At 42.4% G+C, this 54769-nt stretch overlaps 3 protein-coding genes across 4 annotated transcripts in view; 2 read left to right on the top strand and 1 right to left on the bottom strand.

The window, feature by feature from the left end:
• Nucleotides 1–17706: 17706 nt before the first annotated feature.
• On the top strand, nucleotides 17707–26497 carry LOC306733479 (equilibrative nucleoside transporter 2-like; the record flags this gene model as incomplete). Its single annotated transcript, XM_079214726.1, has 12 exons — nucleotides 17707–17738; nucleotides 18629–18710; nucleotides 19270–19424; nucleotides 19665–19804; nucleotides 20621–20755; nucleotides 20968–21065; nucleotides 21474–21543; nucleotides 21858–22051; nucleotides 22831–22933; nucleotides 23740–23825; nucleotides 23955–24154; nucleotides 24528–26497. The coding sequence occupies 12 exons, from the start codon at nucleotides 17707–17709 to the stop codon at nucleotides 24637–24639; spliced, it is 1407 nt and encodes a 468-aa protein (XP_079070852.1). The 3' UTR covers nucleotides 24640–26497.
• A 559-nt stretch (nucleotides 26498–27056) lies between these two features.
• Nucleotides 27057–43469, bottom strand: LOC306734671 (serine/threonine-protein phosphatase PP1-beta catalytic subunit). The gene is made up of 8 exons (XM_079216043.1): nucleotides 43349–43469; nucleotides 30781–30912; nucleotides 30470–30700; nucleotides 29777–29881; nucleotides 29451–29522; nucleotides 28217–28368; nucleotides 27979–28113; nucleotides 27057–27634 (listed from the first exon to the last, which is right to left on the bottom strand). The coding sequence occupies exons 1-8, from the start codon at nucleotides 43398–43400 to the stop codon at nucleotides 27530–27532; spliced, it is 984 nt and encodes a 327-aa protein (XP_079072169.1). The 5' UTR covers nucleotides 43401–43469; the 3' UTR covers nucleotides 27057–27529.
• A 2837-nt stretch (nucleotides 43470–46306) lies between these two features.
• rela (v-rel avian reticuloendotheliosis viral oncogene homolog A) overlaps nucleotides 46307–54769 on the top strand; it is a 10473-nt gene continuing 2010 nt past the window's right edge. For both annotated transcript variants that reach the window (XM_079215169.1, XM_079215168.1), the window contains exons 1-9: nucleotides 46307–46433; nucleotides 48299–48325; nucleotides 48565–48710; nucleotides 49727–49872; nucleotides 50909–51000; nucleotides 51732–51866; nucleotides 52821–52925; nucleotides 54219–54434; nucleotides 54598–54678. In XM_079215169.1, coding sequence (XP_079071295.1) covers nucleotides 46427–46433; nucleotides 48299–48325; nucleotides 48565–48710; nucleotides 49727–49872; nucleotides 50909–51000; nucleotides 51732–51866; nucleotides 52821–52925; nucleotides 54219–54434; nucleotides 54598–54678 — 955 coding nt within the window. In that variant the 5' untranslated portion in view covers nucleotides 46307–46426. The remainder of the gene's footprint in view (nucleotides 46434–48298; nucleotides 48326–48564; nucleotides 48711–49726; nucleotides 49873–50908; nucleotides 51001–51731; nucleotides 51867–52820; nucleotides 52926–54218; nucleotides 54435–54597; nucleotides 54679–54769) is intronic.

Genomic DNA, 54769 nt, shown 5'->3' with positions numbered 1-54769 from the left:
CAGATGCGCGGAAATATGCGAAAATGTGCCCAAATGCAAATTTTGGAAACGTCGCCTGAATTCTCTCTGTACTTTACCTCTCTGACTTTGTTCTGCTTCACTTTTTCAAGTGAAAGCATTGCAGAGAGACTGTTCACATATTGTGCTATGATTTGGGAGAGATTCAGGGCTTAGTGAAGCATCATTTCAAAGAGATAATCATCCTAAAAGTGCTTTTATTTATAGGCGGACCTGAAACTTCTATTTTTTCTGTGTTTCAATCTTTATTTACTCTTAGCCAGTAACATATATACTAATATTTACAAATCTGACCAAAAGCTCACATGGGTTGCCTTTATTATAACACCAAAAATATTCAAATAGCTCTTGTGGTTACAGAGATACACCCTTTTTAGTTTGGGTATGTTATTTCGAGCAGAATCCTACAAAATGCCATGGACCTTAAAAGGTTAAAACAACAGTTCTCTCTGCATATTTCTATTTTCAATTGATCAGCTGGCTGCAAGAAATTCTGAGCCCCATAAAGGTTGGGAACCGCACACATTATGGAGGGACGACCATTAGGAGCCCGAGAATTGTTTGATCTTTTGATGCGATGGTCATTCCACGCATACAGTTACAACTTCATCAATGTCCTCCTATATATGGACAAAAAGAATGAAAAAGGTTTTTAGAAAAAAAAAGGTGTTTTATGCCCTTATCTTTCATAGTTAGGGGAGACCAGGGATGGTTGCATCAAAGGAATGGTTTCAACAACACCACTTTCACCAAGAAGGGATGACCTAAGAGTCATGTGACAAACAAGGGAATTTTGTGTACAAATTTGAGAGCTCTAATAGAAGAATTCGGTGAGTTATAGATCTTGGACAAAAAGTGTTACAATCGTCCTTGTCTCTGTGTTAAATCAATAGGATTTAATACTGTACCTGTATGGTATTTTGGAAGCAAAACTGGATCAGTGATTTGTCAATGAATTTCGTACCCATTTATATGCCATACATAGTTTGGTCCACGGCTGACATACATACACCGTCTCAAACGATTGCGGGCATGCATATCTATCCCATCCAACATTTCTGGTGCATCCAGCTGTAGCCCTGCTGTTTGCCAGACGTTTGTAGCGGTTGGTTAATGAAGGATGCTACCTCAGCTTCGTCTGTCTTATTTCGTCTCCACCAAAGCTGGTTCTTTTGTAGCTTTCTTTCGAGGGTCCGGAGGCTTATTTTGATATCATGTGATTCCTCCAAAACGACTAAAATTTCACGATTTGTGACTCCACGTCTAAAGTAGTCTTCAATGATGGTATCCATTTGGTTCTGGTAAGCTTGGTCTCATCCACTTGCTTCTGTTGCTTTGGCGCATATGAAGAAACAACACACAGGCCCATGAAACGTTTCTCAATATTATGAGATTTGATTTGCTGCTGGCTTAACCAGCGATATGGTTAAGTAAAACTTACCGAGACACTGCGGTCAAAATAACGAAAAATAACACGGCTGTTAGCTCCCTCCTCTCATTGACTTTTACCTGCAAAGGTTGTATTGCAGGTACAGTGACAAGCGTAGTTGCTGTTTACTCAAACCGTATCTTTACTCCACCTGGTTCACTGTTTCTGCACCATAGCTTCCCTGCTCTGCTTTGTTACGCCCCACCCTCAATCAGTATCTAAATCGAAATTATGAGATAGTATCTCATAGACTTTATTATCTCATAATTATGACTTTGTATCATAATTTTATTTTTGTCAGAAACGGGCCTCCATAATTTCTCCAAAACTCCCAAAAGGTAAGAATAAGATAATACTTAATTTGTGTTTTAGACATAGATTTAATTTCAGAAAATCTGTAATATAAAAATGTATTTTCTTAATGTAAAGTAACCAACTGGGGAAGTTTTATGGTGATTTCCATTCGCTAAAAATGTTCATCCGTAGTGTCTCCCACAAATATGCGACAGGAACATAATAACAGGGTTACCCATAATAGCTTTCCCAACATGGTTAAAAAATATAGTACGTAGCACTAAGTTGTGCCACATTCAGCAGTCATGTCTTTTTTCTGTTTTTTTAAGATCAGATTTATGTGCATGATTTAAGCAGTGCAAAGTATTACTGTATCTCATAGATGCGAGGAATTGTGTATGTGTGCAAGCGAATAAAAGTGTGAAAGCGTGCGAAGGGTACGCTCATGTTATGTGGTGGTTAACACCTTTTTGTAAGCTACATGAGGGGGTACACAGCTTGTATGCAGGTAAAAGGTAAGTTTGTTCCCAGGAGTGAAGGAGCGTCTTTCTGCAGCCTTCAGCACTCTTTTCAGTCTGAAACTGGCTGACTCATTGGGTTCATTGTCTCTGTATTGGCATACTTCTTGCTATCGTTATGCACCTGCCGGGGTACTATTTAACTTATTAGTCATTCCTTTCACAGCACAATTGTGTTGACCTAAATGTGACACAGGAATCACCTGTGTCCCGTGGGTTATACTATACTATACTATCCAGTGTAGCCTCCATGCAAACAGCGCTCTGTAGTGTAGGCTACTCTGTGACTTGTTCCTCGTTCCTGGTCTCAGTTAGGAAACCTTATCCAGGAATTATCCAGTAGCAGAATATTTGTGAAAGTTTATATGTTTTGTGATATGCCTGATACCTAGCCCCAAACACAAATTATTTGTATTGGCCAAAGCTAAAATTGAATTCTCATATTTCCTAGCCTAGCACACTAGCTTGCGCAGAGGAGACAGTATTGACAGTAAGTCAGCTACTTAGTAGTTAACATTTTAGCAGCTCTGTATCAAGTGTCGAGGCCAGGGAGAAACGACCACATATGAACTGTTTCCACTTCCTGTCATTGACCTTTTATGTGCCCAACTCGTAGCACCACAGTTTCCACTTAGCGTCCTCCGTGTGATTTGAAGTCATTGTGAAACCTGCAACTTTGCTCCAGAATCAATACACTTCCTATTGCAGACCACCGTCTATAGCTTATAGTTTCATCAAGCAAACCTGTCTACACATGCACACAGCATGTCATTATTAAAACAAACTTAGACAACAAAGATGGACAGGAATGAGTTTATAGAAAAAAATATTTACATTCATCTAAAATCATAATATACACAAGTGCATAATGCAGGTAGGGGTTAGTATGCGAATGTACATTATATACATGCTGAAAAGTCGAAAAAATACTGAAAGATGAGGAAATGTCCCCGATCAGCACATCCTCATTCACCTTCTTTGGTCTCCACACGTTCAAAGTAATCGCAGGATTCATACACTGGTACCTGACACTGAAAGAGACAAAGAGATAAAAACAATCATTGCATGTTTACACTATACCATATCAGTGGAATAAAGCAGTATGTCAACATGTGTCAAAGGCTGGCGTGTGTCTACAATATAATACTGAGTAGGTGTGATTGGTAGACACGATTACTCAGAAAAAGGAAGTGAGTTATATTTCATAATAGTGTCTCAACACTGGAAGTTTCTGCTTAAGCTGTAGATTAAACAAAATTAGCTTTCAAACCGAGAGACCAGAAACTTATTGAAGCTAAAATGTGATCCATAACAACAGTTGTATATTAAATCCCGATATTGGCCCGATATTTATTGACCGGATATATACATGTATTTGGTGGGGAAACCTAGCGTGTCACAAGATGCTTTTAACTACATAATCTGTGGTCATGTGCGGTATTTAAAATAGCATGATTTTAAAAGTGGCGCCATATAAACCAGCTTTTGCTCGTAGTGACAGAACATGCGGACGCATATTATTGATGACCTCGACTGTAAAAGTATATATATATACAACTAAAGTAGTAGCCTCCACAGAATATCTGATGTATTGCACGGCTGTTTTATTGTATAATACGGCTGTATTACACACCGCCAGTACAGATTAAGAGAGCATATGGATTTATAGGGATAATATGATGTGCAGCTGCGAACTATAGCATGTACCTAATCAATGCAATCAAACCTGTCAGTGTAGGATGCTGTACATCATAGAACATCACATGGCTAACCACCAGTAGATTTGCAATTTGATGCAGCTCTCTTTGTCCACATAAAATGTAGGGGAAATATGCACATTTCACACCATTCACCATGTCACCTCAAACTTCAGCTCACACACTTTATAGAGAGCAAATGCTAAGCAACTCTGGAAAGAGGTTGGAAACTTTTAGTAGGTCGATAGAAAAATAATAAAAGGTAGAGGCCAACTGACAATAAGGCTAAATTTGATTTGATAAGACATTTGGACAAACTAAAACAAAGATCACAAGAATAGGTTGTGAAGAAGAGTGCTGTATTTGTGTGTATTCTCTCCACTAAAGCCTACAAAGTAGACCTACATGACAGGATCACATCAGAAGGTTGTTTCCCTTTTGTCAAACCATCAGTCACCACACTACCTCCAAAATGGTTGTTTGGCACCAGCATTAGTTTTTTCAGGTTGTTATTGTTACAACATTTGTCTCTGTATAGCCTCGAGGCCGTTACACTCACCCACTGGGAAGAACCCCTGGAAGAGCTGGTGCTGTGTTTGTCCATTTCGACCTCCTCCGAGTCAATGTGGGGAACCTCGTAGATCACCCTGGCTGCTTGTGCTGAACCCGTGGGACACACACACACACACACACACACACACACACACACACACACACACACACACACACACACAAATGATTCAACGGTTAGTAGCACAAAATGAAGCCTATGCAGCGAAAAAAATACATGGAAGTGCTATTTTATTATATTTATTTATTGCAGTTGCTACTGTCTTCACTGTTCACATCTGCTACAACTTGCTATAGTACTGCCCCAAGAAGGTCACTGGTCCATTACTCTGCAGAGACTGAAAGTGGCACCGTCGGGTCTCCTGAAACACTTTTCCCACCCTCAGCCGCACTAAATATGCTCAGCTCATACATCCCTAGGAGCTAACGATTGCAACAAGCAATTCTTCATCATTCTCAAGAAACAATGTGTCCTTGGTGTCCCACGGGGTTCGATTTTTGGTCCCTTACATTTTTCACTGAAATGACACTGTGACATTTTGTGGTAAACTGTGTAAAGGCACCTCTAGAATCTCGTTTACGGACACAGAGTGTTTTAACATGCATGCCAGAATCCCATGTCGATGTTACTGAAGGTGATGTGTGTAAACATCAAACTTGAATATTAATGTGTTCAATTCATATTTTATAAGTCATTTTAAAAAAAAAATAATTCAAATCTAGAAATGGTTATTGTTGGACGCCCATTGGTCTTCTACGGGGTCAAATTATTCTCTCTGTTTTTTCTCTGAGTTCAGCTGCGTGATTTTAACCAGCTCTGTTGGTTTCTCACCAAGTTTGAAGTTGTACTCGTCAGTATTTGTACGTTAAACATTGAGCCAATGAAGAAAGTCATCACTCCAAAATTCCCGTCTTCAACTCATTGTTTTTCTTTACAACCTGCAACTTAAACTTTTGACTTTAGCTTTTTTATTCCAGGTAATAGGCAACTGTACATTAGGTGGTCAGTCAATAGTCGTTATGTGTTGTGTTTCCAGCTTTTATAGAATAATTTATTTTAAAATCCTATTAGTCTTTATCTTAAAAGCACCTATTGGCAAAAAACGCTTATTTGATTTAATCTTCAGGTCAAATTGTTAACTTCTTTCTAACAATAGGTTTGCTATACTGACCATTATTTAAAATGTCTTCAAACATGCTGATTTCATATTGTGTTGTCTGAAACAATACATCACATTATTTACATTTCAGTACAGTGCCGTTGATTTATTTAAATGTTGTTTTTCAACCATGAAAACAAAATTAGATTCACCTGCATCTTATTAAGAAGGAGGCAAAGGAAACCTATTTGCATAATAATATTTTAAAATATTTTTTCCTTGTACCTTGTCTCCGTCGCAGAGAGCAGAAACACACGAGAGCGATGAGGAGCAATGGGGCCACCACAGCCAGGGAAATGATCGCGGGAGTCTGTCGAAGATTGCTGTTAACTGATGTCCACGTTGTGAGAAAATAAAGAAGCACAAATATTACCATACGAATCACAGAATTGAAGTAAAAAAAGTTACAAAATTTAAGGAATTTTGATTTGTGTATGTGTGATTAAAAAACAACCTTGTATTAGAAGTTTAAATATAAAACAAGCAAGCATGTGACTGATCTACAATTGTTAGCCCCAGCCAGATATTAGTCAAACCCTTTATCCAACACTGTAGTGCTACTGGGGTTGTGTCACCGTACCTGATGTGTTGTCCTCGGTGTTGTCTCTGGCCGTAACGGTGATGACAGTACCATTTCCTACACTCAAAGCTAAAACTGGTATATCCACTGTCACCTTGCAGATGTATCTCTCTGAATCCGCTCTTGTGACATTCGTAAAGGCCAAGTGTGAGCAGCAAGACGTCTCCTTCAGCAGAGATCCATGAGAGCAATTATTCAAGTAGACAATCTCATTCTTAATATCTATTTGATTCTTCAGCCAACAAACTCTCATTCTTCTAAACTCCGCTGTCCAGCAGCAGCTGATGTCTACTGTCCCCCCCTCCTGCACAGAGACATCAGGGGACTGGGTAACAGCAGGTGAGCCTGGAGATGAAACACCTGCCAGGAGACAACAAGTTAATGCATCATTTGGTTTGTCATCACAAGACCAAACACATGGCATTTTTTCAGAAGCCAAACCAAAAGGTAAATTTAGCGAGTCGTGAGTTTTTGGCATCAAAATCTAGAGAGGCACTAAATCAGATCACAACCAAGTAAAGGAATAATTTCCCAACGACCATAAATAAATAGTGGTCACTTTTATCTGCTTTTATTGTTGCCAAAAATATATATATTTTTTAAACTGTTTAAAAAGTTGAGATTTAACATCTACCGTTAGCATAAAATGCGTTCATTGATGAGATTGTTGACAAGATCAAACAATACAGTGATCAGAGAAAGGCTGCCATAGTTTAAATATTTTGAGCTTATATCTCTATGAAACATGTCCCATTAAAGGTTCAGCTGTTTTTGTACTCACTCCAAGAAGAGAGGGCACAGAGTGAGGCGAGTAGCAGACCGCTGAGTAGAAGCTTCATCTTTACACTCCGATTCACCGCTGACAACTGACACTTATCTCCTCACAGCAGCTCTGAGTTGTCAGATAGACACAGATAGACACACAGATAGACACACACACACACACACACACACACACACACACACACACACACACACACACACACACACACACTGAGCGTCATCATTTTTTCTACTGCCGCCCTCTGTATTTTCTGCAGAGACGTGTGAAAAACCACAACTTTTGTTCCTTCCTCCTTCAGATAGAAGGCAGCAATTGGTTCTGCAAAAGATAATCATCTCTGTTCTCACAATGCAGTTCGGAGAGAAAAGTCCATTTGGCTCTAACAACAGAAATACTGAAAGGGACCGCCAACAAAATAGATGTTCAGTAGTGAAGCATGCAGTGGAATATCAGCATTTAAGGTTCTCAATCCGGAATTTAAAGCGTATGTATTGCCTCCACGCGGCTCTAAACATGGCGGCGGCTGAGCCAAGCAGCAGTTAGAACCTAACAGTGTTAGCCGTCCTAACAGCGCAAACAATAGCAACAGTGCTGACAAAGCTAACGGAGGGGGGACTGGATGCCCTTGGTTAGGACAGCGTCATCGCCGTTAACTCCTCTATTTCTTCTCAGAGCAAATAGTTGTTTGCTGCAGTGTTAACGTTCTAATTTCTATATGTAGAACCGTTAAGGGATTTCAAAGAAATCTGAATGATGGCAAGGTTATCTTCTCGCAGGCCGGCATTCCAGCCACCAGCTGACAGGTTTGGCCTGACTCCATTTCTAACCTTGAACTTAGTCCCTAGTTCACCTGAAGTATTTTAGTTTCTGTAAAGAGTTAAATACCAGCATTGGAGCATTCAAAAAGTGCAAAGGACTGTATTTTGTAATTTTACTTGGGTTAAAACGTCTGTGTTTACAGTTTTTACTCACTATATGCTATCTTTCACATCCCTCTGATGTTGTGGGTTCTTCTTTGCACAACACTGAGACCAATCTGGTGGGTACTGGTGCTGTTTCTACTGATATGGGTTGTACCATTCACCTGTGTTCAGGGGTCACATCCATGTACAGGTAGAGGGAGTTTATGAGTAGCATGAATTGTTGTGCGTTATAGTGTATTATTTAGTGCTGCCACTACGGGTCCTCAAATTGTGAGAAGACCCCTCACAACTTAACTCAATGGGTCCACCTTCAGACCAAATCATAATTTGTCCCTTCACCTGAGCGGATGAAAAATGATACGTGTCCCGTAAAATGTTTGGCATTGTTTTTAATGGCATGCATTCTAGAACACAGCTGAAGTCAAAGGAAACGCCGAGATCAAGATTTATTTTACACTATCTTAAAATCATCAGCAACTCATTAAAGGTGACATGTGTTGATTTTGTGTGTGTCCTAATTGAGACAAAGTGATCGCCCTTTCTTGTTTTCACTCCGATTCTATCTCTCATCTTTTTCCTTTTCTTCTCGGTTTTCTTCCCTTCTTTGGGCTGAAGTGCGTTGGATTCCAGGAGCAGCTGAAATACGAATGCACTGATCGATTAGTCATCATGCACTGGAGCATGTATGTTGCTGAATGTGCCGCATGATCGAGACACCGTTTCATCGCAAGGGAGCGGAAGTTGTGTTGTACCTGGTGTGTGCTGCTGAGCTTTGGTCGCGAAACTGTTGATGCAGAAGAAGGTGATGAAGAGGGCGAGGACGAGCATGAACTTCAGGACAAAGATAAGCACTTCCTTCCGATGAGCACCTGAAATTCACCCAAAGAGGCAACAAGTTGAGACGTCGTATACGACAGGGTGTCCAAACCCTGGGGGGTGTGACCTACCTCTGACCTCAACCGCTGTGTTGTCCTTGGTGTTGTCTCTGGCCATAACGGTGATGACAGTACCATTTCCTACACCCAAAGCTAAAACTGGTATATCCACTGTCACCATGCAGATGTATCTCTCTGAATCCGCTCTCGTGACATTCGTAAAGGCCAAGTGTGAGCAGCAAGACGTCTCCTTCAGCAGAGATCCATGAGAGCAATTATTCAAGTAGACAATCTCATTCTTAATATCTGTTTGATTCTTCAGCCAACAAACTCTCATTCTTCTAAACTCCGGTGTCCAGCAGCAGCTGATGTCTACTGTCCCCCCCTGCTGCACAGAGACATCAGGGGACTGGGTAACAGCAGGTGAGCCTGGAGATGAAACACCTGCCAGGAGACAACAAGGTAATGCATCATTTGGTTTGTCATCATCCCCCAAAAGCTACACTACAACGGGAAACCACACACCACTGCCGAAGTAATTATCAGCAAATGTAATCATATTCATTTATAAACGTGCACAGCAGACTGTGTCGGACAGGAAGTTTTCTTTCTTGAAATATTACGACTTTATTCTAATTATCTTATGTCTTGTATCTTATGTAATTAAATTACAACATGGAATATGTGGGATATGTTTTGAAAGTGCACAAAGTTTTGAGAACGAGCAGACATCTTGAATGAGCTATGAAAGTCCATGGATTTATACATGAATTCAAAATGTATATCATGGAATGACTGAGAGCCTTATGCATTATATTTTGACATTTTGAATCGTCACCCGACGCCTGAATTTGCCTTTTCCGTCGCAGTAATTTATTTCCACCATAAATTGATGCAGAGAAACACTTCCTGCTTCATGTGGCCACACTAATGTTTAAAAGAAGCCCACGCGTTTGGTTCACTGTTTAATTGTTGATTTTGTTCATTTGTTTCATAGCGTCCTACAAAAACAACATTTAAAATCATTCCTCTGGGATTTCCACAATATAACTCCACATATGGAAATAAGTATTTGCTTCAACAAGCTGAGCAACGTTTTTAAATTACATTTTCTTCAATAATAGTTATCACACATTATATATATGTTGTATTTATTTGAATAATCTAAATCTCAGTTGTATTGCGTTTGACATGAATAATCCATTGGTACGTTCACGCTGGTGTTTATACTTCTTGTATACTCCTCCACAGTCACCTCACAACCAGCCGCCTCTTTTGCTCAAATCTAATGATTAACTGTCACATAATAATAATAATAATAATAATAATAATAATAATAATAATAATAATAATGAAACAATGAATATGGAGATCATCGAAGACCAGTTGTGTTTTTTGTACTCCATGATGAGCTGGCACAGAACGAGACGAGCAGCAGGCTGCGGAGTAGAAGCTTCATCCTTTCAAGCCTGATTCACCGCTGAATACTGATCTCTGTTCCTCACACCTTACACACACACACACACACACACACACACACACACACACACACACACACACACACACACACACACACACACACACACACACACACACACACACACACATTCTCACACTTTTGTGTCACCAGTGGTTTGCAGCTTGTTGTAAACCCTCTCAGACTCATGAAGGCTTCTCTTGATTGTAGACTTTGACAAAGACACAATCACGAAAATCACGATACACTTTTCTAAACATTTGTTTAAAGTTGCTTAAAGCAGCAGATATTCACACAAATTCAACTGTGCTAGAAACTAGCTGATCTTATGACAACCATTTGGTCTTTTAAGTGCCTTCAGTCACTTCTACAACAGCCACACACTCATTGTGTTAAATAGTTTTGGGTAAATGTCCCATCTGTTGTTTGGAAGTCAAATATATAAAAAAAGACATGCCTAAATTTTCACACTTTTTAATTAATGGCATTTTAAAACAGCGATAGTTTGGTAAAAAAAAAAGAGAGAAGAAAAATATTTGTATCTACAGACGTCTTGGTCCTAAACAAACACACATTTCTGTGTAAAAACACACTTTTATCATGTTACTGTTATTTATTTAATATGTTTATTAGTTAGAACAGTGTTGTAACAAGAAAGTGCATTTCATGAACGTACAGAATTTGTTGTAACGTGAGAAAGTTAAAAGCAAATGAATCAGAATATAAACTATTATTATCATTAGTAGTATTATTATTGGACTATTTTACAGCACTCTTCAGTTCTGACCATTTAAAAAAATTGTCAAATCATCAGGTTTTTATTTATTAGTATTGTCTAGTTGTTCCTACAGTGTCAAATATCACCTCTGAAAATCTAGTTATTAGTTAGTTATACACCCTGGTGCATGTATTGTTCTTTTTTGTTCTTCACACAAATAATTGTAAATGTATGATTTAACAACTCTCCTGCCACTGTACAAGTGTTTAACTAAATAATTAAGCTAAAATCAGTAATAACACAAATTAGTCTTTCTTAACTTTCTGAGCTATTTAATCAAATTCAAAAGGACCATAACTATTTTTTTTCTCCACATTTCTGACAATTGTATAGCTCTATAGCAGCGGTCCACAGCCTTTTTTCTTCTCTCTCCTCATTGGGACGTTTCTCATTTCTAAAAAAGCTCTCCAAAGACGTCTGGTTTTTTTTAACCATTTTTTCTAGCTTGTGGGCTTCATTTTAGGGTTAACGCATCACGTGACCGAGACAAGCGTCTTGACATGTGCTAAGAGGTACATACGGATGTATCTGGTCATTTTTCAAAATCAAACATTTCAGACCATTATATTCAATTGTTTATTCATTATTTCTGGGCGGATAGTTACCAAGGCACCCACGGACTGGTACCGGTCCGGTGGTTGGGGACCGCTGCTCTAGAGAAGACTTCACATCACTGATGATCATTTTCTGAAGCACACAGTCAGTTTTTATATATTTTTCTGTCTTTCAAGCACCAAATTCCAAGGTAGAGGAGGCAGAGACGGGGAAGGCCAAAAGGTCAGGCAAATATTTGGACTCACAAGTCAGCATAGAGAATCAGTACAGCCCCGTCACCACTGCAGGGGAAAAGCATGTTACTGCACCTGCACGGCTGTCTGAAGTATAGCCATCTGTCCACCCCGTGGTGCTGTCGTCAGCTTCATCAGCTCATCCACAGCGAGACACAAAGCAAACTGTAGAGTGAGAGTTGAGGCCTTTTGTTTTTTAAACAAGCCCTTATTCTGAGAGATTCCTGTTAAGATACAGTTACTCTCTGGGGCTTTTATTTTGAAGGGGAGGACAACAGACTGTATGATGTCCATAAGGAAGTTATCCAATAAGAAGCTGCTGTAAAAACGGCATATATATGCTCACATAGAGTATTTGTGGTATTAATTTCTCATTATTTTAATGAAACTAACTCGTAATTTTTTTGATAATGTCTCATTTTCGTGATTTTTTGTTGCGGAAATTGTCTTCCATCCGTCTCTGTCTGTGTCCAGGTTATCCTCCTGCCAGCATCCTAGCTGTCATCAGTGTGACGGCAGTAACAAGCCGAGTATGAAGAGCACTGAGTTTTCATTTTTTTATTTTTCTGCCAGATCAACTTGTATGCCGCTCTAAGAAAAGCACACAGCAAAAATCTTTAGTTATTCAACCTTTATTCAACCAGTGAAAAGCAATTAAGAAAACATCTATTTTACGTTGGTGACCTGACCAATAGCATACAATAGTACAAACTTAAGTCTTAAGAATTATACATATAGATACAACTTGTGTGATTAAGTATTTTGTTTAAAAGAGTCTAGATTGAGTCTAGCCTGCAGATTATTCCAAGACAAACTCCTGAAACTCTGAATGTATGAATTATCTTATCAAGAATGAATGAATGAATTCTCTAAGAAGGCTAAAGCAGTTCAGTAGCATGTGTGTATACGTGTATATATATATATATATATATATATATATATATATATATATATATATATATATATATTTATGTATATATACATATATATATATGTATATATATACACATATATATACTGTATATGTAAGACTTATCAAGACCTTCAGGTGGGGCGTGTGCATTCTAGCAGATTATATCTGCCATAGTTGCAGTGGTGGAAGAAGTACTCAGAACGTTTACTTAGACTCTGCTATGTGTACAATGAATACTTTCAAAGTTTTCTCAAGTAAATGTACATAGCACAGTATTAGTATCAAAACATATACACATTTGTAATGTTGCAGTTGGTAAAGAGATCAATAAAGTATATTGGTATCGTATCTTAAGCTTGATACATTCATGATAATAACACATAAAGAGTGGAAAGAAAAAATAATGGCGATTAAAAAATAAATAAATAACAGTGGTGATGGAAAAGTAAAGAAAATAATAATAATGATGCAAATAATTTTAATGACAACAGTAGCAAAAAAAATAAACAACAAACACAACAAGAAACAAACAAACAGAGCACAATAAAAAAGGAAAGAAAAAGGAGTAATATTCGGAAAATATAATAAATAACAGCAACATGAAGCAACTTAAAAAACAAACAAACACAGAACATAAAAAGTTTAAATGACCCTAATAAACTATAGCATAAACAAATAATTGCCAATTTGTTTTACTATATCCATGTAACTAGTCAAAGATGGGTACATGTGCAACATAGTTATAACATCATAATAATAACTTTATTTATATAGCACCTTTAAAAACAAAGTTTAGAAAGTGCTCTACAGAGAAGCAAAGCATAGACATAACTTAAATATTGGTAAACAAAAAGGACCATACCATAAAGGCAATGAATACAACACAATCAAACAAATAACCAAAAAGAGCAAATGGAGTAGAAAACAAACAAACAAATAAATCAAATATACAAGAAAAACAGGGGAACAAAATAACTACATAATAGATCATAAAAGGACATAAAAGGACGACATCACTTAAAAGCAATTCTATAATGATTGGTTTTAAGACGTTATTGATTCTGCACGCCTTATCTCCCCCGGTATTATTCATTAAAGGTAATACATAAATAAATACTATACATAAACAGGTAACGGGCTATCACTGCAGGCCAATAACGAATACAGATGGCATTCAGTGTACGGCCGTTAAATGCCCGCGAAGAGAAGCATAAACAGGCGGGGACACAAAACACGGCATGGCCCCGGAAGCACTCCGTCGCGGGGAGCGTGCTGCAGACTGCTGAGCTGCTCGGCTTTGAACGAAGCGATGACTACAGACAGGCGCTACGTCGGAAGCCCGAGCTCGTTTCTATGTATTAGTACCGTGGCCATTGATACGTTCCCGCCACGTGTATGTGCAACGAATACACATTGCGTCAGATAATAATTTGTACCCCCATTGAATCTTTTTTTTGGAGGAATATTTGGATACGACACGCGCTTGAATTTACCCGTGGGGAAGCATTATGAAAACACTGTGACTAGCAGTGACATTTTTACAAGGTGGGTCTCTCCGTCACGTTAGCCAGCGCTCATGTTGTGGAAACTGCTGGCTGGGCTTTGTGTGTATATTTATTATAATTGTATCATTTACTGTTTCATAATGCAATGTTTTCCCCGTCCTCTTCTGAGAGAGAGCTGGTTACTTCATGGTCGACTGGGAGAAGAGACGACTACGGGGCTGTGTTTCTTCACGTGTGCATGTTTAGAGTGTACTACACTTAGTTACACTACAGTACATTTAGTACTGGTATGAATATTCTACTACTGGCGTCTATTTAGGATACTGGGAGTACTCTGTGTACAGTGCACAGTGCAGTATTGTTTCCTCTTCGCAGAGCGGAACAGGTGTCGGCTGTCACGGTGGTTCATCAGACATGCTAATTTAAGGAATTTACTTCTTCTTTTTAAATTTATGATTTGGCCATTCATGTTCAGTCATGGTGTCATCCTGTGCTGCTCATTAAGTTACCAGTTCCCGCGTGGGCTGGTACTGGAAGACACCGTTGAATAACTTTATTGAACACTACTGTACATGTTCATGTCCACCAGATGAACACATGGTCGGTGTGACTCAGTCCGGTGTATTGTTTGTGAGGGCCAGTATAATCTCCTGTGACTCAGTAGTGAAGCGGAAACCGGTTTGACCGAGCCCCTTATTTCATTTAAGGGTCATTAGGTCACGTGAGAAACTGAGCAGATAACCAAAAACAACAACAAAAAACATCTGAAGTCCGGGGATTTGGGAAATTGGTTTTAAGGTACACGTCCACTTCCTGTTTAATCGTACTCGATCACGCCTACTGAATGAAACAAAAGCAAATTTTTCCACTACATTTCCCTTAATATCTATCACAGCTCCCACACTCTGAACATGTTACTTTGACCAGCTCTGATTCTCAAACAATACCAGTTTGCTGAGACCAATTAGATCTCACCTGTCAGCCATAAATCAGAATCAGTGTGTGGGTGGGAGTGTGTGTGTGTGGGGGAGTGTAATATAATTTAGTGTATTTAAAAGGGACCAGATAAAGAAAAACAGGCCTTCTAGACACTGATTGATTTCTGCTGCTGAAAAGAAATCCCTGCGTGTGTGTGTTTTTGTGTTCCTCAATTACTATAAGTGAGTCCTTTATTGGAGAGTACAAATTAGAGTGGCCTGAGCAAGACTGCACTTCTAGTGAGCTGTCAGGGGATGAATGTGGTGTTGGCGTTGTTGGGACCAGAGCAGATCGTCCTCCACACTTTCTCATCTCTGGCCTCAGTGCCTTCTCAGGAACCCTCGAGCTACAAAAAAAGCTCCTGAACATGCTGACGAAACGCCCACGATTTTTGTTTTGTACGCCAAAGTAGTGTGTCTTAATCCATGGGACAGTGAGACTACTGCCCGCCCTGTATACATTGGTGCTGAAAGAGTGGGGGGACTAGAATGTTCAAGGCCTTCTCTGCCGTTTTCTGCTTGTTTCAGCTCCACTGTGCACATTCATCCGTTGTAGGGGGAGTTGTTGTTTACCCACGGCTGTGATTTTGGGATCTGTACACTGCTGATACTTGCATCCAAAAGACAAGATTCATTAGCGTTGTGCGAATCGATTACTACTACTACTTCCACTACTGCGTTCTTTCTTTTTTTTTAATATAACTTTTTTTTGTCCCTGTGCTGCTACAAAAAGCCAAGTTCTTCTCTGGCAATCAATTAAGCCTTATCGTATCTTATGTCACGTAAGCCTGGGTTATATTACTCGGCTACAACTGTTGGAAGAGCGACTGAAACGTTTCAAGAGAACTCCCTATGTTCATGCACATGTTTTTCAGTCGCTTATATCGGGCTCCTGGGGAGATTCTACCAGCTGACATTCCTGTTGACACAGCGAACCCGTGAGGAACCTTTGTGACTCTGTTCCGACTATTTTGATCCCCAACCTTAAACGACCCCCTCGGGCGTGTCCAGGGTTTGCTTCAGCCTCGCCCGTGTTACCGACACACAGTTTGACTGACAGTACTGTTAGGAAGGATGCACAGTGTGTCCACAAACACACTGACATTTTGATCAGAGGAGCTAAGCTGTTTGAAGCAGCGGTCGGTTATAATTGAAGTGTAGCCAAGACTCAAATCCTGTCCATTTCTTCATGTTGCGTTTGAAGAAAATAAAAAAAGAAGCAAAAACAGTTTTTATGGTCTGCATTTCCACAACACTTTGTTCATGATTTGCTAGCTGGCTCTAATTAGTTCTGCTCAGCTGCCCAACACGCTGTCGCCTTCTAAGTTAGACTGTAATGACTTTCGACCGAGCCGACTAACCGGCTTTGGTAGCCGTGCCCCGGCTCGCTGGGCCGCAGACGGAGCTGTGCAACCAACCATCTCACAGGGGGGAGAAAACGGCTGTTGTTTGAACTTGCCTATTGAAGGCGGTGATATTGTGCACAGGGCTTGGAGGCTGTGCGAAGGATGTGGACTAGTCTGAATCATTGTGTGGCGTTGGGGCGGTCCTCGTGAGAATGACACAGCTGTTTCTGGGTCCCGTCACCAACGTCTGAAGTGACGAATGTGGAGTCGGTGGAAAAACAAGTTGGACTTCCTCCTCCACAGCTGGGGAAAAAACAAAGTTTCATTTTGTTGTATGATGTTCCACTGAAGTTGGGCAACTTTAGTTGCATGTTTATTAGCATTTTTTTAGGAACTGGTGCATACTGCTAACATAATAGCTCTATTGTGTGTCTCGCCTCTCAACAAGTCACAACAAGCGAAGCAGTCACACCGTATGCTGCCAGTGGCAGTACTGTGAGGGGGGAAATGGCTCTGCTGGTGAGCGGGCCAGTACCTTTTCAGTCCTGTGGTGTGTACATAGGGAGTGGACTCTCAGAGCCCGGACTCTATACACATCAAAGAGGGACATGATTAGTTGCCAGCCCTCAGGGTGCTGGTTCCAGTGCCAAAGCTTCCATGGAAAGTCTTTGAAACTGCACTTAGTCAGGTCATCTGATTGGGTCTACACATTATCTGCTGTTCCCAGTGGCTCACATTACTCGCATTACTCACATGCTACATGGTCTTATAATTGGAGCTTTGTCTAGTACTTAGGTGTTCATGCAACATACCTCCATAATACCCAGACACATATCCAACCTCTGTAGCACTTCTTTGGTCACAGTTTTTTTTCTTATTATTTTTACTGCCGTTTGCCAGCATCTCACAGCCTCTTGCGAGAATGTAAATGGATTCCTGCATCTCCAAGCAGTGAAACCTTGGCAGTGGGGCGTCTGGGAAAACAAACCACTTGCTCTGTTGTCTCTGAAGATGCCGCTGATTTTTGTTCTGTCCTGTTGCCCTTGCAGTTTCACCAGACATTCCTACGTCAGGATGAATGGGCGGACAGATGCTCCTCAGGACCGGTGAGTTGGAATTGGGTAGAAATGAGAAACTCTCACTTCCCTCTGTTTGCCTGCGACCACGGCTTCTGTTGTCTCAGTTTCTTCAGGCGATGATGTAGCACTTTAAATACGTTCATGTATCTGCTGAGTATTTAAGTCCACCAGTTAAATGCTTTCGATGGGAAGCAGCAGCCTTAGGACAATCGGAGTAACTTACATGTACAGGCCTGCTACCAAGACTGGGAGGGTTATTTTCAAATATGTTCCAATTATTAATAATCTGTTGAACTGGTTATGAAACAGTGTCAATCTTTGTGGCTCACATAAACAAATGCAGCCATCAGCGAGAATATTGGCTTTTTCTATGAAGTTCTTCTTACTACCACTTTTGTTCACAGGGACTGCTCCAAACAACACCAAATGAAAGTTCCTCCTAGGAGTGGCTTTAAAGTAACGTAACTTGGTTACTTTTTGTTACTTTAATAATAACCAAATATGCAAATAAAGACAAGAGAGGAAAAAAAGTAAAGCAGAAAAGGGAGAATACAGTTGCAGTACAGTGCGAGTTATTACTTCCAGCTCTGAAGATGCTGTCATCCTGCAAGGACGCATCATTTGGCACATTAGTGTTCCTGAATTTGATTTTGGAGCAGCATCAACAGTGACTATATACATTAAATGAAATATCTCAGTCCGGTATTATGCTTGCTGGACCAGAAATCTGAAGCCGTTTGCTTAGCAAAAAGAAAAATCGGCAGTTTAGATTTAGATGTATGTATATATATATATATATATATATATATATATATATATATATAATGTATGTATATGTGATTACAGAAGGTAAATACATTAACGGGCCTGCAGCATCCTTGCTGTACATTGTAACACCCTTTACTTCCCATCTACAGGGGCTGGCTAGTGGGGATCTGTTTCTTCATTCTGGGCCTGGGAACATTGCTGCCATGGAACTTCTTCATGACTGCCTCATTGGTAAAAACATGGCAATTACTTAATCCTGTCAAAGACACATTATGTATGCCTTGTGCTTCGATATTTTATTACATAAAAGCCAGGAGACTCAGTCAATAAGTTGGTGGTATCTCATCGTTTTTTTCCCGGTTAGATCTGCGTAAAAGCCTTTCTCTGAAGTGACGGTGAGGAAATTGTTGGTCCAGTGATTCACCACTTAAACCTCTTAAAGAATCGGATGCTGGATGGATGCCGATGGTCTTATGGACAATAAGCTGTTTATACAATTCAAGAAAATGTCTGGAAAACTATAGTATCTACCACAATGGATTTGTAAAACTGGTATTTTGTAGTGATTATTGGTTTCAGGGATTTTCTGGTGTTGTACTGGGTGTAATGTGCTAAAATGTAAGGATCCATAGGGATCCATAAGTCCACACAGTCCATCTTGTGACTCGAGGCAACCACGCGTATCACCGCGCGAGAACATGTGAGCCACATGGTTGTGTTTCCACCAACAACCCCTGTTTCCCATGTGAAGATAAATCCTACACCCGTCCTGTTTCCTCTGGGTTTGCAGTATTTCCAAGGTCGCCTCAACGGAACAGACGCAACAGAATGGAGCAACAGCACCGAGGGGGTCCGCAAGGAGTACTACTTCAACAACTGGATGACCCTCCTATCCCAGCTGCCCCTGCTGGTGTTCACCCTGCTCAACTCCTTCCTCTATCAGAGGTCAGTGACGGGGTTGGACAATTAGTCGGCGTCAGATAATGTTTTTCCAGACACAGAAGGATGTCAAATTTCCTCAAAAGCAATTCATCTGATTAGCGTTGCGCATGTGCAACATTACAAAGTTGTGTGTTTGACCTGGTCTGGTGCCAAAAAGTAATCATCCGTGGTTTATATCTAATCCAGTTTGGTGTGTAGTGCGTTCTTGGTTAAATGATGTGATGAGGGTGTTTCCTGTTGCAGGATATCGGAGGCAATACGCATCGCCGGTAGCCTGGTTTTTATCCTGCTGTTCTTCATCCTCACAGCAGTGCTAGTCAAAGTGCCCATGGAGGAGGACCGCTTCTTCTCTGTCACCATGGCAACTATCTGGTTCATCAACTGTAAGTGTGTGTGTGTGTGCGTGTGCGTGTGTGTGTGCACGCACGCATGTGAGTAAAATCCTGAGAAAGTGAAGCTCATAGTAGTGTACATTTTAGTTCAAGTGATAGTTTGCGGTGGTGTTGTATGAGGTACTTCTCCACGGTGGGTGTATGATGGACAGGAGTACGAGCAACGGGAGCAACGCAATGTACTGCTGTGGACGGAGGCAGCAACAACACATATTACAGTCACCACAGAAAAAATCTGTCCAGGGTTCATACGGCCATGGAAAACCTGGAAAAGTCATGGAATTTTAAAATGATTATTTCCAGGCCTGGAAAAGTCCTTAAAATAAGAAATAAAAAGTTTTGGAAAAGTCATGGAAATGTTTTACATTCATATGTTCAATTACGCTGAGTTTGAAATAATTAATATGCTTTTAAAAGAAAGACGCTCAAAATATAAGCAGGCATACATACAGGCATCTATATAAATGTTTATTCTTTTAATCAAACTATTGTCTCATTCATTTGTGTCATTTAAGGTATTCTGTATGCTTTGGAATTCTCATTCTTAGTTTGTTAATTGTTAACATTTTCAATTCAAATTCACAAAGTCTCATGGAAATCCATTGGTCAAAATGTGAAAAATATGAACCCTTTCTGTCAGTTCAAGTGTACATTATATTGAGAATATTTTCAGCGCCATACCTTGCTCTCAGACATTCCTTCCAAACTCCCTCTCCTGTCGGTAACGCACTTATTATGGATACCACTTCAGAAAAATCCAAACTGACCCTCAATGGTGTTGACTTAACCGACGCTTCCTCTCCCCAGCGTTCGGCGCCGTGCTGCAGGGCAGCCTGTTCGGTCTGGTGGGTCTTCTCCCTCAGAAGTTCAGCGCCATCTTCATGAGCGGCCAGGGCCTCGCCGGGACCTTTGCTGCCATCGCCATGCTGCTAGCCATAGCCAGTGAGTCACTCGCACACACGCAAAACGCCGGCGGGTGCCTGATTTCCCCCCTCCTAGTAACGGAGGGCGTTCAAAGTGAATGTCGAGCATGTCAAATCAGCACGACGCTACGCGACACACGCCGTTCCACTTCAAAGACACGGCTCATGTTCTGGATAGTGTTTTCCTTCGTCTCTCCTGGAATCGGCTAACTTGTGTGTTTGTCTCCTCAGGCGACGCAGACTCTGAGACGGCAGCGCTGGGTTACTTCATCACGCCATGTGTGGGGACGCTGGTCACTCTCTTCAGCTACCTGCTGCTGCCCCGCCTGGTCAGTCGGCTCCCAGCTCTGCATGACTGACTACATTACCCATAATTTGTTCAACTTTAGGACCATTAGCTTATTATCTAACACAAAATCTGTCTTTTTAAGGTGGGGTTTGCTTTATTTGGATAGTGGAAAACACGGTCAGCACACACAGTCCAATTTAAATGAAAGCTTGTCATAGATTTTGCAATGATGAAATCCCCAAAGGGGAAACGGAAGCCTCTTGGTGGCATTTGGGGCTGCCGAAGTCAAACTTGCTCTCGCTTCATGCAAATTTGCTTTTCTAGAATCTCACTCGACTCCATCTCAATTTGAGTATTAGCCCAACTGCATGAATCCTGTTTTTATTTGTTCACTTATTTGTATTTCAGCAGCAAGGCCTAATTTGTGTTGTCTGGTGTTTCCACACAGGAGTTTGCACAATATTATCTGAACAAAAGCAACAAGTATGAGGCAACCACCACTGACGAGCTGTCGAAAGGTGAGATTTTCACGCCCTCTGAATTATTGTCATTCGCCCGTCCCCATGTTTATCATTCGTGGAATTGAGAAAAATGGGTGTTTGGTAGTGAGAGGACATCTGTTTGCTTTGCCACAGAGTTCTCAATTCTGTGCTTCACTGTCTGCTTGAATCAAATCAATTCAGTGGAACATTATCTTGTTAAGGGAGTTGACCGGCTATTTATCCAATTAGAGTCCAGGCAGTGGCCAGACAAAGACGGAGCCTGTTGGACTCAAAGAGGACCACACAGACTCAAACTCTTTTTGGAATAATCTGTATATATTCAATTGCAGAGAGCAGCATAATGGAGAACGGCAAGCCGACCGGCCATGCTAACGGCACAGTGACCAGCAGCACAGCCAAGGGTGGCAGTGCAGCCGATGCTGAGGTGGACCCCGGTTCAGAGGGGCCAAAGGGCGCCTTCCTGTCACTGGAGCAGGTCGAGAAGGGACAAGCCAAGGCCTCGGTCATAGAGGTCTTCAAAAAGGTGCAATAGTTGTGGTTTTGGTGATCAATTTACTGGAAGAGATAGTCTAGTTTTTTGAAGTGGGGTTGTATGAGTTTCTTCTCCATAGTCGGTGTATTTCTACAGTCGATGGAGTCTGGAGAAACAGACAGGAGTACCAGCATGGAGGGCAGAGCAAGGTACTGCTGTGCCCCGGAGGAGCAGCAAAACACATTATAGACACCTGAAAACGGGGAACTGAAGCCGTCACTTCAAAGCCACAAGAGTTCTTTGACAAAAACTGTCATTTTACCTAGCGGAACACAGGAGATGCTTGTGTACCGCTGCCTCGATGTTAAGTGGGTTTATGTCATTGTGTGACTTTGGAGAATCCAAACTAACCCTTGAGCACACCAAAGTCACACAATGGGACAAACTAACTGACCAGTCAAAGCAGCAGTTGACCAGCAACTCCTGTATTCTGCACAAATTAATGCTCTTTTTCAATGGAGTCTTGTGGCTTTGAAGAGCGCATGGATGGATATAACGGCTTCAGTTCCCCACCGGAAAGAGCTGTCTGACGACAAGGTAAAGCGGTGCAAGTATTGTCAATATAGCTTCCACTTTTTAGGTGTCCATAAACAGTTTTGCTGCTGCCTCTGTCCACTGCAGTACATTACTTTGCTACTGTAGTAAACACTGACTATGGATGAATACCTCATACAACACCACTTAAAAACATCCAAACTGCCGCTTTTTAAAATAGTTCCCAGTAAAAGTAAAACAATATTTACAGGTTTTCTCTTTTCTGTCCTTTTTAGATCTGGGTGATGGCGTTCTGTGTGACGTTTGTGTTCACAGTCACTCTGTCCGTCTTCCCTGCTGTCACTGCCGATGTCGAGACCTCATTCAAAGGAAAATGGGGTATGACCTCGACTCCAGTTCCAGTTCATGTTTAGATCACTGCCGCATTCCACACACAGTATACTTCCAGTATATCTCTCTTGGGCAGTGGCCTTCTCTGCTGGCCTAAACAGAATCACAAAGTTATAGCTATTTTATAATTTTAATTATTTTTAATTTACATTTTTTAATAATTAAAAGTTATAGCTATTTTGGGTTATTCCCACTGAATCTAAATGTAAGCTTTCTTTACTTTTTAATTTATGAGTTCACACAAACACTCTCCATCCATCTGATCCTGGCCCGGCCCGTCTGTCAAATTTTAAAACTCATCGTGGCCCCTGAGCCAAAAGGTTTGCCCACCCCTGGTCTACAGGCATGTGGTGGTTTGAGGGTTCAACCCCTTCGGCTACATCCACACTACTACGATTCCACTTTGAAACTTTTTCCAAGTTTACGCCTCGCATCCACACCACTACGACATTTTAGAGCTCCTAAAAGCATAACCTTTTATTATTCAAGAGTACCATTATACTCATACTTGTAACTAAGCAACTGATCTACTTCCTGTTTACTGCATGCAATTTTCAGGGGTGTTATTATGGACGGAAATCATTTCTAAAACGATGCCTTGTGGACGTGGGTCCTCTTTTTTTTTTTCAAAACAAACGTATTGGTGTGGATGTAGCCTTGTGACCTAGGGGTCGTTGAAGAAGTCTCTGGGAGAGGTTTATTAGTTCAGATTTCGTCATCCTTGTCCTCAGACTTCAGGTTTTATCATCGTCCCATCGACGTTGGCTACTTCTGTCCTTTCTTTGTTTGTGCAGAGCGCTTCTTCATCTCAGTGTGCTGTTTCTTGGTTTTCAACCTCAACGACTGGTTCGGTCGGACCGTCACCACCTTGATCCAATGGGTGAGTATCTGATGACATAATTTCTACATGTATTCTTTGTATATCTTTATTTATTATGACTTGACCTTTTTCTACCTACTGTCATTGTCCTTTTGTCACTCCCTTCATTGTCTCCCGTCTCTTCTGCAGCCTCGCAAAGAGTCTCGCCTGTTCCCGTTGCTGGTGGTCTCCAGGGTGGTGTTCGTCCCGCTGCTGATGCTCTGCAACGTCCAGAAGCGGTCCTTCCTGCCCGTCATCTTCAGCCACGATGCTGCGTTCGCCGTCATCATGACTCTCTTCTCTCTGTCCAGCGGCTACTTTGTGTGTCTTTCCATGTCCTACGCACCACAGTGAGTCCACAGTTCATCACTGCTGCTGAATAGTAGCACTCCTTAAAGACGGCTGCATCTCATTGTCGGAGAATCAATAACCAAAACTCTTAATGAAGAAGAAATATATCTGTTATGTACATAAGGAGTGCTATCGAACAGGCTATCAAAGAGGCAGTCAACATTCTGCATCCAAACCACAAGATGGTCATAAAAAGGAGATCTATCTCATGTACAAGTTAAAGATGGATCTGAGCTGCAGTGTTATTCCTCTATAGCCTGGCCCAGATTCCAAATACACATGAACTCATTGTAAGTCGCGTTAGATAAAAGTGTCAGCTAAATGTAATGTACTACATGTCTGACCTCCTGTTCCCACCTGCTCTCTCCTCAGGTTGGTGGAGCAGAAGGACGCAGAGACAGCAGGGGCCCTGATGACGTTCTTCTTAGCCCTGGGTCTGTCCTTAGGAGCTGGCCTGTCCTTCCCTTTGCGGGCGCTGGTTTAGTGTGTGTGTGTGTGTGTGTGTGTGTGTGTGTGTGTGTGTGTGTGTGTGTGTGTGTGTTTTTTGGGGGCGGGTCTCGAGGAACCTGCGACCAGCTGTAAAAGTGTGTGTGTGTGTGTGCGCGCGCGCGCTGTAAACGGCTCATGAAGTGGTGTTTACTGACGAGGTTCCCTTTGATAATAGGAATAAGGGAAATACTGGTTACTGTTCTTTTATTTTATTTTTACATTGGCTGTTACGTTTCTTCATTTTTAGATGTATTTATGTTTAATTTAGGATTGTTGTAGGTAGTTTTCGTGCATTATCATGTAGTTTTTAAAATCTGATTGATGGCTTGAATTAATATCTTTGTAAGATTAATTAAATTGGTTATTTCAAGGTATTTTCTTCCTATGTTTATTTTGTATATTCTAATGAAATATATCTGTGTCACAGATGTAGAACAAAAGAAAAAAGTCTAAGCCCTGCCTCGTGGGTTACTGAAGGGACCCCAGACAAACAAGTTTGTGTCTCTTTCATACTTGGGTTCCTTGTTTGTTTTTTTATTTGCTACTTGAGACATTCTGCCGGTCCCCTGACCTCCTGGCCTCCTGGCCTCCTCTCCTGCAGCGCGGCTCTAGACTGCCATCTACTGGCCAAAAGACGGGAGCCCTTCAGAGCTTCAGTTCATCTCATTTCCTGTTTTATTTGGTACAAAAACATTCACACTGCAAGACAATTATCCAATGCAGCGTATCGTAGCATTTTTAGCTCCAGCTAATTTCCAATGCTCATCCCTGGACAGCCCTTTTTTAAATATCCTCATTTCCTTTGCTGAACAACTGTCATCACAGAAGGCCGTTGTGAGGTCATACGATACTACCGGCACTGGCTGATGGGAAATGGAGCCACCGTGTGATACTTTGACAGAGTTCAGGTTGCGTGAGCATGACCACATTCTTCTGTTGACATGAAGCTATCATGCAAGCTTCATTTAACCCTTTAAACGTCTCCTGCTGTTTGGTCACTAAATGTACAAATGTAGCGATGTTGCTGTAAGCCATGTAATCAAGAGTATTATATTGGCCATTTAACTTTGTTAAAGTATTTAAATTTAGTTTTTGTCTAACAATGTGCCATGCTCCATTCAAGTAAATCATGTTTTGTTGGGCTTGTTTTTTTTTTATTCCAGATTGATTTGTGACTTTTCTTTTGCTTAAGTGCTCAATGTGATTTATTTCTATGCTTATTATAGGAAGTGTTTATTTAATCGACTGAATATGTAAATGAAGGGTTTACTGAACAAGGTGTCATGTACATGTTACAGCTGCTGCTTCAAACACACCAAGGGCTGAGTCCTAATGAAGGGAGCGATATTTACAGGACTCATTTTTTCTTTAATGACCATAACTTGCTTTTTGTGCTGCGTTCACATGTTTGAGGGAGTTTTCAATCATAACAACATGCATTTATATTTGACTTAGTGGTTGACATCAAAACTCTGCTGCCGTGTGTTTCACGATCCCGTTCTACTTGTGACCTTGTCGTGTGAAGCACGTGGGTTTGGGTCGCTCTGAGCAGTAGAACGGTCGTATGAGGCCGGTTTCAAGGGTTCGTGGTGCGTTTACGTCCTACTGGACTGACGGTAAATGCAGACGTCTGCCTTACCTCGTGGTCATTGCAACAGCAGGGAGTCCCGGGTCGCTGTGGCCGAAGCTCCAACGTGTCATACTGTCGTGTGTGCTCTGATGTGCTGTAAATACTTGATGTACTGGGATCCACTCTGGACCAGCAGACCACGGTTAGAACAAAGGGAACTGGTGCCTGTGCTTGTACACAATGCTTCTCCATGAACTCAGCTGTCAATAAATGGATGGTTTTAACTCCCCGTGCTTGTTGGAAATGGTCATCTGTGAAAGCATCAACTGGGTCGTCCTGATTATTGTTCACATCAATAGAATTACAGATAGCTGGCCCTTTAAGTCAGACCAGCTCAAATGAAGTCTGCTAGTTTTCATACAAATAAAAGGTATTTAAGAGATATAGAAGAATTTGTCTTCAGGCATAAATTATTTTATTCATCACAACTTTCTGGCAAACTCCGTTGAGGGTTAAGGGAGTCTCCAAATTTGGCTTGGATTAGATTTGAAGTAAAATGGTCAAGGCCATTTTGACCTCACGTCTGTCCCGTTCAGGTGAACCCAGGCGGCAACCTCTGAAACTGATGGCAAGAATAGAGAAGTGTGGTCGTATAGAAAATTACTCTACTTCCCTTGATAACCTCTGTAAACATGAGTTTATGGTCAATCTCCAGTTTCAAGTCTTCAATACAGCATGACGTTCATTTAGTAAATTGTGTGCAACTATATTAATGCTTTGAATTTAGACTTTAGGACTTCCGTAGATTTAACTTGAAGGACCACACGGAGCATTCACATTAATTTCCTGTATTATTTATTGAAAACCCAGCAGTCATTATTAATACCTGTTGTGTCTGTACAGGCGGGGCGAGTAAGGAGATGTGGTAAACTAAACTAGTTGTCATTCTGTTGTCAAGAAAATAAAAGGCAAAGGACAAAAAGACAAAAGAAATACACTCCGATATGCTACAGAATGACAGCCTTGTTTAGTGTTTTCTTTTAACACTTGTTTTTAAAAATGTTACACGAACGCAGAGGAAAAAAACAAGTCGTTGAGGAAGAAAAAGAGGAGAGGGACAGCAGTTCAGAGGGAGATGAGAAAGGAAATGAAAGGCCGGGTTGAGTGCATCTTTTCATGTTTCTTTTCATGTTTTCCCTCTGCCGTGTGTTGCTTTTAATTATTTTGTGTGTCATGAAAAGCCCACAGGAGACAATCTTTGAAAACCATCTCTCTTTCGATCTCGTTCTCTGTCTCCTCTTCACTTCGTCTGTCTTCATCGTTTCTTTGGAGGTTGGGCTGTGCGGGGGGGAGTGATGGGCCGACCCGAGTTCATCCCTCCATACTGGTACTTGGCTTTCTTCTCAGATGGCTTCAGGATCTAGGAGCAGACAGGGACAACAGGATGTTTCAATTATATATATATAGTTTGTGTAATAAAAGGAGCCGGGTTTTCGAGCGGCTCAGAAGAGAAAATCACTCCCAATTGGACACAACTCTCACTGATAGAACGCAAGTCGTACACTAACTCATTACTGGAACAAAGTCCTGTGTCTGTGTACTTGTACTTTTAAAATACTTTAGAAAACTGGAGGCTAAGTTGAGTGATTATACTGGGACAGAGAGGCCAGGTGGACTGGTTATTTGATGCTTTGAGTCGGTCATTTTGATTAAATTGTATATCTATCTATATATATATATATATCTATCTATATAGCTTCCCACCTGGAAGGAGCACATCAGGGTTTCATCCACACTCATCATGCCGCCGGCGTTGTCGAACTCCCCGCAGTAGTTGGGAGCTGAGAACAGAGTCACCAGCTGCCGCTTGGCAAAGAACTCGTAGCCGTCTTCCACCACCTGGGGGCGTCAGACACACAGAGGACCGGCAGTCAGGGAAGAAGTGCATTCACATAATATGGACTTCTCTCTTTAGACAGGAAGCCGGTACGCGGGCGAGTACCTGGTGGGCTCTGCAGATTAGGTCCAGGTCGTGGCGGTTGAGGAACTTGCTGACCACATCGGCGCCAAAGGTGAAGGAGACGCCGCGGTCGTTTTCTCCCCAGCCCTGCACGTCTTTGTCGGGGTCTGACCACAGCAGATCACACAGGAGGCCTGGAGGGAAGAAAAAAGCAACAACAACACATTATCAACGCCAACTTATTGGTGGTCTTCATCTCCGTGTGTGACCCTCAACTCACAGCATCACACAATGTGCTGTGAGTCAAACCCGTATGAGTTGTATCACCTGTATGTCACATTTACAGTCATGCCAGGTATTAAGACGCCGAGGCTGCGTATAAATATATATATATATTTATACAGACCCGTTCTCCTCTGGACACCCAGAGTCTCCCTGAAAGACCATAAGAGGACCTGAGAGACGGCGTGTGCTGGGGTCTGAACACTGGTTGCCTTATAAGGGCATGAACAACCAGGTTGAGGCTTCCACTGGATCACCAGGACTCAGGAGAGCGCACGGAATCCTGGTATCTTTTAATATCCTCATTGTCATAAATAATCAACCTTGTGAACATCAATATCTTCAGCAGACATGGGAGCCCTTTCCCAAGTTAAAGGAGCTGAATAGCTTTCCTCCTCTTGATGAATATGGGCTCAGACTGGTTTGGACCATAAACTGTCAAAAGTTGACGAGGAAAAGGAAGTATTTGTCAGTTGGCGTATCCGGAGCATACTTCAGGATCATAAGTGGATGGGGAGTTTTCTGCATTTGCTCATATTTTGTTGACAAAATGACGAAACGAGAAGAAAATGGCCAGATTTAAATCGGAACAATAATAACCGTTAGTCAAATATAAAAAAAAAATAAACAAAAAACTATAAATACAACAGAGACGTCTTAAAGTTACCGTTATCTTTTACATCCACGTCCGTCCAAAATGTCATCGATTTTTCTTTAACCTTTTGGATATTTGTGAAGTCTTCATTGTTAGCACATGTGACCTTTATGTTGTGATACACAACATTTACGTCCTCTTAATTGATAATGACTCAAAATCTTAAGTATTTAATGACCCAAGAGTCTTTAAAACCTTGTGGTTATTAATCCTAGTGCTCTCAATATTCACAACCTTATTGATAGCTCACTTTGGTAACCTGTGTGTGTGTGTGTGTGTGTGTGTGTGTGTGTGTGTGTGTGTGTGTGTGTGTGTGTGTGTGTGTGTGTGTTGACCTACCTGTGTCAGGCACGTCTGTTGGTCTCATGATGCGTCTGATCTGCTCCATAGACTGCAGGTCCGGAGAGAGGCCTGTGGGCGACACCCCCCTGCTGTTAATCCCTTTATAGACCTCCGCATCAGTAAAGACATCAACTCACTTTGACTCATATGTACTTCACGTCACACGAGTCAACCTATAATACTAAAAGCTGACAAAGACTCCCGACCTTTATCCGATATGCTGCAGATCACATACAACTATGACGGCTCGAAAGCGACCAACACAAACTGGATCGAGGGGGCGAGGCCTCCCAGGACAAGGTGGCGATCAGCGTTACGAATACCTCCGTGGCAGCAGAAGATCTTCTCGTCCACGATGGCGGCGATGGGCAGGCAGTTGAAGCAGTCGGTGAACGTCTTCCACAGCTTGATGTTGAACCTGCGTTTACCTGCAAGGTGAGCGAGAGACGGAGAGTCAGCGGGATGAGAAGTGTGCCGCTTCATTGGGTTATACTCTGATAATGTGCCTCATTTCATGGTTTTACTCTCCATTATTTGCTCTCTTTTTTTCCATGTTTGCGTCCTTCTTTACCAAATATTAAGCTAGAAAAGTGACTATTTTATACTATAGGGTGCAGCTGCAACTTCAATTTTAATCACTTAAAATATATATTTCAATATCATTTAAAAATCACAGTCGATAAAAGTGATAATCTATTTTAAAAAGGAATACAAAGTATCATTTATTTCCTCTATTTGTTTATTCTTTTTTGACTAGATCACATCAGTATTCGGATATTCATTTTCCCTCAGGATTACAAACATGCATAAAACACACCTTTTGGAAATTGCTACTTATTCTTATTATACAAATAAAAACAACAATACTGTAGAATAACAGAAAGTTTGTGTGTCGTCCATCTCAAAACCTCACACTGGACTTTGAGGTACCACCCTAACCCGAACTCGCGTCTAGTCATACATGACAGAAGTACATCTCCCACGGTGGAAGAGAAGAGGAAACGGACTCCACTCACACTCGTCGTAGAAGCCGTAGATGCGGTTAATGGAGGCACACTCGTGGTTGCCCCTGAGCAGGAAGAAGTTCTCGGGGTATTTGATCTTGTAGGCCAGCAGCAGGCAGATGGTCTCCAGGGACTGCTTGCCCCTGTCCACGTAGTCGCCCAGGAACAGGTAGTTGGCCTCCGGGGGGAAGCCGCCGTACTCAAAGAGCCTCAGCAGGTCTGTGTACTGCCCGTGGATGTCACCTGAGGGAGGAAGCGGAGGCAGTGAGCTGGGAGCAGCCCGACAGTGTGGAAGAGCGGGTTTTAAACGGGGGATTACGGACCACAGATTTTGAGCGGGGCCTCCAGCTCCAGGAGGATGGGCTGACTGAGGAAGATCTCCCGGGACTTGATGCAGAGGCCGCGCACCTCCGCCTCGGTCATCTGGACGATCTTCCCTGGACGACATCCTCGCACTGGTGGGGGAGCGGAAGAGAGTTAACGGAGCAGCACGAGCAGCGGCAACATGAAGCCACAAAGGACGAGCCGGCACCGGCGGGTTGATTCCCCGATCACCTCGTACGTGCACACATTAACTAAATATGGGAGGCAGGGTTCAGTCAACAGGCGGAGGACAAAAATAGCTGCTGTGGGTATTGTTGATGTTGTCGGGAGTCGTTTCTGAGACGACTTCCTGTTGGGTAACTGAGACAAGGGGAAGGGAAAGTCACTGTGGCCCTGTGACACGGGGCATGTACATCTCTGTTAGTTAATCCTTCTGGTAAACGCACATGAGACCGGCCATGAAGTTGGATGTTTAATAATGATGTTGTTCAGCATGATCTTTAATACCAGTCCATCAAAAATAAAAGCCTCACAACTCTTCCCTTTAGGCTACATAAAGTGTACGGGCGTACCTATATACAATACCCACAAGATAGCAAATATTACATTTACAGTACAGCGCAGTTGGACAAATTTAATTTGACCAAATTTCCCCTTGGGGATTAATAAAGTATATATTCATTCATTCATTCACAAGAAAAAATAAACTCCAGTCGAAAATTTGCTAAAATACATTAAAAAAAATATGAGTTGGCCACCATTTTGACTGAAATTCTGATTCAAGCAACAAAAGAAAACTACATATCACAGGATTCATCAGAGGATTTGCTGCTTTGACTTGCTGCTTGGCCAAAGAGCCTTTAAGATGTCCCCTCGGGGCTTGCTTAATTAAAAGATAACAGCATTTCCCCGATTTTCTGACATTTAATAGAATAAAAAAAATTGGGATTAATCCAGAAAATGATACAATCACAAAACCAATCATTAGTTGCAGCCCTGAATTGAATAGAAAGACAACTTTGCAGTATTTAATAATCCTGCTGGCTACAGTAGCTACTGTCCTTAAACTGACACATGCAAACCACCGACGACAAGCTGCCTCTCAGCTCCCCGCTGCATGGCCATGTTCTGACCCGGAGGCTTCGGTGAACAGCAGGTCAGAGCTGTCAGAAGACACCACGGCAACAAGATGGAAGTACCACCTTGTAGGTCAATCAAATAGACGGGGGGAGGAGCTGCAGCTCCTGGAGGAGTTGCGTTTAGAACAGAGAAGTGACGCGAGAGAGAGAGAGAGTGAAAGGTGGTGTTTGATTCCTGCAGGTGACTCCTCTCTGCACCTGGCAGCTCTGATGGTGTTTTACCTCCAGTTGGAAAAGACAACGGTGTGTATGTGTCTGTACATGTGCAACATGACCCTGCTATATCTGCCTGGAGATCTGAGGCGTCTGTCTGTCTGTCTGTCTGCTCCTCCTCAGCCAAACACACCCTGCCATCACACACCTGAGGGGTGAGCCAGGAAGCCCGATCAGTGGGTCGCCACGGTAACTTATGCCACACACACACACACACACACACACACACACACACACACACACACACTAACACACGTTAGAATGACCTCAAACCACACCATGAAGTTACCATTCAGAGTTATGTCTTTACACTGTTGGTATCAAATAGGAACTCTATTGGTATTTATCAAAGAGAATATTTCATTAATAAAATTAACTTAAATGAGTAAAACATTTAAGTCTGTTGCATCAAGTGTAAAGTCTAAGAGCGGTCAACATGGAAAGTGCATGAAGTGGTAAAAGACAAAATATATATATATATTTAGACAATTAGTCATGTTCTGCCGTCATATTTTGCCTCATTTGCAGCAACATCGTTTCTTTTTGCTAAAATAATTCTACACCTCCTTGTATGGGAGCCGTTTAATAAACACCTTCATGGAACCCGTCCTCTCGGACGCTGAGAGAGACGGCCTCGTGGTGCAGCCCTCTGAGCGACAGGACTCCGCAGGTTAACGATCCCAACATCATGTTGAAATAGAAAAGCACAGTGAGAGCACAACACACGCGTGTCCACTGAAACGTGGGCTGTCGAGAGGTTGATTTCACACAGCTCCCTCTCAGCGATGACGCGTTTGCAGGTCTGAGACACACACACACACACACACAGACACACAGACACACAGACACACACACACACACACACACACACACACACACACACACACACACACACACACACACACACACAGTGACCTTGTCGTGTCACTACGGGACTGTGGGGAAGCATCCCAGCATCCTTTACTCCACCACCACTGCACTGCAGCTTCTCCAGTGAGGAGAGAGGGGAAAAAGAGGTAGCACATGCGATCACCATGGCAACCTAGCAAGACCAATTTCTAGCCTGAAAGGTGTCGATGAGCGGCGGCTGCTGGGGGCGGGGGGGATTTGCAGATAAAGTGGCATCTCAACCAACCCACGCCTTGCATACTAACACAAAGGAGAGCATCTGACAGGAGTAAGAGGGGGTGAGGGGGGAGGGGGGCTATAAGAGCCACAAGCGCAGGAAACACTAGAGGCCTCAAATATGGTCCAGTTTGGTGCACAAGCTGTGACAAGAATCCATCAACACCTGGCACCAGTCCAGGAAACCTCTGTATGTCAGGTGTCTCCAGTTGCGAATTATCATAATCAAAACGCTTAAAAGGGGGAATTACCACGGCAAACAAACAGGAGGCATACGGACTACGCTGTCCTTCATCACACATCAGTCCAGTGCGCACGCACACAGTGACAGCAACAGGTAGTCAGGCTGGATGTTTTCAGATGCATGATCACTTGAGGAGGGTAGAGAAGTGGAAGGGACGGTTTTAAACGGCTGGCAAAACAAACTGTTTAGAAAAGTGTTTGCTGCACTCCAAATGTCCTGATGCATCACGTAAATGTAAACACAAGCATGACAAGACAACAAGACAACCCACGCCGGCTGAACCGGCTGTGGAGCTTCCCTTTCCGACAGCCTCGTGTGGTCTGGAGGAAGCCAGGGAGGTTTTACCCAGCTGTTTCTCCAGAAAGATCAGCGGACATCCTTGAGAAAGCTCTCCGTGTTCCGATCCGTGACTCCCAATTTGTTCCAGTGCCTCGTGCCGTTTCGCTGCGGCCTTTCTCCATCCTCCCTCCTCCTCCCTCCTCCCTGACGTCAAGAGGACAGACTTGTCTCTGCATTCCAGGCGGATCACACGCCTAAACAGCTCGGCCCTAGTGGGGCCGCCTGGGACCGAGCTGGTTGGGGCGTCTGCAGGATGCATTCAAATCTAATCTTTTTAAATGGGGTGAGTGTTGGTTCTGGATGGAACTTGGCCTGTGATGGTGCTTTTGGGGGTGTATTAGCGAGAATCTGGTGATACGATACTTCTGACACGGGGGAAATCAATATAGTGTGATATTTTGATGTACTGTAAGCAAGGCAATTTAGTGAAATTGTTTAAATACATTTATACATTGAGATTGAAACACACCACCTAAAGCATAACATCTGAATTTTAAAAAGTTTACTTTTTGTATGCAATGCAAACAATGGGATATGCAATTTGCAAAGTAAATAAATATTATATAGATAGTACATATCATTTTTTTATGACAATATTGTGGGGTTGTCTATTGGTATAAATATTTACACAATGAGATTTTTGACATAAGCATCAGTAATGTGGATATAATGAATAAAGTAATTAGAATCGATACAGGACAATAAAACATACTCAATACTTTCTTAGACCCCTGGAGGTGATGGTTCTGTACGACGAACTGTCCAAAAAGACTCAGTTTGCAAAGAATAAAAAACAAGATAAGGACCAACCCGATGTAAGTTCACTGAAAGTTTGACGTTTTGACCTTAATAATCAGACAATTTAATGATTTTCTGTGAAGGAAGAAGTGGGGAAAATGACTACTAGTTTAAGAGGGCAATTTCATTCCTGGAAGCATTAATGAGCCGTTGTTCCGGTCTTTGCCGCACTACCGCCCAGCAACGCTCTCTAGCCTGTGTCACGGTGGCTGAGCTTTCTAGAGACAAGCGAGCCAGCGTTCCCCGAGCTAAAGTCCAGCTACGTGTTTGGGAGGTTTCTCTCGGTTGCTGCCCAACCCACCATTGTGCTGCATGTTGAAACACACCACAGACACACAAACTTGACTCACAATCGCACCAGCTTGCCTTCTGGCTAACCGAAGATTTAAATCAGCGAAAGTCATCCTTTCCTCCGCTTCACTGATCGCAAACTACGAGGCTGAGGGGTCACGGAGGTCACCCTCTGGTCCGTCCATCTAAAAGGAGCAGAGTTTGCTTGTGTGTCATAGAGAGAGAGAGAGATAGAGATAGAGAGAGAGAGAAGTGTATTACAGAAGGATCACTTCTTGAAGTCAATACCATATATGGGCGCTGCTGTATGTAGGAAGGAGGAAGTGAGCTAGTCGCTCAGGACGAAGAGGGAGCACTTGAAGGCTATGTTGCTGTTTGGGAGAGAAAGAGAGCCAGACTCAGACAGCTGCTCTTTTACTGCTCACTTAGTTTACCAGTATTATACCAGTAGTTTACTTAAAATTATACTTTTTCCTCAATACCTTACATTTAAGGGCCAGTGTGTGGCATTTCAGGGTGACTATTAGCAGAGAAGGAATATAATATTCATAACTATGCTTTCATTAGCTTAGAATGAGCCCTTCATATCTACACAGAGAGCGGGTCGTCTTCACGGAGTCCATCATGTATCACTGTTATGTTTCTACAGTAGCCCAGAACGGACAAACCAAACACGCGGTAGCGTGAGCAGGCGAGTGCAAAATCATAGTACGTCCAGCCGCCGTCTGACTTCCGTTGCCCCTAAAGTAGAGGCGAGCAACTGAGCGAGCAACTGCAACAACACCAGTAGATGCCATCCTACACACTGTCCCTTTAAGAAATGTAAACAAAGCCCACCCAGCACAAACCGAGCAGCATATGGATTCATTTGGAGTCATGTTTTTTGGCCATGTGAGGAATGAAAGTCCAATATTCACTCTCCTTCTCACTCCTGGACTCCACCAACTCCTGAGGGTAATATAGCTGTATATCTTTAGCTGCTAAATGCTCCACAGTGTTCACCAACTAGTCGCTAACTTTTGTCTGTCTATCTTCACTGTGTACAGCGAGTGGATTAAAGAGAGTTTTTTTGTTGTTGTTGTTGCCAAAAACAGCCGACAGCTAAAGCTGGAAATAAAGTTGATGAGAGCGGAGAATCAAACAATTTAGGCCACAGGCCGGAAAAAAACAAAACCCTCCGTAGAGTTGAGAGGGGACTGTAGAGTCTTGTTTGCCAGCTCTCATAATACATGAAGTCATTTATTTTTACCACGGTTGTAGGTGCAGCTTGAAGTTCAGAAAAACATTAATTTTCTCTAATTGCCGAGCAAACATCTGCAAAAGAACTTCTGGTGGGTGAAGCAGAGCCATGAATAACAAGCAGGCGTGACGTGTGCATGTTTCAGCCACTGCTGCACCAATAAAGATGCCCCGTCAGACCTTTTTTAGCCCTCTACATCCATTCTCCATTCTCTCCCAGCTGGGCACGAGGCCAGCAGCTCCGCTCGCCCCTCCATCTAACCCCCTCCCACGCGGGGCCGATGGAAAACACTGACCCCTCAGTGAGCGAGCGGCACAAAGCGACTCTGGCGAGGAGCGCGGCAGCGACTCTCGAGGCAGAAATCCCGAATGCGCTGGCATTTCTGTGGCATTTTTTTTCAGAGGAGGTTTTGTTCGCCTTTAAGTGCCACGGGGTGAATGGCCGTCTTTGTGGGGCCGGAGAGAAAATGGACGAGGGGAGAAATAAACAGGGAGGAAAGTGAAGCTTGAGTGGGGGGAGACACAGTGGACGAGGGAGTGAATAGAAGTGGGGGGGCGGGTGAAAAAGCCCGGGTGAGCTCCTCTGTGCCACGTTCGGTGCCAGGGGGTGAGCGCTCCCCGACACACAGGCTCCACCATTGTTGTTGTTTCCATAACAGAATGCCACGCAGCAGCAGCAGCGACACCAGCGTGTTACGAGAGCCCAGGACACTCGATGTGTTGTAGAACTCTCTCAGCTCAAGTAGTCCGGCTTACCTACAGCGGGGCGGGAAACGCTCCTAAAACGTGGAGAAACCCAGGACTAATCAGAGACCTGCCAACATCTATCTCGCGCTCTCTCTTTCTCACACACACACACACACACACACACACACACACACACACACATACACATACACACACACACATATATACACACACACACACACACACACACACACACACACTGGATACATGACTGTGCACTTTCCATTAAAGCCAGAGAAAGAAGGAATAACTCTTACAAGTGAAAAGCTGAATTAATGCAATAAAATGTACCTTTGCTCCATTCAACATCATCATTGCGGTTTGGTACCCACCACCAGCAGTTTAGGATGGATGACGGTGACCTGATGCTAACTTTCATGACTTTTCTTCACCTGTGCTGCTTTTAAACGGGTTCTTAGCATTCCTGTACATGACGCTTGTGGCCACGATAGTCACTAATAGTTGCATTTAAAAAAGGGACAGTTCAGATGTCTTTGAAGTTGCATGAGGTACTTCATACTCCATAGTTAGTTTAAGTGTATGCTATAATTAGAATGTTCTCAATCCTTAACCTTGCTGTCAGAAAGCCCTTTCAAAGAGGGAACTTAAACCGTTATGTTTTCCCCCCCAAGTAGGTCTCTTACCATTTTCTAAATCCTGGACAAAAATGTTTCTTTTGTTCGCCCCGCTGTAGGAAAGCACAGTATAAGTGGACTCTGTCTTAACACGCCTTCATGATTTCTTACATATTACTGATGAAGTTTTGGGCTGCAGTGTGGAAAATGGATGCAGATTGTTCCAAAAAGAAAAAGACGTGATGTTCAAATGTCAGTGACAATTCCAATTTTAGGAGATAAACAGAGAGAGAGAGGGAGAGGGATAAATGGCCTTTAGAAAGATGCCATGTTCCCATACCGAGTTACAGCTTGGCTGGCGTCTTCGCCCATTAACTATAATGGCTCCGAAATGCAACTTTCCATCCTGCCTCCCCCACGCTCGCTGGCGGATGTTTGGGGCCACATAAAGCCCAAAGACCTGTGCTGGGCAGCCAGCGGGCCAGTGAGGGCTCAGCATTGGGCTAACTGGGATGGCCGGGGCAGGAAATGGATGTGCTGCTGTCCTCTGTGTCGAGACAACCGAAGGATCTCTGTGGACATTGTGAAAACAGTGACTTCGGCTCTGCTGTGAAATGTGGAACACGCCGCAGCGCTAACCAAAGCAGCGGATGACGGATTGGTTTCCCCACAGGGCCGAGACGTATTGATTGTTTGTCACCGCGGTGATGAGACACATAGCGGCGTCCACTCCACGGCACTGGATGAGGCATGAACACTTCTGCACTGAGGGTGAACTTTTACAAATTTGAGCGACTTCACACGAGACACATCCCACAACAGGCGTCACATTACTGTGCATGCATAGACTGTGAGTAAGAAGTGGACGGAGTCGCCGTCACCCTTGTGGACTGCCGTTTCGATGCCTCGAGTGCGACATTTTGGCCGCCTCCATCTTGGATTTTTGCAGCCAGTGAACGGATGTGACCATTTTTGGACTGTGAACATTATGCTGTATTGAAGACTTTAAACTATAGATTTAAATATAAACTCATGTTTACAATGTTTAGTGAGGGAATAAATCAAGAGAGAAGTAGAGTCATTTTCTATAGACTTCTATACAACCAGACTTCTTTTTGCAACCGGAGGAGTCGCCTCCTGATGGCCAGGAGAGAGAATGCAAGTTTAAGACACTTTCACACTGACATCACTCTTCAAAACCGGAGGCCTGGTTAGAGCCCACTGAGACAGAGCTTTTTAGATATGAACCAGTGAGAGGACTAGACAAGTGTAGCCACTCGGACTGCGTACTATCAACATATAGGGAGACGGTACAAATGTCCATTTTATTAATACAGACAAATTACTTTGTTAAGGTCATCTATGCACCGTTGTGTTGCTGCCTACCTTTCAACGGTGACTCGCAAGACAGCGACTGACGAGTCATCGTGTTTAGAGTGACAAATGAAACCAGAGACTGGAGAATGTGCACGCTGAGGTCACTGAGGCGGCCTCGTGATTGTAAACCAAGTTGTCAGTTGATCTGGTTTAGCCTGTCGACTAGACTACTGTCAACCCCTCCACCACACTGCCGGGGGACATGCACACTGTACATGCATGAGGGTGTCTGGATGCTCACACACTATGACAAGTTGTCCAAAACAATCGACTCCTCCATTCGGCACTAGCTTTGAGCTAATCAGCAAATGTTGGCATGCTATCATGCTAAATACATGTGGTATTTAGCATGATAGCATGCTAAAGTTAGCATGGTCATTGTTTGGCATTTACTCAAACCAAAGCATGGAGGCTTCGTCGTCCAAACTCTAGTACTCCTCCCAACCTTGACGAAGACAGCGTAGACCAGATCCAGCCCTTCTGTTCTTCCCTTTCACAATAAAAGCCCAAACATATGTGCAACTGTTTACTAGAGGGAACTCATATTCACTCAAGAGCATTTCTCTGAAAGGAACCTCAATAAAATATCCTACAGTAGCTTCATGATTCACAACAGTTCAGACAGACGCTGGTCCGGGTCAATAGGACGCTATTAGTTGGTCCCATGCCTGCGTCAAATCTATTCAAACCTTTTTGCTGAAAAAGGGTCGTAAGTGGTAACGATTTGCTGAGTTAAAAAGCCACTACACCTCATAAATGTTCAATATTAAAAGTATCCATTGGAGAGGAGCCCCCCTCCCCTTCCCCCTAACTTACCCTTTTAGTGTCACTAAAAGGGTAAGTTCATTTCTACCACAGACAGCTGCTGTGCCTGTTGACATTTAATAGGAGATCAGAGAGCTGGACATGTTCGCCCGTGTGCATGAGTATGTCGATTCCCGACCGGCAGCAGAGCTCACTGAAGAAGTAAGAGATCGACCTCCTATTGAGGCGTTTAAGGAACTCCTGTCCGCCCTGAAGCAAAGACTCTTTTTATTCCTGCAGAGAAGGCTAAATGACTCCCTAGTTAAAACCTTTAGAGCTTGTAGAAACGAGTGCCAGGAGAAGGCCACTGACGGGCCATTTAGTAAAAGGTCCAAATTAAAGCAGACTGCAGGTGTGATCTGTTTAAGTAAACAGAGTTGATAAATCTCACGGTTTGCATGACAATGTATTAGTGCCATTGTAGGTTGGAAAAAATAGATGTATTCTGGGGGAGAGCGGTAATAGTGGAAGAGCACAACAAATTTTCAGAGATTAAGTTGTACATTTACATGAAAGAAATTTTGATTATTACATTAAAATTTGCTTAAATCGTAGAGAAGTTTCCCCTTGAAAATGCATAACTTTATTAACACAGAGAGTATCAGAGATATTTATTGTCATTAGCACAGACTGAATATAAGAAGTGGACGTAGTCGTCCGTTGGTTTGTGGACTGCCGTTTTAAAGCCTCGAGTTCGGCCATTTGTCCGGCGCCATCTTGGCTTTTTTTGTAACCTATGGACGGACGTTACCCTCTTTGGAATGAAATAGAGTAATTTTATTATAGACTTCTATTCAAGCAGACTTGTTGCTGGCCAGTCGAGAGAAGGCAGGTTTAAGAAACTTCCGCAAACATCGGCTTCGCTTGGCGAAACCGGATGTTGCCACCTGGTAAACGGACTGTACTCGTATAGTGCTTTTTTAGTCTTCTAAGCACTCTCGAAGGACTGATAAAGGCTCAGTTTTTTTAAATCTGAATATTACCAACCTCCCCCTTAAATTATATATATCCTATATCCTATCCTATTATCCTACAAATTGAAACCCCGATATGCCGTTTTAAAAAGTAGTCTCCTCGGGTGACGAATACCAGTTTGCCTTTGTTGTCCTCATACTAAATTGAAAACATTAGACAAACTGTGGCCTCCTGATACGATACAGATTGATTACATCTTTTGTTTGCAGAAGAAAGAGATCCATATTACACTAATAGAACATTATATATATATATATATATATATATATATATATATATATATATATATATATATATATATATATATATATATACATACATACACATATAATCACTTGTGATTTAGCTTATCTTGACAGGAAGCCCCGGACCAGATGATTAGGTGGTGATCATTTTGTCAACTTTTTTGTTGCCAGTTTTAGAACAGTGTGTGTTTTTTGACAAAGTTGCATTGGGGCAACTTTTTTTGCCGGAGACTTGTTCCACATCAGGGCCTCTCCGTTGGTATTTTCACACCAGAAAAGAGCCAGCCGGACACAGACTTGCTGCGAGTGGGGAGAGAAAGTGGCGGACTGAAGATGGATGGTTGGACGTATTCACAGCTCACATCTGGAAGACTTTAGGGTCAGATCCCTTTAGGATAAGATCCCTCCAATTCCCTCCACTGAGTAGTTAGCAGCCAGCTAACTAGCGACGGTACAGGCCCAGCTGACACACAACAACAACAACAACAACAAATACTACTGTGTAACCGGTCTCCCAAATCAATCCAGACGATGAGGTTATATACACTGCTGCTCATTGATTAGCACGCGTGCACGTTTCACACGCACACCTAATGTGCACGCCTGACTGACACTTGTTTACCGTGGACCTCACCTGTCCACAAGTTTAACTTAACTCTTAAAACACCCAACTCACTAGCTGTGGAATTACAAATCACAGGGAGAACACACACTTTGTTCATGTGTTAATGCCCACAGGGAACACACTCTGCAGGTCTATATATAGTGGAACACCACCAGGGCCTGTGGCTGGTGTAAACACCACCATTCAGCAGCATTCCCATATAAACACCGCCCCCCTGGGACGCGCCAACTCTCCAGCGGAGAAACCCTTTGCGCAGAACCCCCTGTTTGAAACCCCGACATAGTCCTGACCAGTGGCGGGCCGTCCGGGCCTGCTAAGCCTTCTCTGCTGGCCTAAACATAATCACAAAGTTTAAATTAAATTTTTTTATGAAAACATTTTTTTAGAATTAAAAGTTATAGCTATTTTATAGTTTAATTGTTTTCACAAGTGCACTATATACGTGTATTATAATTGCTTTTCCCTATTAGCTTATTTTCTCATTGCACAGCTCCTGTGTTCCTCTGTTGCCTTCAGCCTCCTGCATGGCGTGGCACAGCCACTGGTTAACAGCGTTCATCCAATCACATTTCTCTTCTGTTTCTCTATGGACTCTAGAGCTGATTAAACTATAGACCTTCTAGCATCCGTTTTGCTACAGGGCCCATTAAGGTACTTTGTGATTGGTCAGTGTGTCAGTAAGCTGGGAGTACATGACCACCTGTTGCTGGAACTGAAGTGCACTGATAAACTGTACAACCACCACTGAACTTGTTATTAAGGAGAGCGGATGGACTTTGTGTTTAATGAACAGCATCTGGTAAGTTTCCTGATTTTTCATCTGCGGTGTCGTTGTGTCTATGGTGCTGTTTTTATGGGGTTGGGTTGGGCAGGGGGTCAGTCAGGACGCACAACATCACAGACACAACTGTCGGGAGTGTCCACTGGTGGTTGAAGTGGCTTCTTGGGTCGCTCCACGCGCCCCGTGGGAAAAGAGCATTGCTGAACTTTTGAATATCCCACACCTCCCTTCATGCTCGTGGTGGTGCAGTGTGGCGGAGTGGGTGCCTGCTGTCCACACATGGTGGACAGTATGAACGCGCCGTATTGAGTGAGTCTGTCTGTGACAGTAACTCCCGAGACACTTTTTTCGCTGTGCCGCGATCAGCTGTTAAACTAAACCACAGCCTGAAGATAGCGGGACGACGGGAGACACACACAGCGGAACCGCGATGCTCGGTGTTTTCACGGACCGAACCCCTGTGCTAAAACCTTCGGCATACTTGGGTCCCCAAGCTGCACTTTGTTTAAAAAAAAAAAGGGAACGCCAACTTTTGGGACCGACATACAGCGCAGGCTCCCGCCCACCACGGGGTGTTGTGTTGTGTAAAAAGCTTGTGGAAATGTTGTTGTTGGAGGTTTTTCTCTAGTCAAATCGTCTTCGTTAGTGTTATATGTGCTGCACACCAAAGCGATGACATCAACAGTGTAATACAAGCATTACGACATGGATCAAGGCGACAGCACTCTAGTTAGGTTTAAGGAGTTGCGTCCTCTCCCGTACTCGACCGGTCGGGGTACGGACAGCCCTCGAACTATAACTTTTTGTTATTCAATCGTGAACCCACACTTTGACTCTCACAACTCACATTGAGTGAAAACTCTCACGTGCCATTAGGTCTGGTTTCATACCTAACGTACGGGACTGGTCCGGTGTACCGATACACCGGGACACTCCGACACGGGCCCTTTTTTCTTGCCGACTTGAGTCAAAACCAACCGTAAGCAACCCGCGCGGGCTAAAGATGCACACAGCAGGATAGTATGAAGGTCGTGCGGTTTGTGAACTCACCCTCCAAAAGTCTGGAAATCAGCGAGTCGACGTCCAACTCCCCCTCCGCCATTTCTGTAGCAAACAGCTCTGCCAGCCGCAGTCTGGAGCAGGCAAGGCAGGCACCGCCTCGCTGCACACAAACGCACCGCCAACCGCCTCCCACTCACTGGCCTCCCGTTTAGGACTGTTGTGATGCATTAAAATGCACCTCGGACACTCTAGCTTCCATCGCAGAGAGGCGAAGAGAGTTGTGCATATAGCCATACATGGCCCTATAACGGGCCATGTATTTTTTTTTTGATTATAGTAATCCCCCCAAAATGTATATATATATATATATATATATATATATATATATATATATATATATATATATAGTTATATATAGTTATATATAGTTATATATATATATATGTACTCTAGATATGTCCATCTGTACATACGGCCATTACTCTCGATTCATTTCCAGAACTGCAATGACTTGTTGGAGACCAATATGAATATCCTTTATTGCAACAATGTTTTCAACATTGTAACATACAACATGACATGTACATGATGAATAAATGTTCCGCAAGCAGTAACAACACCATCATGAACAGGATCAGTGGGTTCAGAAAATGCTTGGGCGCTTTTCAGTCAGGCTGCCTTACTTTAGATCGAGAAAGCATGTTAATGCAGAGCCCCTCAAAAGGTCCCCAAATGCAAACAGGTGGAGAACACTGACATTCAATACACACACGTAATTAAGGACTCCCACCTTGTTGATTCCATGTTGTTGTTTGTTTACTTAATCTGTCAGTAATTTCGGACAACACTTGAAGGCATCAGCATTGCAACAGGTTACTGTGAAATTACAACATAGAAGAATACTGTTTTTTAAATTTATTTTAAAAATAAACAGTGTAGCTCCAATAAATAAAAAAACAAACATAAATCAAAAGGGCCACTGACGCACCATGGATTTGTGGTTTACGCAGGCAAAATAATGTATTTTCCATACAGGATTCCGTTTGTCTCATAATTGATTTAACAAAACAAGCAAACAAACAAAAGAACTCATAATGTTGCCTCTCATGCTAAGGTAAAAAAACGTAGGCCTACCCAGGTGTATGCTGGTCCTCTACCTGCCTATACAGAATCCCAGGTGCCCAGCGCGTTAAACAAATCATAAACAAATGAACAAACCACCTAGACAACAACAACAACAAATAATTAAACCAAACAAAAAACTATCAAAAGAAAAAGCAATCCTAATATATCTAAAAATCGTACCTAAATAAGATAACTTCTCGAATAATTAAACAATACTACTTGTGAATAAAATAGCTAAATACTAACATCAAATAAATAGACAGTTTTTTTCCACAGTTGGTCAGCTTTGCACGAAAATGATAATCTGACTTAAGATATTCTTGATATTAATGAGCAACTGTCATTGAGACAAAGTTAGCTTTAAATGAGAAAACTGACATTTATTCTTGTCACTAAAATATGATCCGGGCACAAATGCACAGTGATGATGACGGCTAATAAGAACAGATGCTGATTTATTTGCGCACAGCGCCCTCCTCTGGACAGAATGTGAACTGTATGAATGTGAAGTGTTTTTGTGACTATTTTATGATTGTATTGAGTTGAACCAATAAAGTAAAGTACAAATAATAATAATGAATAAACAGAGATAGCCTTCCGTGTTTATTGACACTACTGCCTGGACCACAGCGCCAGAATGGATCCAGTCCATCACTCTCTCCAGATTATGACTAAAGTCTGAAGTTATGTTATTGCCTCTCCCACTCGCAACATATTTTCTTGTTGCTCCCGAGTGCGTCATCTGGGTATTTCCGCACTGTTGAGAGTGGGCGGAGGCAAAGTTGCGCTGCAGAGGAAAGGCGAAGAGGTGCAGCTGCGTCAGACAAGCCAAACCCGGAAACAGGCTAGTTATTTTTTACTTCAGAATAATAGCCTTCGCTGCTGCGAAAACTAAACATATGCCACCTTTATAATGTCATAATTACTTGAATTACTATTATTACATTACTATACTATTACAAGTGACTTACAATAAGTGCATTCAACCATGAGTACAAACTCAGAACAACAATAATCAAACAAGTACAATTACTTCAAGAAAGCAAAAGTGCTATAAATTAGTGCTTAGTGCCAGTGCTTTATTAAGCTTTACTTAATAAAGCATTTGATTGAAAATTGTTTAACAACTGTATAAGTTATCACTAATAACGCACCTACACCTTGTCGCTGTTTCCTGAACCGTGTTGTTATCATTATTGTGTTTCATTAATCAGTAAGTTTTACTGTGTTATTAAAAGTTGATAAATATGAAAATGTCAAGCACAAAATATCCTTTCCCAGTAAAAAAATAATAATAATACAACTCATAAGAAATCAAATTGTCAATAGTTTTTAAACTACTTCACAAAGTACACCGCTTTTATCTAGAGACAAGATTATAGCTTTTGTTTGGTTTGGCATTTTGTAATTTATTTTAATTGAAATTACACATTTTCATCCACTTTCACATGATTTTTATTTACATTAATATCATTATTATGATCAATAAATACTTCATACAAATGCATATACAGTGTGTGTGTGTGTTCTTAAGTATATATATATATATATATATATATATATATATATATATATATATATATATATATATATCATTTACATTTTCAGATGAAGAAGCAAAAAATTTAATCGAAAATATAAGATATAAATTAATCATTGAGACAGACATTTTAATGAAGACAATGGACGTAATGTAAATCGCAAGGTCACCACGTTGACAGTGTACCCCACACACACGCACGCACACAAGCACACACAAACGAGCAGTGTTTCTGCACCGTTACCGGAAGCGTCGCTTTGTCCAGCTTTACTTTCTGTACACCGCTGAACACAGATGTGGGCGGAGCGAAGGAGGCCACACAACAGCAATGTCAAGAAGTTTTCCGAGTCCGCGCTGTCGTGTGTGCGGCTTACGGTAGCTGGAGAAACAAACAAACAAACAAACAACGGATACACAGTGGTGTCGACGGAGACGCGGAAGTCGGACTCGGGCGCACAGCCATGGACGGTGAGTGGGACTGGGCTCACTTGCGCGGCCTGTTTGCTCATTTTAGACCGTGGAGGTGAAACTGTACAGGGAGTTGTTTTGCGCACAGGGGAAAGCCCCGCTATCGCTGGGTTTGCGCTACCGGGGTGGGGGAGTCCGCTGTTCCCGGGTCGCGAGCTAACGCACAGCTGGAAGTTTGACATAACTTTCCTTACCTGTCTCTGCCGTACCCGAGTGAGGGCTGACGTAACGCTGAGTGTTTGTAGTCCTCTGCGCGTCGCTGACGGGAACTCTACCGGCAGGCGTGAACCAACCAAACGGCGTGTCGAGCCGCCAAGAGGCCTGTTGGGTTCGTCTACCTCATGGATTTCCCCATGACAGTCACTGAAAACGCAAAACCTCGGCCGAAGATCTCTCAATGTATTGGGCATGTTGTGTTTTGTATGCACATACGTCATGAACAATACCTAATGTCTAATCTCTGTCGTTGGTGATACATTTATCTTGACTTCGGCCGACATGTAATCCACCAGGGATCATTCGTTTCAATTAAAAACGATGTCATATTCAGATTGGTCCACACTGCGCGCCACCGCCCACCTCTGTTTTAGTGGACGGAAATGATGGAAACGGTGCCAACATTTCGTGCAAGTTGCAGTGTGATACGGATTGTTTATTGAGACAAAGGTGTGCTGATGTGAACAGTATTTTGTAACGAATTAAAAACGGCCCATGTTACTATCCATTTTACCATTGTCTGCAAGCCAAACAATATTAAATAGAGCACTCTGTTTTTATTATGCGCATATTGTATTTTGATGCATTATTAGTAGGTTGTTCCATATCGCAGACATTACAAAGTAGATTGGCATTGTCGATAGACGTGATTTATCCGTATCTACAATATGGAAGGAAACGGGACAGTGAAATTAATAATATGAATTCATGAATCCATACCACAAAAAATCAACTATGTGAAGGCAGTGGCGCCTTTGTTTTGGCAATTGGAGTGAAAGTGAGTCACAGATATTGGACGAATGGTGTTGGTGCATTATGTGAATTATGAAGGCCAACTTGTGGTCGACATTAACTTTCACTTTCACAACATCAGGCTCAGTAACTAGACAGAGATGTCTCTCCAATAATTAGTCAAAACTGTAATTATTACACACGTATAGGCTTCAAAGCTTTGTCTATTTCGAAGATCCATATTCATTGGCGTTAATCCGACATAATGTCGCTGAAAGTCAGAACAGATTGCTATTTGATTCACATTCTCTGAGTTTGGTCTGGGGCTGGGGCTCGGGCATATTACAACTTGGAAAGCATCCCACCCATGCCTTCTCATCAAACGAGTCCTCCGAGCTGCCGGGGTGGAGCTCTGACCGCCTGATCCCGTGTCGCACCTTGTGTCCTTTTATGAATCTGAGCGATTCATTAACTGAGCACCTGAAACCTGAGTGGGCGCCGGCTCTTCACTGACAATGGAGGCTCCTCGCGACAAAGCGGGTAATTGGACCTCGGATATTACACCCTGCCCGGCCACATTGTTTGCTTTATTCCGCACCACTTCTCCCTATTTCCGCGCTTGACTGGCAGCTTGTGGCAAATAAATCATATTTAGCCGGGAAGCCCCCTGTGTACCAGCACCCTTTGACTCCTTTGGACGCTGCACCGTCTGGTAGATTTCCACCCAGGCCACAGCACAAATGACAAACTGTTACTAAACCACAAATATGTGCTGAAAGTAGCCTTTTGGTTTTCGTCATCGCTGCTGCCACTGTATGCTGTGTTCCCTGCACTGTGGATGGGAAACCACTAATGGCTCTAAAGACTTTGACTAACAAGTGGTTGACATGTCTTTTTTTGTGTTCTGTCCACCACAGGTGTGTATGGATGGGGACTCAACCCAGGTAAGAAGCAATTTCCCCATAAATTATCAGTGTTCTATATGATCCAGCCCTGGACGTCATGAGTAAACATTTCAACACCGTGTGTACCGATGCTCAGAGCGATTTCTGTGTTGACACACTGATTCGGCCCAAGCGGCTACAGACGGGGCAGCGTTTCACAATCCGGATGCAGCGTTCTTGTATATGTTCTCGAATCCTGTGACATTGTCATTTACGTCCCACTCTTTCTTCTCTCACAGTCCAAGCGGCGAGCCCCTTCATAGAGATCATCGAGCAGCCGAAGCAGAGAGGCATGAGGTTTAGGTACAAGTGTGAGGGCCGGTCAGCCGGCAGCATCCCCGGGGAGAAGAGCAACGAAACCACTAAGACCCACCCAGCCATAAAGGTGGGATTGTTTTCAAGCTGTTAAGCCATTTAATAACTTTTTAGCATATCACTACGATAACAAAACACTACTCTACTATGTTTGCTGTTTAAAATATATACATGCTGACTCGGGAGCAGATCAGGGCCGAAGCATTGCTGGTTGCAAACAGAGCCTCTTTGTTAAGAACTTCAGATTTTTACACTCAAGGAGTTAAGGAAGATGGTAAAATATTATTTTTTACAATTCTCTAACACCTGGATGAGAAAAAGATTAATCTGTTAATTCAAAAAATCCTTGGCAAAGTAATCTATAATAAATCAAAAAGCGTGTTATTATTAATTATTTAAACAACCAAGCTTTAGAGGTGCAATATACTGTAGGTGGATTTTATTTGCACTAGAGTCAAGTTAGCTGTTAGCAAATGTGTTTCTTAGTATTTTTATTATTATTATTATTATTGAGATGTTTTGTGTTGGTCCACCATTAATATTATTGTTTACTTTTTTTGGCTGTTCGGGATGTATGTTTCAAATACTTTTATTTCGAAGATTATTCATTCATACAATTCTCATTTACATTTATATTGATGTACATTCACATATATGAAACAGATGGTAAAATAAGAAGTGTATTTTGAGATGAGAACGGTATCACAAATAAGCAAATAAAAAAAAGGCAATCTTTAAAACAAAAATAATTGATTAAATCAAATATAAAACAATAAATCAAATAAATGTGTTAAATAAAAGAGACATAACAAGAGGGACACAACTCTGATAAGGCAGTCTAGGAATACTCCTTTCTACTTTTTTCCTCCTTATCTTCTTAATTAAACCCTCTCCTGTTTAAATGTCCCACATCATTGGCTCCTGGCTAGCTGTTAAGGCCTGTTTCCAGTCTTTAAGATAAGCATAGACTCTCAGCAAGCAACTATTCCTTTGAGGAGTTTTTCTTTTAAAATATAGTTGTTGCCCATAGAACCCCCCCCCCCATGTTTTGGAATGCAATAAAGTGTGACCCATTTCTCCCGACAGATGCACAACTACAGCGGCCCCCTGCGTGTTCGCATCTCGTTGGTGACGAAGAACGCTCCGCACAAGCCTCACCCGCACGAACTGGTCGGGAAGGACTGCAAACACGGCTACTACGAGGCGGACCTGCAGGAGAGACGAATACACAGGTAGAGGGGAGAGGGGACAGGGGAGAGGGGAGGGGAAGGGAGGGGGTGGGCTGCAGCTCCACATCAAAACAAGGTGGCGTCTGTTTTCGAGACTGCGCCAGATAAGGACTGCACCTATTTTTGGGAGGTGACTTGTTTCACTTTCGCCTTGGTAAAAGTTTGGGTTTGGAGATGAGTAAACCATTAACAGCATAACCCACCTCAACGACGAAGTTGACAATCAAAACGTAAAGAAGTATCAAGGGTCTGTAGCAATAACGTCCTGCACATCACGAGTGTGATGAAGATCAAACCAACAGTGTGTATGACCCTTCACTGCCAGTGATGGGATGCAGAGTGATTGGTTGCACCTTTTTTTATATTTGTAGTCGTCTGTTTTTCACAAAATAATACACAACATTTACTATAATGCATTGATTTAAGAAATTTGAAAAGTACTAAATGACGAAGATTTCTTTGTGCACATTGGGGATACGGTCTTAGATGATAAATACTGATAAAATAGAATTATCAGTTGAACAGTCTTTTTTTTTAAACAAATTCATATTATTGTATGTCTTGAACATCTTCATCTGTTGGTAGTGTACTTGAAGAAAAGTATTTCTCCACTGTGCGCACGGCAAAGTCCTGTTACATTTCATTTAGCTGACGCTTTTTTCCAAAGTGACTTACATTTTTGATCTATACACCATAGACACAGCAACGGAGAGCAATTTGGGGTTAAGTGTCTTGCTCAAGGACACATCGACATGGACTAGCGGAGCCGTGGCTCGAATCACCGATCCTCTGATTGAAAGACGGGCATGCTAAGCACTGGTTTAAGTGTCGGCTCTATTTGGAATATTTTCCCCGCTTTACCTTACCGTCTGACGGCCCTTAAACAGGAACTCACACCGCATGTTTGGCCACAGTTATGTGTTTTGTCCCACATTATCTTTTTCCACCTAAAAATCTGAAATATGTGAGAATTCGTAATGTCAACTTAGAAAGTGGTTTCTGTCTTTTGGTTTTGGTCTCACACTGTATTTGCTTTCAGTTTTCAGAACCTGGGCATTCAGTGTGTCAAGAAGAAGGATGTGAATGAGGCCATCACTTGTCGGCTGCAGACCAATAATAACCCCTTCAACAGTAAGTGGTGGCGCCGAAAAGAAGCACTTTGTCTCTCGCTAACTAGCGCTGTGTGGAGAGAGTCCCTCGAGTCCCATTCAAATGTAAAGACTATTATTTCAGAGAGCTACAACAGACGTTTCTGTCAGAATTTGAAAACCTTGTCTGTATATAAAAAACATGTTTTTTTTTAAATAGCTGTCTTAACTTTGCTGTAATGTTTTTGTGAGCTTAATTTAATTATGCAAGGCTAACAAACTAGCTTGAACATGTCTGTTCTTTTCAAAGACGCTGGTATAATATTAGCTAGACGGATGCTTTTGTTGCTAATGTCGAGCTAGCTGCTCTGTCATGGTTTGATGAAGAGGGTGACTGTATACTTGTGCGTCTATTCATACGACATGTTTGTTTCTAAACCTGCAGCCAGTTTAGCTTTCCACCTCTGCTGCGTTCAGAGCTAGCTAACTGGGTAGTTAGCATTAGCAGTGATAGCCCCCATGGTGTAGTCTCGGCCCCAATGTTTCACCACGACTACGGCGCTGGCTGCTAAACACAAAGCAGATCTAAAGTACTGGCAGGAAAAGTGAGATTTATAGATACAGTTACATTAACAACAGGAAGTGTAATTTCTTACCGCCGAACCCTGGCTGATTGAAAATACTGATAGCCTGCGTAGGGCAGGATGCCGCGCTCTGCCGTGACTGCTGCATTTCCCTAATTGTGTACCCCGGCCCGCTGTGTCTTTGCTGCAGTTCCTGAGGCGAAGGTGTGGGAGGAGGAGTTTGACCTGAACTCGGTTCGGCTTTGCTTCCAGGCCTTCATCACTCTGGCTTCAGGCGACCTGATTCCTCTGGAGCCGGTAGTATCGCAGCCCATCTACGACAACAGTGAGTCGGCCACACACATGCGCGCACAAACACATGTTCAACATTTTTTTTACAGGATTTTTCTATTTTTTTCATATCGGGTTCAGGTGATGGTCCTATATTGTATTTGAATGACATACAAGTATGTGTGTAAGCAGGTTCCCAGTCCGACCTTTACATTTTGTGCATTGCCTCACACACTCTTTGTTCCTCTTTGCGTTGGCGCCTTTCTCGTAAGCCTTAAGGTATTTACAATAACTAACCACAATCAGATCAATTACTATTCAGCTGCTGAGCGCTTCTTAACTCTGACCAACACACAGCTCTATTTAGAGATAGTTTGTGTATAAAGAATGTCGGCTGTTGCCCTAAAGTCATTTTTAAAATGTAACATTTTAGAAAATGTATTTTGAAATATAATTATTATTAAATATGTTCATTGAAAATCTCTGCACATTTAAAATGTGTTTTAGTGTGCATGTCTCATAAAGATAATGAATAATATATATACATAGCACATTTTTCTCTGGTTGTTCTGTCTCCATAGTTCTGCGTCTCAGCTGAGGATCTAATGCGTAGATCTGCCAGTTGCTCCGAATCGTCAGTGTGAATAATTGTTTCCACTTGAGTTGTCTTTCACTTTCGGAATGTGATCACCACTATTCAAATTAAATCCAGGCCGGCTTTTTCACAATGGGCTTTCGTCATTATACATTAAATTAGCATACTTTTGAATTCACAGTAGACAAAGTGAGCATTTTGCCTTTTGCTTCAAAGTCCTGAGAAACCATGGAAACTGCTTCCAGTGCATTGATGTACAAACCGAACATACCCATAAAAAGGAGTTATGAAGAGGGAACGATGATTCTTTTGGCAGCTTATGGGCCGTGATATTGACTTGTCGAAGGAAAGCCTTTGTGTTGTATTTATTTGTATCTGTTATGTATTCATGATTGCATTTTCTGTCTTTTAAAGGAGCCCCAAACACAGCTGAGCTGAAGATCTGCCGAGTCAACCGCAACTCTGGCAGCTGCAAAGGAGGGGATGAAATCTTTCTGCTGTGCGACAAAGTGCAAAAAGGTGCAATAAGCCTGTACTGTGTGCGCTTTGGTCAGAACTGATCTAAAGTATGCAGTGTGTGCTTCCAAACAGAACCCTCACTCATGTTAAAGTGTACTACATTCGGTGATTACCTTTATGATCACAGTGGAGATGATGAAATACTCAACCTCATAAGTTACCCCCCCCCACACCCTCGTACGTACCATTCACTGTGTGTCCAGCACCAAACAGCAGGCCAAGTTAGCGACTAGCGTTCACTCACATGTTCAACGTCACTTTATATGGTAATAATGTCACTATTGTGTTTTCAGTTTGATCCTGTGGCCAAAAGGGAAGAACAAAAAGAATGCAGCTTTATTTATATATATATATATATATATATATATATATATATATATATATATATATATATATATATATATATATAAAATTTAAAAAAACTCTGCTCTCAGATAACACATCCTCCATACCACCACTCTGAAGTGATATTTTTGACCACCGCCGCTGTTGCACTTGTGAGGTGTCGTCGGCTGTCGCAGCATCTGCTGTGTAATGCAAAGCAGACTCGTCAGGTCTTCAATCACGAACCAAAAGCTTTCTTTCTCTATTCCGCTGTCCACTTCTTCTTTTCCCTACTTTCTAATAAATTACTAACATGCCAATGCAATGTGTGCATATCATGACAACTGGCTGCCTCCCACTGTGTGTGTGTGTGTGCGTGTGTGTGTGTGCGTGCTAAATGTGAGGGTCTCTGCAGTACATCCGAAGGATTTCCTGCGTGGGTGCCGTGACGCAGGAAGAGCTCTTTCAGCCTCCCCGTGCCGTGTTAACTCTTTTCTTCCTCTGTTTCACTCCTCTCACTACTCTCTTATCGACACTCACTTCCAATTTATTCTCAACGTTCATAAAAAAAATAGGATTTGATAAAAAGAAAATGGTAGCAAAAAAAACATCAAAGATCACGCAAAGTCTTTTCCCCTTTTTTATCTGCAGGAGTTGGCTGACAGACTACAGCTATTATTAGTATGCCAGCACTCGAGGGTGGACACATTAACTGATAACACTAAGTGTCAGATAAACCCAATTACATTAACTAAAGAATGTTTTTGTAGTTCAAGCGTTTATTCTTTTATGTAACATTTTCATTATCAAGCTGACATTTAACTGTACCGTATTTTGATTGCTCAAAATCTAAGGTGAATAAAAATGGCAACCATTTTTCTCAGTTTCGCGTGGCAGCCACTCTTCTTTATATAAGATACTATTGTGCCTTGAATTTCCCTTTTTTTTCTCTTTCTGTTCCCCCTGTAGAGGACATCGAGGTGCGCTTCTTCCAGGACTCCTGGGAGGGGAAGGGCACTTTCTCTCAGGCCGACGTCCACAGGCAGGTGGCCATTGTTTTCCGCACGCCGCCGTACCGCGACTCGAACTTCAGCGAGCCCGTTCGGGTCAAGATGCAGCTCCGCCGGCCCTCTGACCGCGAGGTCAGCGAGCCGATGGACTTCCAGTACCTGCCGGCCGACCCAGGTGAGAGGCGATGCTCCCATCATGCCGTGTGAGGTCACATAGGTCGCTGACGTGAGCTTTTCCTGGGGATATTGAATATCTGGACATGCTCAAGAGAGGAATTTGTCGATGGACTCTACAAACCCAGTCTTCTAACTGCTTATTAAAAATGTTCCCCTTTTAGATGAATACAGGCTGAGTGAGAAGAGAAAGCGTACAGGGGACATGTTCCAGAGCCTGAAGCTGGGACCCATGCTATCTAGTGGTACGTTGATTAGACTTGTTTCTATCACTCACTGCTATGCAGTATTTACAATAAAGTAAATGGGTGAAGTGATTTTATTTTGTTGAAATGT

This window comes from Taurulus bubalis, assembly GCF_910589615.1.
Source record: "Taurulus bubalis genome assembly, chromosome: 3".
Taxonomy (NCBI): Eukaryota; Metazoa; Chordata; class Actinopteri; order Perciformes; family Cottidae; genus Taurulus; species Taurulus bubalis.
Note: the sequence above shows the minus strand (reverse complement) of the source record. Positions and strands in the feature narration are given on the sequence as shown.

Bases quoted from the DNA above. Each gene is read 5' to 3' on its own strand.
- LOC306734671 (XM_079216043.1), bottom strand. From the start codon at position 43,400: ATGGCGGAGGGGGAGTTGGACGTCGACTCGCTGATTTCCAGACTTTTG. The intron at 29,523-29,776 runs GTATTCGTAACG...TGTCGCCCACAG, and splicing joins GATCTTCTGCTGCCACGGAG to GCCTCTCTCCGGACCTGCAG. The intron at 27,635-27,978 runs GTGGGAAGCTAT...GTCTGCTCCTAG, and splicing joins CCCTGATGTGCTCCTTCCAG to ATCCTGAAGCCATCTGAGAA.